Source organism: Antennarius striatus, chromosome 3, assembly GCF_040054535.1.
Source record: "Antennarius striatus isolate MH-2024 chromosome 3, ASM4005453v1, whole genome shotgun sequence".
Classification (NCBI taxonomy): Eukaryota; Metazoa; Chordata; class Actinopteri; order Lophiiformes; family Antennariidae; genus Antennarius; species Antennarius striatus.
In genome coordinates, this window is record NC_090778.1 from 7,690,407 (window position 1) to 7,762,495 (window position 72,089).

Consider the following 72,089-nt stretch of genomic DNA (forward strand, 5'->3'; position numbering starts at 1 on the left):
ATCAGTAGCTGCGCAAAAACAGAACATTTCATGTTGGTAAAAGTATAGGACTCTCAATTGATAACATTGAGAGTCTGGTGCTGCCGTCATTAAGTGACACGATTTCCTGTTATTTCATACACTTTGCATCTGCAACACATACAACTATTGATATGCAGTACTGGGAATCTATCTCGTATTGGATGAATTTAACCCACCTGTAAACTAGACATGTACCGCTCGTGACCACCAGAGGACGCTCACACAAATTCACTTGCAAAGTATAACTTTAATGATGAAAGATTGATAGGTTCAGTCAACCAATCGCTGGCTGGAAATCAACTGAATATCCAATACTAAACGGAAGGAGGGATTTAATCGTTCATCAATCGCGTGATTTATTATTTTATCTCGAATTTGGTAAGGTCACTGATTGTAGGTAAGTTCTCCCGCTGAAATATGAATAACACAGCTGTACTTCTGTATTTATAAAATCTGAAATACTTTTCTGAGTTCTCTGAGATTGTGTTGTATTTAATTACCTTTTCTGGAGTTCGGTGTTAAACAACACGTGGCTTTAGCTAGCATGCTAATTTTCTTGATGTGTATGGCTCTAGCTTGACCACCTGCGCTGCCCGGTCAAACTGCGTAGAAATACCGACACATAAGTAGAAGCACGTCACGAAAAAAGCTAGCGAAATAAAAGGTCACTAAATTAATTTTTCTTAGCTTTCTTGGTTCAAGTGCATGACTACAAATTATGACGTCACACGTAATGATGTCTTACAGGTAGCTTGTCTGTGGAAGCTTGTATTTTAATTCAATTTGAAAAAGATGTTATAAAGAGTCCCCGTAGATCAGTACACTTCGTGGTTATTTTATGATTGGGTTAAAAAGCCTTTAATCTACCATTCATCTTTTAGTGACATTTTCTGTCATCTGCGTTCAAAAACAAAGGAAAAAAAAATTCATGGGTACAACAAATGGTTCAAAATCCCCCTCAAGTGCTGTAATCAACAATATTCCTGACTTAATAATGTTGACTACAGCGTTCGAGGGGTCGTCAAGGAAAAAAAAAGAATGGTTGTATTATAGCGCCCTCCAAACCCTCTTGTTAAGGAGTTCATTGCAGCTGAAAATGAATCATTCTTGGAGGGTTAATTAATTTTAAACTTGAATCATTTATCTCTACATCTGTGTTTGATTTGGCAGTTTTGTCTATTTTTGGGTCATGTTGTTTTGCATATTTATTTCACTGGTGTGACATACATAATACCTCATAGCAACAGGAATGTTTCAAGGGAGCCTCACTCAGAAGGATTACAGCCAACACATGTGAGTTTCTGTCAGTTTCCAGCAGCCTTCAAGTTACAGAAAGGTCACAGAAACACAAATCCTGTTAGATTTTATTTTATTTTATAAAAATTTTATGGCAGAAAAAATGACTTGCCATTTCAAAATGGCAATTGGTCTAATCTCTCCCGTAAATCTTAACTAAAGCTCAACTTGTTGATGCAACAGCAAAACAAGAATCAGGAAGTAGGTGGTTGTTGCCAATATATACTAGATGCATGGGTAAATGGACATGGGTAAATGGACACCTGACATAAATTAATCACATAAATTTACAGTGAAATTTAAAGACCAAGTCCAGATATATTTGTATTTATCATTTATACCTGTAAATTCAGTTATGTGATATACCCTGACCCAGCAAGGATGATTTCCATTCATAGGTTATGATTACTGGAAGTAATTTTTGTTTTCATGCAGTTCATTTCTTTTTATGTCATATGAACAGTTGGCAAAATGGAGCCAAACAAACCTTCAGACCTCAGTGATATGACAGGCGTTCCATTGCTGGGCCGAGGAAGGACATTGCCACGTCAGGAACCAGCTGTGGGTTGCAGTAGAGGGCTGCTACTTTCTACAGAATTGTTTTCTGTAGGACGAGCCAGAGGTCTTTTCACTCCTGTTGGTAACCCTCAAACAGAAGGGATATCTCAGCCGGTAGTAGTACCTGTGTTTGGACGTGCAAGAGGTCTGCTGGCCCAACCTGATCGAGCTGGCAGAGGGCTCATCTCCCCAGCACCAAATGTAATTATGGAAGAAGCAAATGGTGCAATCCTGCCTGGCCAGGAGCTACATGGACAAGAAGAACCCTCTGCAACCAAAGAGGAAGGGGTGAAAAAAAATCTTAATTTTTATGAATATTACTGACGTAAGAGACTTTTAAATGTTGTTTCTGCTTGCAGGTTGACATCCCAACCCATGGACAGACGTCAGGACTTGTCTCAATGTTTAGAGGAATCGGCATTACACCCTCGTTGACTTCAGTGGGCAGAGGGTCACTGCCATTAGGTCTGTACTGGAAACATTAATCATACACTTAAGATTTTAAGAGGGCTTTATTTGTGTTCATTTAGTTCTCAGCAACTGCAAATTTAAAATTTCTAAATGTATTAACTTGCAGAGTTTTGCATATGAAAACAATTTTCATATTACTGTTGGGGAACAAAACTCACATATGGTGATGTGTCATCCATTTATACTCCACTTTAATACTACTGTGGCTACTGCTTTAAGTAATACTTTGTGCATCAATATAGAAATGCCTTCTGTATTTGCAGAAAGGTATTAGTTCATATTCATAAAGCTGTGGCACCCTCTCATGGCACAAAGAAAAGACATGCAGAGTTCAGCACAAAAATTGTGTGTATGTGTCTAAGCATTAGTTTGTGTTTTAAGTGTTTAAATACCATATTTTCTGGACTTGCCGCTACTTTTTTCCATGGTTTTGAACCATGCGGCTTATACAAAGGTGCTGCTAATCTGTTGGCTAAAATGTCGAAACTGCATTACAACAATGAGAGGATCCAATTGTAATTAACTGAGAGTACACGCGAGGACAGGATAATAAAGACTTAAGGGAAATTAGGCTTGAGAAAATGTTCTAAAATCCAATCTTGAACTCCGGCTGGGCACCTACGGATGGTTTACAAATATAAATACTGCTAGATGTCATGTGTAGCAGTGAAATAAGTATGAGACTATTTTATTATTTGGCCCAAATGGATTAAATAACGGCATAAATAAGCGGATTAATAAATAATGAAGCGCTTCTGAGGCTGTTCAACTCTGACACTGAAGAAGACGACTTCATGGGTTTCAGCGAAGATATTAAAGTGACTTGTGGTTTCAAACAAAGGAGAAATGAAGGTTAATAAATACCGGTTATTTTCTTTTGGATCTGTTCCGTTTTAATCAACAAAGTTGCTGCCGTGTTGAAAGGCACTGTTCGGGAATAATCTGTTCAGGTACATTTGCAGTACAAAATCATGCTGTACATGCAGTAAATATCTAATTTTTCAACACATATATCTGGCTTATATCCTGGTGAGGCTTGTATATCTTTTTTTAAAAATAGAGTGGCTTATATACACGTGCGCTTTATAGTCCAGAAATTACAGTACATTAAAAATAATCTTATTCAAGGTATGTTAATTAATTAAATTTTAATTGCATATCAATATTTGATATGCAACATTGTGTCTGTTACAATTAAAACAGATTTTGATAGATGACTGAATCAACAAATACTCTGTCTCATCATCTGACTGACTTTAGGTTGGCGACACTGCTCACACAGGGAAGTTAACGTTAGTGCTGATATCTGTGTTTGCTGCTACATGTTTAGCATTGAGATGAAACTAGAGGCTTGAATTTGTTGTATAATTTGCACGTAACCAAGTTTTTATCCACATTTCAAACAGTTTTATAAACTTAAATGTTTCATCCACTGTGCCAAACAATACACTGCTGCTAGTTACTGTGTTCACATATGGCTTGGTTTGATGCCATAAAATGCTTTTGCATTATAGTAATGGGTATGCCAGGACCTCGAGCAATAAGAGCTATTCCGTGTCATCTGGAATGTAAAAAGTAAAGTACAAGTAAATACGCACATTTTTTAATGCATTTAAGTCCCAGTCCAAGTAATTTATCTCTGGTGTAAAGTAAAGGTGATTACAATTGATAAGAATATCAGATGTTATGTAGCAATGTGTACCTTAGAGCTGATTTGTTCATTTTTGGTGTAGGAAGAGGAGGCGCTGGAGATTTGAAGCCAGATGCTCCAGCAGGTGTCACCAGTACCCCAGAAAGCTTCAGCCAACCTGAGGTGGTGATGGACAGAGGCAGCAGGTGGGTGCCAGAGAATCGGTTCAATATTCATTCATTTTCATGTACCGCCGCTGTATCTGCCGTAGTGTGTCACAGGGAGCTGTAGCCTATCCCAGCTGGCATAGGGCGTGAGGCAGTGGACCCTCCGGGCATGATGCCAGTGCACCGCGGAGCCACATACAAAGACATACAAACACGCACACATACACTCCTACGGGCAATTTGGCACCGGCCAATCAACCTGAAGCGCATGCTTTAGGAGGTGGGAGGAAGCCGGAGAACCCGGAGAGAACCCACGCAGACACGAGTGTTGATATTCACTTAGTTAACACAACGTTTATTCAGTTTAATTGACTTTTATTTCTCCACAGCATCAACCGACATGCAAACAGGTTCCCTCTAAAGACCATAGTAAACTCAACTCATGCTCTCACTGCACATGCAATGCCGTAAAGGAGAACTACATGGAACTGTTGTAAAGTGTGCAATATAGAACAACACATGTTAACAATCTCCCTCTTCTTTCTTAAAAAAACCCGAGGCCAAGTGCAAAGGAAAAACATTTAAGGTACAATCGGGTTGAAGAAAATAACAAAATACAATCATCCCCGTGTGGTTTTTTTTTAACACAAACATTCGGGCTGGATTCAACTGTCCTTCACAGAGAGCCTTCAAGAGCAATAGCGGTGACGCCCCCTTTTTGTCAGATAGTCAGCAAGTTGTCCTTTCGTCACTGACCAGAGCACCTTTTTGATTTATTCTCAATGAGCTCTTTGATGCCGCTTATGTCCAACCGAAGTCTCTTTTCTGTAACCTGTTTTGTGGATTTAAGGGCAACGAAAAGTGAGTGATTGTCAGTCACACATACCAACGCAGGAACATTCAAGTCGGGGGTCCCAGTATTGTGCTCAGAAAAGAGGGTGGCAAGGAAGATTGCATTGTCTATTCCATCTGACATAGCAAGAGTCTCTCCCGCAAGGGTGCTCCGCACGACACGTCTGATCCTTTTAGACTGCCAGCAGAGAGGAGAAAACTTCCTGTTCTCCCCCATAAGAGTGATCAATGTCCCCCCTTGTGTACCTCCATCTGGCAAGTTTCACAGCGAAGCATCACTGAAAACAGTCAAGTTCAAAGCATCACTTTACCCAGATACTGGAATTTCAGAGTAACCTTTTCAGCTTTAAGTTTACAAATCACCTTATTAGCGTCAAGAATGGATTGTACAGTACCATGTTTTAGAATGGATGCCAAAATACAAGCATCAAACATAACATCAGGTCTGGTCTGCTTTGCGACCCAAAGAATCTTTTTCTGTTTCAGTGAGAAGTAAATCATATGCATCCAGCCCGTGCTGGATGCATATGAATGGGTTGTAGGCTTTCAATATAGCTCTGCTGATGCATTTCAATTACACCATTTACAGTGGCAATATCCATCCCCACATAGCAGAAATTCTCATGTTCCTCACGTCCTACATGGAATGCAGATTTCAGTCGAGGAATCATATCAGTTACAAAGCTTTGTGAACCTGCCCAGAGAAAATCAGAGACATAAGATGCAAGTACACCTTTAACTTTGCATTGTTCGTCCAACCAATAAAAGACTGCAGGATCCACTTGTGATACTCTACCACCTATGCTCATCATAATTTCTTTCACTTTATTATACCAATAGAGTGATGCATCAGCAAGACCATATACACATTTTTTAAGTTTCCACAGAACCCCTTTTCTGTCTGGATGGATGGGGTGGATGGACATGAATGTCCCTTGTCAACTCCATGCCCTGCAAAAAGGCAGATTTGATGTCCATAGAATGGACGTCCCATTGATTTTGACACATCAGAGCTAGCAATAACATTAGGGATTCACCCCTGGTCACTTCCACTCTGCACTGTCAGCTCGTTTGTAATAGACCTTGTCTCCTATCTCATATTTTTCAACTGTGGGTCTGAGTTGCTTACGTAGTGCTCTCCTTATTCTCTCTGAACATTCAGCTTCAGTGTAAGCTTTCCTAGAAGCATGTAACGCTGATATGTGTTGTCCTACCCTTGCACTCACTGTGGTACCTTCTAGTGCAGGTAATATATCGATTAATACAGAGGGAAGGTTAGGATTTTGACCAAATACAAGTTGATGTGGGCTATAACCATGAACACTGTGCATATAGTTCTTAGCCATAAGGGCCCAGTCTAGGGCAGTCTGCCAGTCACATCCATTTTCCTGTCTCACCTTCAGGATGATGTTCTATTGTGTCTCTCCAACAAACCGTTACTCCAGGGGCTATGTCCTGCTGTTGTCCTCGTCTCAATGTTAAAGTTTTCCGCCATGTCTCGAAATTTTTTGTTGTTGAACTCGCCGCCGTTGTCACTGTACAGAATCTGCGGGGATCCGTGAACACTTATCCATGTGTGGATGAGTGCGTTGAACATTTCCGAGGCTTTCTTTGTCTTCACAATACTTCCTGTGCTGATTCGGGTGAATTGGTCGATCACATGGAGATACTATACTTCTGGCTCCAGCTTGAGCAGGTCGACCGCCACAGTTTCATTATATTCTGAAGCTAGAGGCAGACCAACAGCTGGCTTCGGCTTTGTTTTGCTGTATCTCTGACATATGTCACAATCATACACTATTTGTTGCAAAATAGTGAGGCAGTCCTTGTCTTTGCTTCCCGAGCTTTGAATTAGCCTCTGCAACCTGTCTGCAGATGCATGGCCAAACTGTTTGTGTAGCTTGAGAAGGACTTTCCGCTTTTTGGTAGGAGACATGTTTTCTGTCACTGTCAGGACTTCATCTTCATCTGTCGCTCGCTGAGTTGTTTTTTCTTTGTCTCTTATGTCCACGCAGTAGTGTCCTGAGCTAGTGAACTCAAGGGGTATCTGCTGTTTTAACATCACTGCTCTGTCATTCTCCATGTCTAAAACAGTTCCTGCCTTCTTCAGTGAGGATTTACTCAGCAGTAGTGGAACGTCAACATCAAACACTTCTGTCTCAATGTGGCATTTAGTGTGCCCTATTTTGGCAGGCAGTTTCACTTTTCTGGTGGAAAATACTAAGTTGCCATCTCCAAAACGAAATGGTCTTGAACTGGGATTTTCTATTTTCAGCAGTTTGTTTGTCTGCTCTTGACTAAGGCAATTAACATATTTTTCAAGCCATTTTTCCCCACATACTGTACGAGTGCATGCAGTGTCTATGATGGCCGATCCCAGGGATTCAGACATGGGGTTATTTGTCAACAACGTGATGTTAACTTCATCTAAATTTTCATCTTCAGTTAATCTCACTAGCTCGTTTTTCTTGTTGGCACAGTCCTTGGCCCAATGAAATGTGCTTTGACACCCAGCACATTGTGACCGCTTACCGAACTTATCCAATGGGTTGGTGCCCGGTAACGGTGTCCTTTCATTCCTTTGTTGAAACGTTGTGTTCTGTCTTCCTTGTCGTTGTTGTGCCTGATGTTGTTCTGTGAAGAAAGCTGCATCCTCCTGGTTCAGTTGTATCCCGGGCATCGAACATGTCGCCGTCTTCCCTCCAAAGATCCGCTTGAGTGCTGACTTTGTCGAGGCAAACTTTAAATCGGGGCACGCCGTTAGTGCAAGCTGTCTGTTTTTCTCATCGAGGCAGGTCATGTCCAACAGCTTGAACGCTAGCACCGCATCTGGAAGCTCCATGTTATACGTTTTCATTCGGTTGTATCGCTGCTCAAAGTCAATTATGTAGTCTGCCATTGAAACCGAACTGTCTTTCATTAAACGATCGAACTGCGCATACGCTTCGTACGCCCGGTCCTTTTCCTCTTGTTGAAACACGCCATCCAGTTTGTCTAATGTCTGCATACCGTTATCCTTATCCAAGTCATCTGCTGGTATTTCTATAGTGATTTCTTTGGCTCGTCCTTCCAGTCCCGAAGCCACGGCCAGTGCTTGCTTCTTCTTGTCGAGTTCGGTGACCCGCGCCCATATATTAACTTCATTTTTCCAACATTCATACGGCCTGGTTTCGTTAAACTTCGGCGGTACTCTGTAGTTTGCAGCCATCTTCAAACCATCCTCTGCTACTAATGTTGATATTCACTTAGTAAACATGACGTTTATTCAGTTTAATTGACTTTTATTTCTCCACAGCAGCAACCGACATGCAAACAGGCTCCCTCTAAAGACCATAGTAAATTCAACTCATGCGCTCGCTGCACATGCACACCACACATGCAATGCCGTAAAGGAGAACTACATGGAACTGTCGTAGTGTGCAATATAGAACAACACATGTTAACAACGAGGAGAGCATGCAAACAGACAGGGACTCGAATCCGGACCCACCGTGTTGTGAGGCGACATACTAGTAATTTAAAGGGATAGTAAACTTAATTTTAAGTGACATATGTTATTCATCAAAAATAGAAGAAAAAAATAAATCTTGTGTAGCATCATCCCTTTGGTCAGAATACCTTAAAACCTGCGCCACGGCAGCTTCCACATCCAGTGGTCACATGGGCATCATACGTCATTGGCGACAGTCTTGGCTTGGCAGCCATAGAAGACAATGCGATCAACAACGCGATTTACTCGATAAATATCATGGTTACCTGTGAGGTAAACGGTTGTATCAACACAACAGCAAGAAAAAACAAAGACAAGGACCTATCCTTTATAATACCTTCTGGGAAGCTAGGAAGGAGATGGAGAGCACGGATAAACCGGGTCAATATGGCCAAGGATCCGAGGATCTGTCATGAGCACTTTACCGAGGATGATTTCCAAAGAGATTTGAAGGTAAGATCCTTTTCGGACAACCCACAGTATTTATTCTGAATTCCCAAGGTTTAGTGGATAATTGATTCATGTCTGGAGCTACTGGAAGTATTGTATAAATGTTTTTTATGACCCGATTATTGCGCGATTATGGCATTCGCGAAAAGTAAACAATCTCAAAAGTGATAGATCATTTTACTGAGAAGATCTGTGACCGTGAAATAAAACATACAAAAACAGCATTTCAGGTACTGATCGTTACACATTCTTAAATACAAAACATATTAATATAAACTAGAGTTATTAATTCCACACAGTCCAACGGTAATGAATGTCGGCTAGCTCAATGCTAATGTAATATGGAAAATCCCATTGACAGGCTAGCACGTTAGCATCTGTAGCGCGATTAACTTTTCCATACACACAGTAAACCAGAACGGAGCATTATAGCTAGTTGGATATCTGTCAGAATATGATACAGATGAAGACACCTGGGATGAGTTGCTAGATGTCCAAACTCACATCCTCCTTGTACATCGGGTGGTAATTATATAGAATAATTACACCACCAGGTGGGTTCACTGGGAACTCGTCTTCAGTTTCCGATGATTACATTATTTTTGGCAATATTCGGATAAATTATTACGAAAATGCCAGCTCTTAACCTTGTTGCTAGCTTTATCTGCATTGATATTGATTCACCCCGTGGTCTATGGCTACATCACTTCCGCTGTCATGGCGCGCTCCATAACTTGCGATAAATAAAATTTTTCTAAGTCCCCTTTGCAAATAAAAAAATAAAAATGCCACCCAGCCTATTTTTAATTGCTTACTTCAAATACAGACCAGGTTCATTTTAAATTTCTTTTCGGCTTTTCCCTTCAGGGGTCGCCACAGTGAATCAGTTGCCTCCATCTAACCTTGTCTTCTGCATCTTCTTCTCTCACACCAACTACCTTCATGTCTTCTTTCACTACATCCATAAACCTCCTCTTTGGTCTTCAGCTAGGCCTCCTGCCTGGCAGTTCAAAACTCAGCATCCTTATAGCAATATATTCACTATCTCTCATCTGGACATGTCCAAACCATCTCAGTCTGGCCTCTCTGACTTTACCTCCAAAACCTCTGACATGTGCTGTCCCTCAGATGTACTCATTCCTGATCCTATCCTTCCTGGTCACTCCCAAAGAGAACCTCAGCATCTTCATCTCTGCTACCTCCAGCTCTGTCTCCTGTCCTTTCCTCAGTGACACTGTCTCTAGACCAAACAACATAGCTCGTCTCACCACAGTTTTGTACACCTTCGGTTCATTTTAACTTTACTGTCCCTTTAAGATGCAAGCCGTCAAGTGGTCCATATTGTCCATACGCGCGACAATCCAAAATACAAGTCGTGCTTCGGGACACCACCACAAGTTGGTGGATGGATACAACATCAACTGAGACTGGATCTCATTCTCTTTTGTAAAGACATACAGTAGGTTGAATGTAGATTTAAATTATTGTACTTTTTTAAAATGGAGATATTTTGTTTGACTTATGAGCTCAGTAATGGAATGGATTAAACTCGTATTTCAAAGTACTGCTGTAGTCCCATCAGATACTGTTTTCTTTCCATGTCTGTTGTGTGTTTATTTTACCCAGAAGTCTGTCTGAATATAATAGAGTAATCGGGTGTTGGTTAGATCCACACTTGACACCTCAGGAGGTTTTGAAAGCAGCCAAATAAGTGTTTGTCTGAATAGAGTACCCTGTTTTTGTGGAACAGCTGTAACGTATTAAAACATTCAGGCATGGAATTAACTGCGCCGTAGTATCGGGGTTTCTGCTATTTGTAGAAGATGCAGGGAGGATGACCACTGTAGAGTGCCGAGTGTAAAATATATCAGCTTACACATCATGCATTTTAATGTTACACAATGCTGGTAGGTGCTGAAGGTACACACCCAGGTGATGCTGTGATGCCGTGGGGTGGACCTGTTTGAACACACCAAGGGGTCACAGAGAAGGGAATTAATTTCAACACTCAAAATTCCTGTCTGAAGGTGAATTTGTATAAACACAATGTCTGCATTTGTGTAATAAGTATGGTCCATATCTCTTTCGAATCACCATTCATGCAGAATGATCCCCATCATTGTCCTTTCATCCATCTTTTTGAAGACGAGACAACAGTAATCATCCAGTCTTCGGTCGCTTTTCAGCCTCATGGGCCTTGCTGGAGCCAATTTCAGCTATCAACAGGCAACAGTTGTGGAACGATCTAGACACCTTGCTAGTATAATGCAGAGTCACATGAAAGACAAACAACCAGTCACACTTATGGATAATTTGATATGACCAGGTCACCTAAATTAGATGTTTTTGGAAGCGGGAGCAAGCCGGAGAACCCGGAAAGAACCCATGCAGACACAGGGAAAACATACAAACTCCACCCAGAAAAGACTCAAAACTGGAACCTTCTCACTGTGAGATGACAGCACTACCCACTGCACCACCACTACAGTCATTGTCTCTAGTGAAAAGATGATATGCTACCTTGGTCTGTTACAGTTCTGGTGGTCAAGCTTTTACCCCTCAGGCATTGGTTGGACTTGGCAGAGCAGCGATCCCTCAGCTTGGAGTAGGAAGAGGACTCAGCCCACCTACCTATGTTTATTTAGGTTCTGATGTGTCAAAGCAACAAGCTTTCCATTCTAAGATGTCCCACACAGGTATGGGTTTTGGGTTAGGGTATGGGGTTTGAATAGCTGATCTAATTTTCTTTGGAAAACAAAATATTTTTTTTCTTCAAGTAGGTCAGAGTGAATGTGGCTTTTATGCATGTAATATAAACATTCACTGAAAATGATGCATGTCTTGATGCTCCAAATTTTTGAATATGTTCTTACAATGACTGAATACATAATCATTTGATAATAGTGGTATTTGAGGATTGTATATGTTACAGGTATGACTTAAAGATTTAAGAAAAAGTGTGATTATAAAATGCGAATGATGCAAAGGAATCTCCCCACAGTACTAACCACTCAAGAGAGGTTGGAGATTTCTGCAGCTGCACCCCCAAAGATGGAGCTGAAAATGGAGACTGGTCGGTAAGGATGGACTCTTCTCCATATTGTGTTTGCTTTGCAGGATCTTGACACAAGTTGATCTATAGCTAGCATACAGACCTGATCAAAATTTTAAGACCAGCTGAAAAATTGCAAGAATTCACATTTTGCACTGCTGGATATTAACAGGTTCTAGGTAGTGCTTCAAAATGCAAAAAGAAGAAAGGGGAGTGAGACAAAAAAAATTTGAATAAGCAATTTATTGCAAACAACCATTAAACTGAAATGGGCTGTTCATCAGCTGATCAAAAGTTTAAGACCCCAGCCTTTAAAAGCCCAAATCTTCACAAAAATGTAGATGAAGTATGATTTTCTGTCAGGCATTCACACTGTTAGGACCTCCCGATGGCAAATGCAAAAAAACGGTCTCTCTTAGAACGTGTTTGGATTGTTGAGCTGCATCAGCAAGGGTCTGGCAGCGTGCCATTGCTGCTGAAGTTGAATGAAGTAAGACAGTCATTTTAAACTTCTTAAAAGGTCCTGAAGGTTATTAGGAAAAAAAAGTCAAGGTAGAACCAAAAAAATTTCATCAGCCCCAGTCTGGGGGATCCAATTGGCTGTCAATTGAGACAAGGGATGAACCTAGACCCAAATTAAGTTGGTCAATGGAGCCAACTGCAGTCCCATAACCATTAGATGACGTCTGCCAGAGAAGTGTTTAAGAACCAAAAATGTCTTCAAAGACCTTGTCTCCTTCAACCGCACAAAATTGTCTTAAGAGTTTGCATGAGAGCACCAAACATGGGGCATTGAAAGTTTTATTCTCTGATGAGAAAGAATTTAACTGATTCTTCCTGATGTGACTGGCATGACCAGGAGTTTCACCTGAGATGTTTTCTACATGGCACAGTGGAGGGGGGGCCATCATGATCTGGTTGACTTTTTGATTCAGTGGAACAATGAAGCTTCAGGTTGTGCAAAGGCATCAAAACGGCAGCTGGCTATGTGGAGATGTTGCAGGGGGCATTCCTCATGACTCAAGGTCATCGTCTGTGTGATAATGACTGGGTTTTTCAACAGGACAATGTTGCAGTTCACAGCACACGACTGGCAAAGGACTTCTTCCACAGAAATCACATCACTCGGTTGAATCATCCTGTGTGTTCCCGTGATCTAAATCCAACTGAGAACATTTGGGGTTGAATGGCAAGGAAAATTTACAAAAATGGACACCAGTTCCAGACCGTGGATGCCCTCCGTGACGCCATCTTCACCACTTGGAGCAACATTTCCACTAGCCGCCTGGAAACACTAACATCAAGCATGCCAAAACGCATTTTTGACATTTCAACAAGAATGCCGCAGCTACGCATTACTGAGTGCATTTTTGGACATTTTGTTTCTATTTTACGGTGGTGTTTTGGGTTTTTTTTAGATGTGTCTTAAACTTTTGATCAGCTGATGAATAGCCTATTTCAGTTTAATGGTTGTTTGCAATAAAGTCCTTACTCACTTTTTTTTATCTATTTCACTCCCATTTCTTTTTTTTGCATTTTGAATTACTACTTAGATTCTTGTTAAGATCGAACAGTGAAAAATGAGAATGCGTGCAAATTATTCAACTGGTCTTAAAATTTTGATCAGGTCTGTATGTGTGAAGCACACTATCACTAGTTGCTCTGTTGGCCTAGAATACCAGAAACCTAGTTTGTGCATTGACCCATCCATTATTTCTTTGAAGTAAAGCAAAATAGTCCCTTTCCTAATCTGAGTTTTGAGCTATGGTTCACTCTTTTATTTATTTAACAAATATTCAGCGTTTGTGCATGTTTGCTGCTGGCTGGTCTTGACTCTGGTTTTGTGTTGTATTTAATTCCAACCATTTACAGATGCATGGCAACACTTCACATTTGCTCAATCAAGCCATTTTGAGTATTTTGAAGTTATCTCATTGTGTCTAAGTGTTTGGAAGTATAAGAAATTTGAAAGGCATTAGTTGAAGAAACCAATTCTGTTGATTGTGCTAAAATGTTTTCGTGGGTGTGGATTCATCTCATCTCGTCAGAGAACCACTGACAAAAACTGCAACACAAGGACCTCCTGTAACAATCAGCGCAAACCACATCACGATTCTTTGCAAGAATGAAGCTGTTTATCAGTACCATGTCACATTCACGTAAGTATCTCATCCCTTATGTAGTAGAAGCATTAAAATATTGATCAATATTACAACATCTGGTGCATTTCAAGGGTAACAGAATTTGTTCCTGCTGTGATAATTTTTAGCCTGCATATATGGTTTCCCTTGTACTTAACATAACAGGTTAGGATCTCTGCGTCTCAAACCACAGAACAGAATGTGAATACATTTCATACAATCAAACATCGTGACCGATAGCAACAAATTGCAGAAGCTGCAGACAGACATCATGGATACACAAGTAATCCAAAATGCATATCTTTAGTCCGTTTTGAAAACAAGGGGATATCTTTTAAATTGAACTTTCCAAAGCTCAAGATTGATAATATTACTACTTATTTCAGCCCACCTTTTTTCAGTCAGTAGTCAGGCCCATCCATTGTTTCCAACAAGACTGCTGAGTGCAATCTAGTTCTAGGGCAGTGGTTCCCAACCACCAGGCCGAGACCGATACTGGTCCATGGGTCAATTGGTACCGGGTTGCAAAGAATACATAACTTGCATTATTTCAGTTTTATTATCTGATTCTGAACTCTTTTTTTTGTCAAATCCCCAAATTCTCTCCACATCTGCCTTCAAGACACTCTTTACACCCGTCAAAATGCTTTACACAGATGTCATTACTGCTAAATTGGAACTCCCATGCTAACATTGGCACGATGTTAAGGGGACACTGCTCATAAAGTTGCATACACATTGGATTCACGTTTACGATATTTAGAAAATGCCAGTTTTTCTCTATCATTTCATTTTGTTGCATCTATTTGCCACATATTAAAAGCTGGTCAGTGAATATATTGTCAACATTAAACCATGGAGTCGCGCAAAAAAGGTTTGGGAGAGAGTATGTTCTAGAGGGTATATTCAATCCACATGACCTTTAAACCTGCTCCACAGTAACATTTTATTCATATTTAGGGGTTGCTGAAGTGAGCATCTCACAATTTAATGATTTTGAATTATATCATTCATGTTTCTAGGCAAAATGTACCTTGACCTATTTTAGGTTTTCTAATTCAAAACATTTTTAATTACCAGACACCCAGACCAAGACTGAGGTAGTTTAGAAAGTAAACTACCAAGAGAACACATGTAATTACTATTGGTGTCATTTGATAATTGGAATTGGAACTGTAATTATAATGTATTTTATAAGAAGTCAATCAAGTTCAATACAATCTTACAGTCCCAACATTGAGTCGATGGCAATGCGCTTTGGCATGATGAAAGAACACTGCTCAACCACAGGGGAAGTTGTAGCTTTTGACGGCGCCATACTCTACCTCCCTGTTAAACTAGACGAAGTACGTATCAGCACTGTTTGGCTAAACTGTTTTAATTTCACAAGGTACTAAAAATTGCTGTTTATTTTTTCATACAGGACTATGCAAAGCTTTTTTCTGTCTGTAAGTCATGGTGCTGAAGTTCTCTCTGGTTGACATACTGTACAGGTGATGATTCTTAAGAGTGTGAGAAGAACTGATAATGAAGAAATACAAGTCAAGATCCAGATGACCAAGATTTTGCCACCCATCTCTGATCTATGCATTCCATTCTACAATGTGGTGCTCAGGAGGTATTTTCAATTTAAAATTGGATTCCACACTGTTTAGTCCGGAATGAAGCTTTTTTCAATATTTTGCATAAATAATCAAATTGAAACATGTCAAATTACAGATCCTGTTAGGTTTAGAATTTAAGATGTCGACGCTATGACTCCATCCAGTCATGATATTGCATCCATTTTTGGGGCATTTTTGTTCTGGTAGTCCTGTCATTTATATCTTAACTGTAATGTTAATGCCTTATTTGATGTCTAGCATGGTTGTACCTAAGTACGCATCATGATGTAATTTTGAAGAAACTTCCAACCTCTGACAAGAAGCTAGGCTGTGTTTTATGTTGTCTTTAAAAAAAGGCCTTTAATTAAATATTTCTCATTATGCTTTTGTCAACTTCTTGTTGTGCTTGTTTTTTCAAGGGCACTGAAAATTATTGGACTGAATTTGGTGGGTCGAAATCATTACAATCCAGAAAACGCAGTCATTCTTTCTAAACATCGGTGAGTGCTGATCCGTAACATCAATGGGCAGACACCAGGCAGTGTCATGACGACTCTGGTCATTACCTTGTTTGTTCTTTTCACAGGCTGCAGGTGTGGCCAGGCTACTCGACCTGTATCAAGCACACAGATGGAGGCTTGTACCTATGTGTGGATGTTTCTCACAAAGTCTTGAGGAGCGACACTGTGCTGGATGTCATGTGAGTTTGTCAATGTTCAAATATTTACAACACTTTCTCGAAAAACTTGATTTGAGTTTTTGTTGCAAAGTGTGAAACACTTAAATCCGTTTGTAGTCAGACATGTTTGTGTATGTCATGATTACACAGAGCTATACTGATGTATTTAGTGCACCCTCGTTCCTCGTGGTTAATGCGTTCCAGGAACCACACGTGATCAACGAATTCCACAATAGACCGACAAACTATCTTTTTTACTGTAATTGAAACGTTTACGAACCCCCCCATACTGATATTAAACCATCTTCTATCTTTATTACCTTTTTGACTGTTTAAAGCAATTTTATGTCTCACGTAAGTCCAAGACTCACGGAACGGAGCGCACTTCCGGATGCCGTCAGCAAATAGAATGCGTGTACGGTATCACATGACTGCCTACCAAAAATCCACGATGAGGTGGAAAAAGCCCTCAACCTCTTCAGCCCTGTCTTCTGGGAATGTGGGTTACTTAAGAAGTGGGTTGTTGGGCATAGACAGCCTATCAAAGTATCTCCCTTTCTCTCTTGCTGTCTTTCTCTCTCTGTCTCTCACTCAATGAATGGATGGATGACAATGTAAATTTATAGAAGCCAAGTTGAGCCTTTCCCATTTGAGGAAGTACATAGAACACTAATGTCTGCTGTCTTCCAGGAATGTGTTGTATAAACAGAGCAGAGAGAACTTCCAAGACGAATGCACCAAAGAACTCATTGGTAGCATCATCATCACCCGCTACAACAATCGCACCTACCGCATTGATGATATTGAGTGGAATAAGTCACCAAATGACACCTTTACTTTAAGGGACGGCAAACAAACTACCTTTGTGGAGTACTACAGGTGGGGTTCTACTCAAAAGCAGTGTGTTTGATCATGGATTGAAAATGGAGACTATCACTCTAATTTAGAGGTTCAATGAATGTTTGAATCATGGCTTTAATGTGTTTTTTTCGGTGAGTGTGCTGTATTTTCATTGCATGTTATTACTTCCACATTTGAACAGGCGGAACTATGGAATTACCATTAAAGAGCTGGACCAACCCCTGCTTGTGCATCACCCAAAGGAGAGGTCTAAACCAGGAGGCAAGGTAAACCTCTCTTCAGCAGTAATTATTGGGTTAGATTCCCACCTTGTGATCACAAGAGGTATAATGGATATAATTAAAAAATACAGTGCGCTCTTGCGCATTGACACTTGCGACTTCACCTCATCGCAGATTTTTGGTAGGCAGTCACGTTCTATTGGCTGACGGCATCCGGAAGTGCACTACTTTCTGTGAGTCCCAGACTTCCATGAGACGCTAGAGTGCTTTAAACAGTCGAAATGAGTGCAGGAAGAGGTAATACAGATAGAAAGTTTAATATCAGTACTGTATATCGCGGAATTTGTTATTCGCGTGTGGTTCCTGGAATGCATTAACGGCGAGTAGCGAGGGCGCACTGTATATACAAAAATACACAAAAAAATACAAAAAGCATTTAGTCATATCAAGCTGGCCTTAATTTTCTGTTTACACAATTATTTTATCAAGAATGTCAGTATTATGCCCCAACATGAAACCTATATTTTTTTCCCACTAAAACAATTGAAGGAAATAGCTGATCAAATTTCAATTATATAACAATGTCTACACCGACGTACACAGGTGCTGGTCATATAATTGGAATGTCATGAAAAAGTTTATTTCAGTAATTCCAGTCAAACAGTGATTATATTCATTTCATATAAACTGATATTTAGAATGTTTATTTTTTTCATTTTTATCTTAAATACTTAAATTTATCTTAATACTAATACGTCAACCCCACAGGAAAATTGCTTTTTTTCCCACTCCAAATATTCGCACATGTGTATATACATATATATCATACAGGCCTCTACAAACACACAGGGCCTGTAGGCACACACATAATGGGAGGTAGAGTGACAGGCAGCTCTCACATGGGGCGCACTACTTGTAAGGGGGCGGTGCCTTGCTCAAGGGAACTTTGGCTGTGCTCAAGAGGTGAATTGGCATGTCCCACTGCCAGTTCACGATCCACATATTTTGGCCCTCCCTCCTTTGAACTGGAAGTCGCAGTTCAAGACTCATAACTTTGATGATTAACATGAACATGAATTGTATTTGTCAGCAGTGCTGAAATTTGTCTTGCGACCCAGCAGCCGTTTTATGCAACAAAGAAGAACATATATCATAAACATATCACACACTTTGACATGACACATATTGCCGACATGGAAACATAGTAGTCGAGAGCACTTGTACCCCACTCAGTCTATCTCCGGTTTTGCTCCTGGTTGGTCATTAAAGTGGATTGATGGACAAAGGACTTTTTTAGTCTAACCTTCTTGAAAGGTGGCACCTTGTATCTCCTTCCTGAGGGCAGTAGACTGTACTCACTGTATAAAACATGACTGGTGTTTGACATGATGTTTTTTGTCAGTCTCAGCATGCTGTTATTATACATGGAGGTATACAGTTCTTGAATTTCCTGTCCAACAATCTTTGAGCATATGTTTAGTTGTTGTGACATTTGTGACTTTAGTGCCACAGACAGATATCCATACCAGGTGGTGCTACAGTATTGAACACTCATGATAACAGAAGTGAAGAACAAAATAATCCTTTTGCTGGCACCAAAAGATTGTAGAATCTAGGACCTTGATTTCTAAAGGACATGCCAGATTTACTTTCATCAGAGAACAAAACTTTGGACCACCCGGCAGCAGTCCAGTTATTTTTTGTCTTCAGCCCAGGCGAGATGCTTCTGACGTTGTCTCTTGTTCAAAAGTAGCTTGTAACAAGGAATGCGGCAGCTGAGACCCATGTTTTACATACAACTGTGCATGGTGATTCCTGAAGCACTGATTTCGGCTGCAGTCTACTATTTGTGAATCTCTCCTACATTTTTGAATAGATTTCATTTTGCAATCTTCTCCAGGGTGCAGTTATCCCTATTGTTTCTCCACATCTTCCTTTTTTCACCTCTCTATTGATGTGTTTTGACGCAATGATTTTTTGTGTCTGGCTCTCCGTGTGCAAGATGCCAATGGTCATATTTTGGACAACTGTCAGGTTAGCTTTATCCCCCATAAACCTCTCCAGTTTTTTTTTTTTCTGAGATACTGATTTTGGGATTTTCATTGGTTTTCAAGTATGGAATTACTGAAGTAAAAACTTTTTCATGATATTTTGATTAAATGACCAGAACCTGCATACGGCTGGACAGTTATATTACTGTGACCCTAACACTGAGTACTACAGGGTATTCATCTTTCAAATGAAGTAAAGTGACTGAGGAAATTCCAGTGTGTTTAAAAATATGAACAGTAAAGACATGTTTACATAATTGTAGTAATTTCGCAATGCTGATTTGTTTCAGCAAATAATCACCGGAGAGGTCCTTCTACTCCCAGAGCTTTGCTTCATGACTGGAATCCCTGAGAAAATGAAGAAGGACTTCAAAGCAATGAAGGTTTGATGTGTCAGTCCAGTGTTTTTCGTCTCTGAAACTAGTGTCAGATCATCACAGACATACATTAACTCACTGGCTGTCAATGACGTCTATAGAAGTCATTTACGTTTTTCAACGGGGAGGACTGGGGGACAGTCTGGGGGAGCTTGTCAGCAAAGATGGTTGAATAGCTACTTTATTAATCCCGAAGAAATTTGTGTGTGTCCACTGCTCAGAGAAAAATGCACATAAATACTAGATAAATAAACGCACGAGAGAAACACTGACAATACAAGACCGTCAAAAAGATTCAACTAAGGAAAAATTCAACTCAACAAGCTAAAAGTAAGTAAAAAAATCAGGCTTCTAATCATGGATTTTAGCGTAATGACTGATCAGTTGCAGAGAAGTAATAGTTGTGGAGAACTTGTGGCAGCTTTTAATGCAACAAGGAAATCTTAAAATCTGTGCTGCAGCAGCTTCTGTATCTAGATGTCACGTGGGGGTCATACAGTTGTGCTCAAAATAATAGCAGACCATCATGAATAACCTGTTTTCGGTAGAAATTATATTACTGCATGGCAAATAATTTACCAGTTGCTGTAGTAGGGTCATAGAAAACCAACCTAGCCAACATTCAGGATATGTATGCTCCTGAGTCTGTGTAATTGAATCATGAATTGAAGGGGCGTGTTCCAAAAAATAGCAGTGTGGAGTTCAGTTAGTGAAGTCATTCAATTTGTGAAAAAAAAGGTGTCAATCAGGTGGCCCTTATTTAAGCATGAAGCGAGCACATGTTGCTCATACATTTCTCTCTGAAAACCTGAGAAAAATGGGTTGTTCCAGACATTGTTCAGAAGAAAAACGTACTTTGATTAAAATGTTGATTAATGAAGGGAAAATGTATAAAGAAGTGCAGAAAATGATGGGCTGTTCGGCTAAAATGATCTCCAATGCTTTAAAATGCAAAGCAAAACCGGAGAGACATGGAAGAAAACGGAAGAATACCATTCAAATGGATCAAAGAATAGCCAGAATGGTGAAAACTCCAATGATCCAAAAACCAATGATCAGCTCCAGGATGATCTAAGACGGTCTGAAGTTACCTGTGAGTACTGTGACAATTAGAAGACGCCTGTGTGAAGCTAATCTTATCAGCAAGAAGCCCCTGCAAAGTCCCACTGTTAAAAAAAACACATGTGCTGAAGAGGATACAATTTGCCAAGAACATTTTGGCTGGCCAAAAGAGAAATGGAGAAACATTTTGTGGAGGGATGACAGTAAGATGGTTCTCTTTGTGTCTAAAGGCCGCAGACAGTGTCAGACGACGACCAAACACTGCATTCAAGCCACAGTACACTCTGAAGACAGTGAAACATGGTGGTGCAAGCATCATGATATGGGGATGTTTCTCTAACTATGGTGTCGGGCCTATTTATCACATACCAGGGATCATGGATCAGTTTGGATACATCAAAATACTTGAAGAGGTCATGTTGCCTTATGCTGTAGAGGAAATGTCCTTGAAATGGGTGTTTCAACAAGACAACGACCCCAAACACACCAGTAAGCGAGCAGCTTCTTGGTTCCAGACCAACAAAATTAAGTCATGCAGTGGCCAGCCCAATCCCCAGACCTTAATCCGATAGAAAACTTGTGGGGTGACATTAAAAATGCTGTGGCAAAACCAAGAAATGCAGAGGAATTATGGAACGTTGTCAAATCATCCTGGGCTGGAATACCTGTTCACAGATGCCAGAAGTTGGTCGATTCCATGCAACACAGATGTGAAGCAGTTCTCAGAAACAGTGGCTATACAACTAAATATTAGTTTAGTGATTCATAGGAACGCTGAGTCCTGGATATTTTTCAGTTTATACAGTAAATATTTGAGATTGTAAAGTAAAATACAGACACTGCCATTTTTTTGAACAGCCCAATGTTCATTTTTCTTCATTTTCTGTAAAGCAATTAAAGAATTTCTGCTTTTTTCTTCATGTTTTGATTTAGAGTATACCATAATGGTCCGAATATAAGACGAACCTGATTATAAGACGACCCACTCTTTTTCAAGAGTCAAGTTTGAAAAAAGACTTTGAACACCAAATTTAATTTTTACACAAAAAATTACAGTACATCTCAAACAAATGATTATAACAATATATTCGAGAGAAAAAGCATATTGCCTCATTCAAATCATGCAGAAACTGTCTATCACATCTTAATATCAGAACATTTAAATATGTAAACTGAAGTGCAATCACATTAGTAAATGAATGGTGAGTGGCACCAACCTTGCTGCCATCCGAGAACCGACCCACTTTTCTTCAGATTGTTGCTACGTTTCTCCATTTTCTGTTATCTCTTATTTTCTTCTCTTTTCTTTCTTACCGCTATTTTTCGTATTTCTTCTTCGTTTCTACAGCTATTTTTATTTTTCTTCTTCGTGACAGGGGTTCGCTTTGGCCTGGGGAGTTGAGTTCAGCATTCGCTTTAAAGATATCTGGCGCCATCTAGCGTTGTGAATGGGTATAATGTCTAGACCCTGAATGTAAGACGACCCCCACTTTTTCAGTTTTATTTCAATGCAAAAAACAGTCTTATATTCGGGCCAATATGGTAATGTGCAGTGTTCCCAATGCATGGAAATAAAAACCATTATGAGGATTTTGGGCTTTACTCAATTTTCTAAAGAGACTATTATTTTGAACACAATTGTACGTCAACTGCGACACCCATCGTTTCAACAGTCAGGGCAGCCATTAGAACACAATACAATCACTGAAGCGATAAACCCAATAAAGCCATGGTTACCTGCGAGGTTAATGGTTATTCCAACACCACAGGAGACACAAAAATAGGAACCTATCTTTCTTCCAAATACTTTCTGAAAAGCTTGGAAAGAAATAGAAAGCAAGCATAAACAGGGTCAAAATGACCAAAAATCCGATAATCTGCCATGAGCACTTTAACCTTAATATTTTCCAAAGAGATTTGAAGGTAAGATCATTTTCGGAAAACCCATATTATTCATTCTGAATTTCCAAGGTTTTTTGGATAATTCATTCATGTCTGGAGCTACTGGAGATATTGTATACATTTTTTTATGACCAGATTATCATGCGATTATGGCACTCATGGAAAGTAAACAATATCAAAAGTGATAGGTTGTTTTACTGAGAAGATTTGTGGAACTGAAATAAAACATAGAAAAACAGCATGTCAGGCCCTGATCCTTATACATTCGTAAATACAAGACATATTAATATAAACTGGAGTTGCTATTAATTCCACATACACAAACCAAAACGGGACAAAACTAGTTTGCTATCTCTGTCAGAATCTGATTTGGATGAAGCCACCTGGGATGAGTCGCTAGATGTTGGCAAACTCTCATCCTCCGTATACATAGGGTGATAATTATACGGGATAATTACAGCCCCAGGTGGGTTCACAGGGAACTCGTCCTCAGTATCTGATGATAATGACATGATTTTAGATGACATAAATGTCATCTAAAATGTGATACTGTCAGCTCGTTACGTTGTCGCTTGCTGTATGTTTAACGGCGCTGCTATGGATTCACTGTGATGTCTATTTCCGCTGTCATGGCGCGCTCCATAACTCTTGATAAAAAAATTTTCTAAGTCCCCATTGCTCATAAAAATTAAAAATGCCACCAAGCCTTTTCTGTAATTATGTACTTCAAATACAGAATGTAGCCACAAGAGGACACAAGCCAGTGTCTTATTGTGCCGGTCCCAAGCCAAATCAAAGATGCGAATCAAACCTATGACTTCCATACCAGATCAGTCGAGGCCCGGGTTAACAACGACGCCATAGGTGCTGTTGAACTACAGGGCGCCAGTGGAAATTGGACTACTGTTGGTCGAAGAAGGAGAGGAGGAAAGTGTGTTCACACGAAGAGAGAGAAGAGGACCGCCAAGAGTATAGGACTGAGAGTAGGGATGTTGAATGTTGGAACTATGACAGGAAAAGGTAGAGAGTTGGTTGACATGATGCAGAGGAGGAAGGTAGACATACTGTGTGTCCAGGAGACCAGGTGGAAAGGTAGCAAGGCCAGAAGTTTAGGAGCAGGGTTCAAGTTGTTCTATCATGGTGTAGATGGGAAGAGAAATGGAGTAGGAGTTATCTTGAAGGAGTAGTTTGTTAGGAATGTCCTGGAGGTAAAAAGACTCGGATAGAGTGATGAGTCTGAAGCTAAAAATCGAAGGTTTGATGTTCAATGTTGTTAGTGGGTATGCTCCACAGGTAGGATGTGAGCTGGAGGAGAAGGAGAACTTCTGGCTGGACTTTGATGAAGTGATGCAGAGCATACCTAGAAGTGAGAGAGTTGTCATTGGTGCAGACTTCAATGGACATGTTGGCGCAGGAAACAGAGGTGATGAGGATGTGATGGGCAGGTTTGGTATCCAGGAGAGGAACTCAGAAGGACAGATGGTAGTTGACTTTGCAAAAAGGATAGAAATGGCTAAAGTGAGAAGAGGCAGGAACATAGGGTGACCTATAAGAGTGGAGGTAGGACCACACAGGTAGACTACATCTTGTGTAGACGGTGTAACCTGAAGGAGATCAGTTATTGGGTACACTCTCGCCTACCACTACTTTGCAAACAGCATAGGATGGTGGTGTGTAGGATGACTCTGGTGGTGAGGAAGATGAAGAGGGCAAAGACAGAGCAGAGGGCGAAATGGTGGAAGCTGAAAAGGAAAAAAGTGCTGCATGACTTTTAGGAAGGAGTTAAGACAGAGTTAAGAGATAGGGAAAATATTGGTAGAAGGATGCTGAGTTTTGAACTGCCAGGCAGGAGGCCTAGAGGAAGACCAAAGAGGAGGTTTATGGATGTAGTGAAAGAGGATGTGAAGGTAGTTGGTGTGAGAGAAGAGGACACAGAAGACAGGGTTAGATGGAGGCAACTGATTTGCTGTGGCGACCCCTGAAGGGAAAAGCTGGAAGGAAAAGAAGACATGAGCGTACAGGAATGTTAATGAAGCAATCATTATAGATTTGTAATTAAAAAGTTACAAAAACACCCAAACATTTGAGGATTCACTGTTTATATTGCATAGAATGTATACTAGACTGGAAGGTCTTGAATGTGCTGGTATTTGCTAAATATGCTTTGTGGGATTGCATGTGATCAATGCATGAACCAAGAATTTAAGCCCAATAATGTGCTTTGGTAAGAGATGTCTGAAAACATGTAATAAAACAATGTGTTGAGGCAGAATACATTTTTATGTCTTGTAGGATATCACTATGCACATCAATGTAAACAGTCAGCAACACTGCCACTCAATAAGACAGCTTCTGAAGAACATCACCACCAACCCAGAGAGTCTGAAAGAACTCAGCCAATGGGGACTGGAGTTGACCTCAGACATTCTTTTGGTAAGATTCTGTTACTATTTTCAACTGTATTTGATACAGAACATGTCCTTTCAAGAAACCTTTTTTATGTCTGTATATTGATGCAACACAACTCAATATTCCTACAGAGCAACTCAGTCAAACAAAGTACAAGTCTAATCTACTCACCAGTCATGGCACGGACTAAGATGTCACAAACAAAATATTTCGTGTTAAAACTAATAAACCTGTAATTATTCATTTATTTTTGTACATATTCACTCGCTTTCAACTTAATGCCTGCAACACATTCCAAAATAGCTGGGGGGGGGGTTCAACAAAATACTGGGAAAGTTCAGTGAAACACCTGTTTGGAAGATTCCACAGCTGAACAGGTTAATTGGAAACAGGTGAGTGTCATCGAGTATAAAAGGTGCATTCCTGAAAGACTTCATTCACAAGCAAGAAGGGGTGAACTTCATAACTTCGTGAACAACTGCCTGAGCAATTAGCCCAACAGTTTAAGAATGTTTTGCCACTCACAATTTCTAGGAATTAAAGGTTTTTATCATTTATGGTCCATAATATCATCAAAAGTTTCAGAGAATCTGGAGAAATCTCTACACGTAAGCAACAAGACTGAAAAAAATCATTAAATGGCTGTGACTTTTGATCTCTCATGCCGCGCTGACATCAATTTCTAAAGGGATATTACTAGCTGGGCTCAGGAATACTTCAGAAAACCATTGTCAGTTACAGTGGTAAGAAAACGTTAGGGCACCCCTGATCATTTTCAAGATTTTCCTTTATAAATCATTGGTTGTTCAGATCAGCAATTTCAGTTAAATACATTGGGTACGGAAAGTATTCAGACCCCTTTAAATTTCTCACTTTGTTTCATTGCATCCATTTGCTAAAATCAAAAAAGTTCATTTTATTTCTCATTAATGTACACTCAGCACCCCACCTTGACAGAAAAAAACAGAAATGTTGTATTCTTTGAAAATTAAAAAAGAAAAACTGAAATATCGCATGGTCATAAGTATTCAGACCCTTTGCTTAGTATTGAGTAGAACCCCCCTTTTGATCCAGTACAGCCGTGAGTCTTCTTGGAATGATGCAACAAGTTTTTCACACCTGGATTTGGGGATCCTCTGCCATTCTTCCTTGCAGATCCTCTCCAGTTCCATCAGGTTGGATGGTGAATGTTGGTGGACAGCCATTTTCAGGTCTCTCCAGAGATGCTCAGTTGGGTTTAGGTCAGGGCTGTGGCTGGGCCAGTCAAGAATGGTCACAGAGTTGTTTCGAAGCCACTCCTTTGTTATTTTAGCTGTGTGCTTCGGGTCATTGTCTTGTTGGAAGGTAAACATTCGGTCCCGTCTGAGGTCCTGAGCACTCCGGAAGAGGTTTTCTTCCAGGATATCTCTGTACTTGGCTGCATTCATTCTTCCTTCAATTGCAACCAGTCGTCCTGTCCCTGCAGCTGAAAAACACCCCCATAGAATAATGCTGCCACTGCCATGTTTCACTGTTGGGATTGTAATGGGCAGGTGATGAGCAGTGCCTGGTTTTCTCCACACATACCACTTAGAAGTAATGCCAAAAAGTTCAATCTTTGTCTCATCAGACCAGAGAATCTTGTTTATCATAGTCTGGGAGTCCCTCAGGTGTTTTTTGGCAAACTCTATGCGGGCTTTCATATGTCTTGCACTGAGGAGAGGCTTCCGTCGGGCCACTCTGCCATAAAGCCCTGACTGGTGGAGGGCTGCAGTGATAGTTGACTTTGTGGAACTTTCTCCCATCTCCCTACTGCATCTCTGGAGCTCAGCCACAGTGATCTTTGGGTTCTTCTTTACCTCTCTCACCATGGCTCTTCTCCCACGTTTACTCAGTTTGGCTGGACGGCCAGGTCTAGGAAGAGTTCTGGTCATCCCAAACTTCTTCCATTTGAGGATTATGGAGGCCACTGTGCTCTTAGGAACCTTGAGTGCTGCAGCAATTCTTTTGTAACCTTGACCGGATCTGTGCCTTGCCACAATGCTGTCTCTGAGCTGCTTGGGCAGTTCTTTCGACCTCATGATTCTCACTTGCTTTGACATGCATTGTGAGCAATAAGGTCTTATATAGACAGGTGTGTGCCTTTCCTAATCAAGTCTGAACAGTTTAATTAAACACAGCTGGACTGCAATGAATGAGTAGAACCATCTCAAGGAGGACCAGAAGAAATGAACAGCATGTGAGTTAAATATGAGTGTCACAGCAAAGTGTCTGAATACTTACGACCATGCGATATTTCAGTTTTTCTTTTTTAATCAAGTCGCAAAAATTTCAGCATTTCTGTTTTTTTCTGTCAAGATGGGGTGCTGAGTGTACATTAATGAGAAATAAAATGAACTTTTTTGATTTAGCAAATGGGTGCAATGAAACAAAGAGAAATTTAAAGGGGTCTGAATACTTTCCGTACCCACTATATATCATACAGCAGACAAACAGGGATTTTTGAGAAGTGAAATGAAGTTTATAAGATTAACAAAGTGTGCAATAATTACTTAAACAAAAGTGGGCAGGTCCATAAATTTGGGCACCACAACAGAAAATTACATCAATATTTAGTAGATCCTCCTTTTGCAGAAATAACAGCCTCAACACTTCCTATAGCTTCCAATGAGAGTCTGGATTCTGGTTGAAAGTATTTTTGACCGTTCTACATTACAAAACATCTCCAGTGCAGTCAGGTTTGATGGTTTCTGAGCATGGACAGCCCACTTTAAATCACACCAGAGTTTCAGCAGTGTTTAGGGTTGTTGTCGTGTTGAAGTATCCAGCCCCGGTGCTACTTTAACTTTGTCACTGATTCTTGAACATTGTTCGCAAGAATCTGCTGATACTGACTGGAATCCATGCGACCTTCAACATTAACAAGATTGCCAGCACCTGCACTCAGTACCTGCACTGGCCTCACAGCATGATGGAACTGCCACCAAATTTTACTGTGGGTAGCAAATGTTTGTCTTGGAATGCTGTGTTGTTCTTCTGCCATGCATACCATCCTTTGTCATGTCCAGTTAACTAAATTTTACATTCATCGGTCCACAGCATCCTTTGCCTCTGCTTACCAGAGATTTTTCTTGGCCTGCTACTCCGGGCCGTAACTATAACTGTCTCTGTGGTCTTCCATTTCCTCACTATGTTCCTCACAATGGAAACTGACAGCTTAAATCTTTGAGCTAGCTTTTTGCATCCTTCCCCTAAACCTTGATGTTGAACAATCTTTTTCTGGTTATTTGAGAGTTGTTTTGAAGCTCCCATTTTGCCACTCTTCAGAGAAGATGCAAAAAGAACAGCTTGCAACTAGCCACCTGAAATATCCTTTCTCATGATGGGTTTCATCCGTGTATGTAGGTCAAGGGTCAATGAGCTTACCAAACAAACTTTGTGTTCCAATAATTAGTGCTAAAGGTACTCAAATCAATAAAACAACTAGGTTGCCCAAATTTATATACCTGCCTACTTTGTTTAAGTAATTGTTGCACACTTTCTGTTAATCCTATAAACTTTATTTCACTCCTCAAACATCACTGTTTGTCTGCTATATGATGTATTTAACTGAAATTGTTGATCCAAACAACCAATGATTTCTAAAAGAATATCTTGAAAATGATCAGAGGTGCCCAAACTTGTTCACACCACTGTAAGTTTGTCGCTACATCTACAAGTGCAAGTTAAAAGTCTACCATGCAAAGGGAAAGCCATTGATCAACAGCGTCCAGAAACACTGACATCTACGCCAGCGGTTCCAAAACTTTTCAGTCCGCGCACCCACTTCTACCTCCCGACCGAGCTGACGCACCCCAATGCCCAAAACACGAAAAAAAAAAGAAAGAACAGGCGTAGTCTTTATAGCCATATAGGTATCAAGTTTAATAATATAGGCTCCTGTTAACACAGAATAGATTGTGCAATAATGGGCCTAATGATCTCGCACTTTAGAAACGGTGGGGAGAATAATAGTAACAATATAAAAATGACAATAATAATATTTTAAGTCAAAATGGTCGCTGAGCGAGCCGACTACAGATGAGTGATGAACAGCAGTTATGCAGGGCTCGAAATTAACTTTTTTTCTTTATCACTGGTGCTCCCAAATTTAGAAGTTAGTAGCACCAGCAAAGACTTTAGGAGCAACTACCCAAAAGCAAGGCAGTGACAGAGCGATTAGGACGCTCCGTCCATCTCCGTTCCTCCTCTCTCCCTCGCCCAGGAGAGCAGCCGCAGCTGCGCTCTCATTGTTTCCTGGCAGGACCGGAGGAGCGCGGTCTCACAAAAAAAGGCGCACCAGATTTTTTTCCCTAGTCGCTCCGGTGCTCCCAAATATATTTAATAGTCGCACTGATGAAAATTTGGGCGCATATGCGACCAAAATGGGCACAATTTCGAGCCCTGCTATGTAACAAATAGGCCTATTTAACAAACTAACAGTTATTAAATGGTAACAAATATGCTACTCTGCCACAAAGAATCAAAATAACATAGGCCCAAGTTCAACATCATATTTTCTCTTTCGAGTACGAGTCTCATTGTGTTCTTTACCCCCTTCTCCCGATGAAGTGTCCGGGTGAGTTTTTTGTGTTCTGTGCTCCTCATTTTCAGTTTCCCCTGTCTCGTCATCCTCACTCTCTTTTTCCTGCTGGATTTCTTCAGCCATGTAGACTGCATAGCTCTCAGTTGCGCCAATGTATCCTGTCCTCTTTCATTTCTCCCAGATTTAATACCGGACAGACTGCCCGTTTTCAACCAGTTATGCATTTCGGCATATTATTGTTGTTGCTATCACAACAAGCTAGCACGTAGCTAGGAGAAAGCCAAGTGCATTTTGGGTTTGTTTTTTTTTATTTAAAATTTTCCCAAAACTTTTTTTAATTGAAAATTACAAGTGATTTACGTGAATGAATGCAAATATTTAAACTGTTAACCCTCCATTAAAAAGTGTTTAAATTATTTATTTATTTAATTATTTCAAAGTGCTCAGCTACCATTACACTCGTGCACCCCCTAGCGGCAGCTCGCGCACCACACTTTGGGAATCCCAGATCTACGCCATTTAGTGGGCTTGAACTTGGCTCAGATGTACTGACACAAAGTGAAAAAGTGCGCTGTGGTCTGAGTGCACATTTCAAAAATGTTTTGGACATTGTGGACGTTGTGAGCCAAAGAGGAATAGGATCACCCGGATTGTTGTCAGCACAAAGCTCAAAAGTCTACAGTAAAATGGTGTAGGTACTAGACTGGCCTGTCTGCAGTCCAGACCTGTTTCACGTTGAAAGTGTGTGGTGCATCATGAATTGCAAAATATATCAACAGAAACCCTGGACTGTTGAGCAACTGAAGTTGTACATCAAGCAGGAATGGGAAAGAATTCCACTTATTAAACTATTAGTGTCCCCGGTTCCCAAATGCTTGAGTGTTGTTAAAGGGAAAGGTGATGGAACACAGTAGTAAACATGGTATGTCCCAGCTTTTTTGAAATTTGTTACAGACAGCAAATTCTATGTGAGTGAATATTTGCAAAACACAGTTTATCAGTTTGATTATTAATTATCTTGTATGTGTAGTGTATTCAGTTGAATACAGGTTCTCATCCACAGCAGTACTGCCACTGTATAGTCCAGACTTCAGTGAATTAAGTGTTTTCTGAAAGAATACACATTGAACACAAAAACCATGTTGAAAAGATTGTTGACTGATTTTTAAAACAATGTTTTTAGTTTATGATATAACAGTCATATCTTCGGTATTGGTTTGTTGGGCAGATTAAAGGGAGAACTCTGCCTGCTGAAACCATCTTCCTGCAGTCTTCAACTTTTATCACTGGTGATGACACATACTGGTCCAAACAGATTGTCAGGAATCCTTCAATCAGTTCCGTGAGTACATGTTCATTCACTATCTTACGAAAATAAATATTTTCTGTTTGCTGACGCTGCTCTAAAATCCACCGTACTGATTTAGTTTGGGTACTGAATGCTTTTCAAGAATATCAGCTAAGTATGGTCAGTCAAAGCACTAAAATTTTGACTGCCCCCACTTTCCTTACCAAAATCATTCATTGATTTTTCCGGACCGCTTTTGCGGAGGTGCTGGTGCCTTTCCCGGGGGCTTGCGGGCATGAGGCGCAGAGAGACGCCCCAGACATGGTGCCACTGCATCACAGGATAACACAAAAGATGACCAATTACTCACGCACAGACTCACACCTCCAGACAATTTGTAACCGACCACCTGAAGTGCCTGTTTTTGGAGGTGGGACAAAACCAGTGAAACCCAGAGAGAACCCACGCAGACACGGGGAGAATATGGAAACTCCATACAGAAAGGACTAGAACCTGGAACCTTTTTGCTGTGAGACGACAGCGCTCCCCACTGCACCACAGTACCACCCCTTACCGAAATAATTTTAATTTAAAAAAAAAAATGCTGGTCATGAAAAGTTTTGAGTGGCAAATGAAAAACTTAAATTGCAGAGAAGATTGGATATTCTTTGTGCAGTTGAAACGTCCTCACTAAGCCACAACACTTAACCACATTTTATTTTTTTTACGTACTTGTGTGTCATCACTAATGTGATCTTGCTCTTAGATCCCACTGAGCATCTGGGCTATCTTCTACCCTCGCCGCTGTGCAGTACAGGCTGAAGATCTGATCTCCATCTTTAACAAAGTGGCTGGGGCCATTGGCATGAGGCTGGAGAGGCCCATTCGTGTGGAGTTGCCGGACGATCGCACTGAGACTTACATCAAGAGCATCCACACTGAGCTTGCCAGAGAGGTACGACATAGAATAAATTTAGATTGGCAGCTAAGAGTGGTTTAATACTGCATGTAACACACACAGTGAGTCCACCAGAAAGGTTTGTCATGCTCCAACGTGTTTTAAACAAGTTGATGATTTAGGACAACTTGGTTTTTCTCTGAGTAGAACAGTGATTTTCTGTATAATTCACAAAATGTAAATTGGGTGCAACAGGTCAAAATACATTTGTTTGAACTTCAAAGTTTTTAATTGTGATACCTTGAAGGCCAATAGTGGTGTGGACTTAAATCTCTTTGTGATCCACCAGCAACTTGTGTGGCACATATACTCTGGGAAATGTCTGCGAAATCTGTCTAACCTGAGACTAGGGACATCAGTTTTCCAGGCAGAAAAATGTGATTGTCGATTATACACGTTCCTACTCAACGCTGTTGTGTTTAATATGAAATTTCCAGGTTGACACAGGATCTTGAACTGGATGATTTAATTCAGGGTCTTGGATCAGTCGACACTTGAACTGGATCCAGTCGACAATACAATACACATCCAGTTTAAGTGTCAAGCTACTAATTCAGTGACATCAATCCTGTTATAAATTTTCATTTCAATCTGTTAATAGCCAAAAATGCAGCTTGTAGTATGCATCATTGTTGGCAGTAGAGACGATCTCTACGGTGCTATCAAGAAGCTCTGCTGTGTCCAAAGTCCCATCTCATCCCAGGTATGTTATGTTTTCCAAGAGCTTGAACTGCTGACAAAAAGGTTTGGTTTCTTGCTTCATTTTATGCATCTGTCTCCAGGTTATCAATGCACGTACAATTTCCCAACCACAGAGGCTGATGAGTGTTGCCCAAATGATACTCCTGCAGATAAACTGCAAAATGGGGGGAGAGCTGTGGACTGTTGGTGTCCCACTGGTGAGCATCATGGCTTATAATCTGTCAGAAGAGGCTGTGTGTGTGGTGCTTTTAAGATAATTTTTGTCATCAATAATAGAATCTTGTGGAAAGTGTAATAAATTCAAAGGAATAACTACTATCCTTGGACTGCTACTCTAATTTTCAATCACAGAGGAAATAATGTATCTCAATTTCTAGAAACACTTGATGGTAGTTGGAGTTGATGTCCACCATGACATCAGCAAGAAGCGTCAGTCTGTCATGGGCTTTGTTGCAAGCTTGAACAGGTGCACACACACAAACACACACGTTCAGTCGATATTCACCTACTCTTTAGAACAGTTTCAGTATCCAGTGTTTTGTCAGTGTTGCCACACCCAGAGAGAAGAAGAAAAATACAAGTCCATAGATCTACCCAGTTTATTGAGATCTTTGTGAAATCAAATTACAAGTAGTTAAAGGTTCTTGGCCCTTCTGGTATTTGCTAGTGTTGATTGAACTGATGTAATTTGCAGCCTTAATACAGGGGAAAATATTTGGCAGCAACAGGAGTGGCAATTTTCCCTCATCAGATATGCACGTTTTTCTTGTGCAGCTCACTGACCCACTGGTACTCCAGAGTAACTTTTCAGACACCCAACCAGGAACTAATCAGCGGCTTCAGAGTTTGCTTTCTGGCCGCATTGCAGAAGTACTACGAGGTAAGTACAACAAACCAACGATTAATGAAATATCATAATTTCCCCTAAACTAAACTGCACCCAACCCTTTTGACCAGATTTTGGTAGGGGAGGTGGAGCTTCCCTGTGGCTAGTCATGACTGAACAAATCATTGGTCTTTTTTTTCTGCAGGTGAATCACAACTTACCTGATAAGATTGTGGTGTATCGAGATGGTGTTTCAGATGGTCAGCTAAAAATGGTGGAGCTGTATGAGATTCCACAGTTGATCGACTGCTTTGAAAAATACCCTAATTATGAGCCCAAGTTTGTCTTCATTGTGGTCCAAAAGCGCATCAACACAACCATCTATTCCTGCAATGAGGCGGCAAGCAACTTTGGGACACCTCGACCAGGAACTGTTCTAGATCACACACTCACTCGGAGAGAATGGTCAGTCTTTGTATGTTCAGAGTTGTCGGTAAATCTTCTTTTAAACTTCGACATCTATGCCACTATGAAGGTTTAACATTATAGACGTTCCTACTTCACGTCTATAATGTGAGTGTGACAAGTAACCCGTCACACTCACACCTGCATTCACGTCGGCCATGTCTCACTGGTTTGGTCTGTGTGAGCATATAAAATAGTCTTAAATTAGGAAACACACAACGTGGGGGTGTATTTGCATAATCTTTAATGTTGATGAGTAAATGATGTGGGATCTAACATTAACGCTCGTGTCTCATTAAAAAAAAAAAACATCAATTAGCACAGCTTGACATAACACTACTGTGTGGTAATGCTGCTTTCAGAGGACATTAAATGAGGTAAACACTATTCGGAAGTTAAGAATAAGATTAAAGTCACTTTATTGATCCCTCAAATGGGAAATTCTCCTTCCACTCACAAATGTACTTATATACATGTGTTAATCACAGCGCAAGGTTATATACAGTATATCGGCAGTGGCTGGGAGGTGAGCCGACACCTCCCGCTGTCAGCTCACACTCGGGAATTGAACCGCCGATGGCTGGGTGATGTCTGATCTTCAAGACGTCTGCTTTACCACTTAGCCACTGCCGCCCCAGTTAGAACTCCCTGTGCATTATGAAAGGCATAACACTGCAGATTTATCTAAATATTTTCTTTGAAAAACTTGTTTCCAGTGATATCATCAATACACAATTTTAAAAGCAAGCTAGTATAATAAAGATTTAAGTAATTTTTTAGGATGCAAAATATCCTATCAACAAAAAACAACAAATGCAGTCCCCTTATTTTGGCATAGTTGGTTCCAAAATAGGAGTACAGGTAATCAGTGTGGAGGAGCAGCTCAAACTATTTACCATTTCAAGTTTGAAATGGGTTTTTTTCTTTGCTTGTTTTTTATTCAGGGTGGACTTCTACCTCATGGCACATCACATTCGTAATGGCTGTGGACTTCCTACTCACTACATTTGTTTGTACAACACAGCAAACCTCTCTCCATACCATATGCAAAGGTACTAATTGTCATTATGTTATTGGAATTACAGGTACACATCTCACTGACCATTCTAATTACCATCTGATGTTTCTTTAATAGGATAATATTTAACTACAGAAAAATGTTGGTATTGCTCATTGCAAGATTAAAAGTTTAGTTTTTTGTCAGACCAAGATGAGAGACCAAACTGTTCCATTTTATGTTGCATAAGGGTTCGGTTGTATGATTTGCTAAAAAGGGTGGAATTCTCTTTAATTTAGAAATAAAGTTTGTAACGTTGCATATAGACCCCAGTCATGACCGCTATCTAAGCTGCTGAGAATCAGGCGTGTTTATTTTGTAACCGTGCTACTTTGGTCCCACACCAGACTGACCTTCAAGCTCTGTCACCTGTACTGGAACTGGCCGGGTACCGTTCGTGTTCCTGCACCATGCAAGTATGCCCACAAACTGGCCTACCTGTCTGGCCAGTACCTGCACTCTGAGCCAGCCATCCAACTCTCAGAGAAGCTGTTCTTCCTTTGAGAGGCACCAGCAAGCAAGGATATTTTGCATCCTAAAATCTTGTTTTGACACAATTTGCCCCTGTACTGGAACTGGCCGGGTACCCCATTAGTCTTCCAGCACCATGCAAGTATGTCCCTAAACTGACTTACCTGCCAGTACCAGCACTCAGAGCCAGTCATCCAACTCCGAGAGGCTGTTTGTTTTTCTTTTTTTTTAAGTCCTCACCCCAACTTTGTTGTAGTTTCGGGTTGTTGTTTTTTTTTGTGAAGTCAGTTCGGCTTTATACCTTTGCATTCAAGTTCTGATTGTGTTCCATGTGCTAATAAATATTTCCAGAACAAATGTTTGAAATGGGTTGCCTTATACATTTGCAGGGGTCCAGCCCGTGAGGCAATGAGGAGACAATAAAATACAGTAACTTACACAAAGAGAACATGTATAGAGGTTTGTCCAAACCAGGTAACACCTATGCAAAAGAAAAGACAAATGCTTTGTCTACAAAGGAATACAAGCTAAATACATTTGGTTATAAGTAGGGATAAGCGAGTACATCGCTATCTGTATCTGTTCAACCAACTAGATTATCTGTATCCGTATCTGTACTCGGAATGGGCGGTGCTTAAACCGGAAGAGAGTGGTTTGACCGGAAATGAATGGGGCTTAAATTGCTACATTATTTTAAGTCTAAAATTGATATCGATTGATCACAAGTTCCGAAATGTATTCTTTTAAAACTATTTACGGAACAGCCTCAAAATTGAGATTCAAATCAATGTTTTTGATCACAAAAGTGAGAACTATTTACAGAACAAGTTTTTTATGGAACTGAGTCAGAACATGAATATTCTTAAGCCTATGACTATTTACTGAAGAGCCTCAGAATTGAGATTCAATACTTTTGATCACAATAGTAAAGGAACTATATATAGAACGAGTAAACACAAAATGCATTAATGAAGTACATGCAATAGGAAATTGTCAACTACGAAGTATGCATGAACAAGAATTGTCATACTTGAAACTTTTAAATATTTTTCTTTTCGAGTTTATAATCAAACTTTTTTTCTTCAATTATTTTTAGCTAATTAAGTTAATAATAATAAATAATAAAAGACCTTTATTGTCCCACAGTGGGGAAATTTGTGCGATAAACAATGTTGATTGCGGTAAGTGTGTGTGTATGTGTGCTATGTCTCAGTTAAAATGTTTATAAAGTATAGAATTATTAATTTGAACAGAGTTTAGAACAAACGAGTAAAAAAAAAAGACGAGTGGAGGCGGCGGTTAAATGCACGCGTACGTGCAACAAAAAAACAAAGTTCACCAGGTAACCATAACCAAAAACCTAAGAAGAAAGACGTGAGGAACAGTTAAGCCACCACCAGAGAGATCAGTAATCGCGTGTGCTGGAGAGTGGGACAGGGACAAACGCCACTCTAACTGCAGTCTGTAGGGAGAGGCGGAAAATATGTGTGACTGGCCAATCACAGAGCGTGAAAACAGGATGATTATCCTTCAGTCCGATCACGAGTATTAACGGGTTTTATTTGTATCGTACTCCTATTCATCAAAAATGCTTTATCCGTACCGGATACTCGTATGAAACGAGTATCCAGCTCAACCCTAATAAGTTTTGTTTCTAAAAAAATTTGACATTAATTCCTGGACCATTACCAGACTCATTGTACTGCAAACTCACAACTGTATCGTTGGCAAATGTCTAAATGTGTGCCATGTTACTTTGACACATAGTTGTGTAAAAGATGACAAAAGAGCACATCCTTGAGATTAGCTGGTCAAATAACACCATGACTCGGGACACTTTTCAGATCAAGAGTGAGTTCACAGTGGTGATAACATCAGCCATTTACAGTATTTTCTGCACTATAAGGTGCACTGGATTATAAAGTGCACCTTCAATAAATGGCCAATAAAGAGCACTGGATTATGAAGCGCACTGGATTATAAAATGCATCTGAGAACTCAACTTCAATGAATGGTCTATCTTAAAACTTTTTTCATATATAAGGCACATTGGATTATAAGAAATTGAGAAAAAGGCTTTTAGGTGCGCCTTATAGTGGCGAAAATACTGTAGTTTTCATTGAATTAAATGTTTTGTTAATCAGGTTTCAACAGCACCGATACATCCTCATATTTAAGATGCATTTACTCCAGCATCTTTTCAGCTGTTCCTGATTGTCACATCACACAAAGAATGAAATCCTCGTTTTTTTAGGTTCAATGAGGGTGGTCTTCTCCATTCGGCTTTTCCCTTCAAGGGTCGCCACAGCGAATCAGTTGACTCCATCTAAGCCTGTCTTCTGCATCCTATTCTCTCACACCAACTACCTTCATGTCCTCTTTCACTTCATCCATAAATCACCTCTTTGGTCTTCCTCTGGCCTATTGCCTGTTCGTTCCAAACTCAGCATCCTTCTACCATGGACTGGTCCAAACCATCTCAGTCTGGTCTCTCTGACTTTATCTCTAGATTCAATGAGGGTAAATGCTGTAAATTATGGACAATAAGGCACTACATTTTTTACATGCTTTGAACCCTGTGGCTTGAACAACATTGCGCTAATCTATAGATTTATATGGGCTAATGGCTTCTAGGTCGTGCTCTGGCAGAAAGCAGAAGAGAGAATACCGTGCGAAAGATGGCACCGTAGTTTTTTGAAGACATTTTGCGCTTGACGATGGAATGTGCAAAGAAAACCAAATAATGCAGCTTTTGTTAAATGAAATGAATCTGGCTGTCGAAGTAGGAAATGGAGCCTCTGTATCGTAAGCTTGGCATCATTGAATTAATGGCGACATGTCGGAGACGACAGTTATTTTACTGCTGATATTGGGTCCTAAGTTTTACCGAATGAAATTTTGTTTTGTTTTTTTTTAAAAACTATTTTAGAGGCAAACATAGCATGTCCATTTGAAAAGGATCCCATTGGTTATGGTTCAGCATTAATTCAGAGAATTAAATGTTTTTTGAAAGTGGATTCAATATACATGAGGAGCACATTAAAACAAAGTTGCATATGAATTGTACAGAATGAACCACTTCTTCACTGAGCGTCTATTTTGCTGATAACCTCCCTACTGCTACTGTCCAGCCGTAGGGAAAAGTGGATACTTCAGTGGAGGCTAAATATCATTCTGTATTCCACCAGAATGATAAGCAATAGGAAGAGAACTATCAGTAAATATAAAATATTAGACCACCTTTATTTTCTTCAATTTTTTATTTCCTTTTTATCAGTAACTCTTGTGCATTGTGACTAAAACATACAGAAAATGAAACTTGGAATGCCTTAAAGCAGTTATAAGCAGTACAATGCCACAGCTATTGATGTAAGAACAAAAGTAGTTTGGGCTATTATCAAAGAAACCGTGCAAAAAAGCTAGATGTCAGCTCTTGATTTCAGTTCTTAGGTATACAAAATGGTGTGAATATTCTTTTTGTGAACTGTTTTTCCATCCATCCATCTTCATCTGTTCCTCCGAAGCTGGGTCGCAGGTGTAGCAGCCTCAACAGGGAACCCCAAACTTCCCTTTTCTCTGCCACATCAACCAGCTCTGACTGGGGGATCCCCAGAAGACGAGGATCCTCTCCATCTGGCATTAGGACTGAAGATAACCTTCATGAGTTATCAGTCAGGCATTTGGCTTCATGAATGCTCTGAACTTCAGGGATTCCAGATACATTTGATTGGCTGCAACCAAGATTCTTGGACATAAAACCATGAAATATGATATGCAGTGGCAAGCTCCAGATATTGGCCCAGTCACATGTAAATGTAGATACAGGTACTTGTGTATGGAATCATCAGTTGTGTTGTATGATGACCCAGTTTGTGAAAATTATGCTTATGTTTTTAGAATCTTTTGGTGACTTGAATTTGATTTCTGTTCTAAATGCAGCTTTTGAAAATTAATTACTTTTCATTATAAATTATTATTGTAGTTCTCGTGTTTATCAGATTATGTAACTTTACAGACTAAAATCCAGTCTGTAAAGTTACATAAAATTGATACATTGATAAAAATGTGAGAATTTCCCTTATATGAATGACCACTGAAATAAACAATGAACTTAAAATTTTGTTTAAAATACATATTTTTAAAAATAGGTCATTTTTCGTTCTCTGGTAACTGCAAAATGGAATCTTATGTAGCAACAGAAAACATAGTTGATCCATTTAACAATTTTACCCCTTTTGACCATAATAAAGAAAAACTGCTTGAACTTGTGGTGGAAAGTTTTTAATACAATAATACCATACAATAAAATAATATAGTAAAATAATATAATTTAATTGAACCAAAGATCTGGATTGTTGTGTGTGTCAAATTATTCAGCGCTCGTGAAGGTGGCACCAGGATGTCTCGAGGTCATGAAGACGCTGCATGAAAATAATTACTGTTAGACCATATTTGGAAATGCTTGCATGACTGTTGGTATCCTTGGAAGAAGTTAGACACTGACAGAAGCAGCTGGCCAGATCATTTCATATACTGTACTTGAAATTCGAATATTTTTGTATGTTTCTGCACAGGGTCATCCAAAGAATGTCTGCAGCAGAAATGTCCTCACAGGGTTCGCACGACTGATTATATTATGTCATCAAATAGTTTTGTGAAACTGTTGATATTTTTGGTAACGTCTGGAGGTCATGACGTACCAACGTAAAGCCCGTAAAGAACTGGTTGAAAGCAGATGAGCCGAGGTTAATACCTGCCCCTAGTCACACCTTTAGAGTATAAATGATGTGTGATTCTTTTCATATTTTGTACCTGGAACTCCGCTGCAGCTCTCGTCTGTGAAGTTTTTCCTGTACCCAGAATATTCTGTAACAACACCTCAATGGACCATTCATCATCTCCAGAGCTCTCATCATGCTTAGATAAGTATTTGTTGAACTTGTCTGTTTGTTAATATCATCGATGATATTATTGGACTCATACTCAACCTATTGATGATATTATTGTACTGCTAATCAACCTGTGCATGATTTGAATTGGCAAATAAATACCTTGTGTTTTATACACTGTCTCCTGTCCTTAAGAAAAACGAAACCCCCACCACAAAATTTTATCTTTCATACTTAGAGTAAATGGTGCACTCCAAGCTTTGCTCTCATCAATGTGCATCACTTGTTTCAGGTGTGTTAACCTTCGTAACTAGGACAGACTCAGGTGATCTCCATTAAACCGTTTCCTCATTTATGTTCAGCTGCTGACACTCGCTAATAGTGAGACGACGTGAGGTTCATACTCACAGGGCGGGTATCTGTCCTCCAGTAGGGTCTGTGAGAATAGAAGTCATGATGTAAAAGGTAAGAGTGCGTTTAAAAATTTCTGGTTTTGAGTCGTCTTTGTGATATGGAATGAAGACACTGGTGCTGGTTCCTGTTTGGCTATATTCAGTGAGTTAGCTTGTCACAGGAGCATGCTAGGTTAATTATAACACTTAGGCCTTGTTTGGCTTGTGTTGAGTGTTATCCTGTTTGTCTTTCATCTATAGTTAACTTTTATTTTGAAATAGTCATCAAAGCCATTATTATTATTATAGAAGGACCATCATCTGCCTGATGCTTTCCCTCTGCTGAAGACTCAACATCCACTTGTTCATCTGCGTGGAGGTGGTCCCTCCTTCTGTCCATCATGAATCCCCTCGCAGACATGAACTCTCACCCTCTGTACTCCCCCCCAAACCCTTATATTTCCCATAACCCATCTCTCTCAGCCATTCTGTCATCTCCTCCACCAGTCATCCTGACTGGTCATACTTACCTGGCGACTCGAGGCCAAACCCCCCCTCTATATCAGGCAGCATCTAGCCAAGAGAGAGGCCAAAATGTGTTCACCTTACCGGAATGCGCCACCTCTCCCTCCAGAGTCTCAGAGCCATGCATCAATTTCAGGTGCAGGCTTCAGTCCAACCTACTTCCGGGGTCTTCGTCTTCACCTCAGACTCCGTCTACTGAATCTGCTCAGACGCCGTACCCTTGCCCTGCCCCGGTGACACCCCCTTCCTGCCAGGTGTCCATCATCCTCCAGTCCCCTGACCTCAGCCTGTCTCCAATCCACTCTCAGTGGTCAAATGTTACTTGCCCAGACCTGGAGTGCTCCATCTGCTTCAGCCAGTTCAACAACATCTTCCGCTGTCCCAAGATGCTCCAGTGCAGGCACACGTTCTGCTTGGAATGCCTAGCACGCATTAACGTCAAGTCAGCTCAGCCTGACTCCATCCAGTGCCCTCTGTGTCGCAGTCTCACACCGCTGCCTGCCCTGGGACTGCCCAGGCTGGCCACAGATGCAGACGTGCTGTCTTCCCTGCCAGATGCCATGCAGAGAGTCTACAGCATCCGCTTTCACCGCAGCAAAGGGAAGCTACAGATCAAAAGGTCAGGCTGGTTCCAAAACTCTGAACTCATTTTGTGCCTGGCAATTCTGCTGGATAGAATCGGCTATAGTAATACGTTAACGCTGAAATGACTCTGCTTCGGACCATTCTCTCAATTTTAAATAAATTAAAAATTCATTGTCATGTTTTTATTGAAAGGAAAACTTTTATGCCTTTTTAAAAACATAGATTTTTTCAACCTTTAATAATTTGTTACAAAATTACTAAAGGTTGAAATTTCATGAAATTGTGCAAAATTTAGTTTGTAATATCCCAGTGTTCAAACACACAATCAAAATGACAGTGAATCTGATTCAGATTTGAAAATTGCATTGTCTTTTGGCAGTTGTAAACATAATGAGCAGGAATCTTTTCATTACTTCAGGAGAATCTAAAAATAGTTGACCCCGAAACTGAATTTGGAGGTTAGTTTTAAGTTTTTCTTTAATCATGCAACTCAATCCATCGTTGAAAAACATTAAAAACAAAATTAATACTAATCACAGCTTCAGTTTTTCATTCAGGCCCCCTGAAGGTCATTGGAATCGGAGATCTCTTACGTCTTTGAGGTCGATAAATCACTCCTTGGACGTGGGGCTTCCCAGCCCCCCTCCTGAGGGCCGCACTGAGGCTGTCGATGTGGGTGGAGCTCTGTTCAGATTGACGGACCACCCGGCGTGCCGGGCCTTCATGCTGACTACTGTGATAATGATGTTGGCGCTGCTGATGGGCATTGTCATCTTCCTCCTAACATTCAGAGTTGATGCCAACAGTGAGTGACATCACATTCAGCCTCTTTCTGCTTTTATTTCTGTGATGGAGAAATGGAATAGTCACTGAACTGGGAAATCCCATCGTATCAAGGGACTTGAATGTCTTTAAATAAAAATTGTTTAGATAGAATGTAAACAGATGTGCAGTAAAGTCCATTGTTCAAAGCTGCTGCGCTACATGACGTCAGATGACCTCCAAATCTAAGAAAATAAGTAGAGGCATTAAATGTATGGTTATGGAAATGAATCACCCCACAAGTACCCTAAAGGACTTTGTATCATTTAACATTTTTGCAAAATATCAAATTGTGTAAATTTCCAAATGTGATGGTGATGGATTTTATTCTGCCACAACATACAGAACTGAAGGACACACCTTTTGAAGGATTTGGGTATTGGTTAAAAACATTTTGTCCACTTTTGTCATAAAATTTTAATTTCTTCAAAAGGTCTGGGACAAATGTTTCAGGGGAAGATAGCTGATCTGAAGGTCATAAAAATAGTAAATCAGTGATTTGTGAAAGACTGTAAAAGTTGAGGCTTTTTATAACAACCTCCCAGCTGCAAATCAGACATTTGGAGATGATGGCATGGACTAAAACCTCCACTAAACCATGTCGCAAAGCTCTGGTCCCCTTACCTCCATTTAAATATGACTGTACATAAACTGTCACCAGGTGGCACCAGTCTTTTTCATCCGTTTGAACTTGCAGCTTTCACTGTAAAAGAATCCCAGATATTGTTATAGCCTTGGAATTGAACCAGATTCTGTGATTAGGTAACATGTAGTTGACCTGATTTTACAGTTGGTCTGCAGCAGAAGTGATTAGTGATGCAATGTAACTCCATCTAAAGATAATATAAATGCTTCTTTTAAAACTTGAGTTGAGTGTTGAAACGGACGTCCTTCCATTTAGATCTGTCTCCATTCAAGTGTCTGGGTTAGTTTGCCTCTTTTTTGTTTCAGACATTTGAACCTCCACTGTAATCTAAAGAAATTTGATTTAATTTGGAAATGTAAAACTTTTAAATGCAGTCCCAGAAATTGTTCCATTACTGTTTTTTCACAGGCATTTGTTTTATTTTATAAGGTATTTGCGTCCCACAGATATGTGGGACGCAAATAACTACCTCAACTAATAAACCAAAGCTATCTTTACGGCCAGTTACCTGTTTTAATTAGGGGTTGAGTTTTTGGTGACCTAACATCTTTTAAAAAATATGGCTGTCTGTGGTTTTTCATGAGACAAGTTTGGAGTCGGTTAAAAGAATATTCAGGATTCCAGTTGCTGTTCCACCCTGCTGGAGCCTGAGACGTATAGGATTTGAGAGGTGCTGTGGTAGAGGAGAAGCTAGACATTGTCTGATCAACGAATCGGTAATGACCTAAAAATCAAAATACCTGAAACATGACATTACTTTGTTCTGTCCCAAACTGTCCATTCAGATGTCTTTTTGTGAAGATTAGTTGCTTAAATTAGAAATATAATCCATGTTCTTTTTTCCCCTCCTGACACGTTTTAATGTGCAATATATAAAATTTTTATGTATGTATTTATAGAACTGTTTTTAAAAAATGTGTATCTGTTAAACCTAAATAAATTCCTTTTTAACTAGTTTGACTATTTCCTTTTTCCAATGTTCAGTATTGAACCAAATGTATGAAGTGTTGAATCAAATACAAAACTAACACACTGCATATTCTAGATATAGATCTAAGTCTTCCTTGATTCATATCCTCCTACCAGGCCACCCACGTGCAGAGCAGAACTGCAAAATTTACAGCCAAAATATCATTTTTTCTGAATGAAGCCCAGAATTGGGTCTGACCAGCATAAAGCACCACATAATCATATTAAATTTAGCAAAGTGAAAAAATAGGCACAAGGTGAAAGATTGGGTAAATACAGAAACAAATATGAATAGTGAGAGTAAAAGATAAGTACTGTAATTAAATACTATAAAATGGTGCAAGCACCTGCATCACGCAATGGAGGATTCTCCTGCAGGGCGAGGATTTGGATGCGTGACATCCAACTGAAGCCAACACCTTAAATGATCCTGTCTCACATGGTTGCAAAACAAAGAATCAAATTTCAAAAAGTTCAGATCATCCAGCTATAAAAATGAGCACCTGGATGCTTATACCCGCATTAACACCAAACCCCTTTGACACATTTTCACCTCAAATTTACATGGACCATCATGCTCCGTCACTGCTGCCATTGCTAATGTGTTGTGGTAGAGGAGTGTGTGAATGTGAAGGTTCGTGATCCTGTCGCGACCACACACTTATCTGTGGCTATTGCTGTTCACTGACTCATTGCTTGGATTAAAAAGTTGCTTGAAAATCCATATATATACTGTACTACTGTATATAAAGTCTGGGTTAACTGCACTGCTGTAACACCTTGTCTTGATTTTGAAGAGCATTTCAATGCAGTCGCTGAAAAGTCACAGATGCCTTGAAGCTATAATAGTTTCAGTGCCTGGCAAAACATCACATTCACAAGCTGGCAAATGGTGAGGACACACTTCAGAAATACAACTACTTAGGCCGATTTTGTAACTGCTTTGACCTCAATGCAATTTTCTGTCCTCAGGCACTTGTTCTTTGGTGGATCCCGTGCCACAGTCAGGTGATGGTCACAGGACAACACAATGGCATCTGGAAAAACCAGAAAATCCACATTAAGATGCCTCAAAATGAATCAGCAGATTTCAATACCAGAATGTTCTATTATGTTTGAATTCTAGTTTTAATGTGGTCAGTACCAGTGCTGTTTGCTACAGTGGATCAGTTTGACCCGTTTGACCTTTGGGCGATGCTTGAATAGCATGCACACTTTTATTTAGTCTTTGTCTATAATTCACCTGGTAATATGAGTTTGAACAGTCCTCTGAACAGTCCACTTGAATCCTGACTTGTATATTCAAGTCTGTTGTTGGACTTCAGTCCTCTTGTTGGAACAGGACCCTGGTTGATTTAACACAAACTACTACAATACAAACAACTTTCCGTGATTGCTCCTGTTTTCAGAGAAATTATTTTTGAACTAAAGCTTCACGTAATCTGTTTCTCAGTGTGCTTTTCAACCAACTACATTCTAGTATTTACTGTCTTTAGATTCTATACTGTTACATGCTGGAGCTGAGTAGCTTTTGGACACAACTCAAAAATATAGCTGGCCATTAGTAGAATTTACCTGAGAACAGTAGCAGCATAATCCACACGACGTGAAGTAAACAATCATATGATGTCAGCATAATGCTTGACATTCTATATTAGGGGAACTGGTTTGGTCCTCCTTTACTGTTATTAGAGAGCATTTATCTCATTAACATACTCTGTTTAAAAGATAATAATCAAATTCAAACAAGATGCATGCCATCACAAAGCTGCCCTGGGGGCTTTTGGAAATTCAAGGTGGTTAATTATTTTGCCACATGTTGCCAAGTTTCATCGTTGAACCTCAGGCAATACTGTAACAAATCTAATTCTGGTCCTCTTTATGAAAATTCATCCAATTTTTAATGACTGGAGAAAAAAATGTTAAATTCAAATGCAAAATTCTGAATCTATTACTTTGGGTCCAAATATAATTTATTTTATCTTTATACCTCTAGAACTAACAATATTGATCTCAAATCACATCAATGCATGTTCTTTTGGGTTTTCCAGAGCTGTGAGTTACCTTGACTTTTTTTTTCTAAATCACATCTCCTTAACTTTGTTGTCTCACAAAATTTAAAGACTAAAAGCTTGAACTTAAATCGCAACTCACAGGCAAAGACATTAACAGGTTGAGGTTGACCCCAGATTTGATGACTTTTGATGAGTTTATTTCTAAGTTCATTTTACTGATTTGAATAGGGAAGAGGTTGATGCAAATGTATGCATTTAAGTTAAATGTGAATCAGTTCAGGGCGTCAGAAAATCGGTGAATGCTTGGCATCTCTACAGCTGAGTTTTCAGTTGTGTGACTGTTACATGTGAGGCTTCAACATTTTCTGAATCTATTGGCAGAGTCTCATCCTGCTTGAGGACATACATCAAGCAGGATGATCACCTAAAATTAACACCCATGGTTACAGCCTGTGGCCTCCAAATCAGTGTCTCAGTCCCCCCACCCACTTTCACAAAGTCTGTCAGTCATTTTCTAACCCGCTTAATCCGCTAACGCAGGTCGCGGGGGAGCCGGTGCCTATCCCGGCAGTCTCAGGGTGTTAGGCGGGGGACACTCTGGGCACGACGCCAGTGTACCGCGGAGCCGCGGAGAGACTATCATTCACACACACACACTCACTCCTACGGTCAATTTGGGACTGGCCAATCAACCTAAAGCGCATGCTTTTGGGGATGGGAGGAAGCCGGAGAACCCGGAGAGAACCCACGCAGACACGGGGAGAGCATGCGAACTCTGCACAGAGCGGGACTCAAACCCGGGTCCGCCGTGTTGTGAGGCGGCTGCACTAACCACTGCGCCACCGTGCTGCCCCTTTCACAAAGTGCTGATGTCAAATACAAATTTTCTTAATTCATCAGAGTTACTCTTCCAGAGCCAAAAGCAATAATGACAAATAGCTTCTAGAATGGTGAAAACGGCGACATGAACACATCTTAATATTAGTATAATGGAAGATTCTGATATATTATCAATTGACTCGTCATTGATTATTATGATGCAAAAAATGATGGAGGTTCAAACTAGAAGGATAACTTCTACATCTCCTTTCACATAGTTCTGTTTGTACAGCCTGGCACCATTCCCTCTAAGTTGCATGCCGGTGGATGCTGTAACACTTACCAAGGTGGAATGGTGTGGGTGGTAGATGGATGTGTTGCTCATCCAAACTTTGTCTAACCACATCCTTCTGTAAGACAGGAGGAACATGGACCAAGTAATACCGTCTTCCTGGAATCCACCTGAATGCCTCTAATCAGCATTGTCACTTCTGTATGTACATTTCATGTCTGGACACCTGTTACTGTAGTCTGACCCAATGCAAATTACACCAATCAAAATATATATTTAGTAGTCTGAGATCCAGATTATGATCTGAATATTATTGTGGAACATCATGAGTTGTCCATTCCCAAATACTTTTATTTTGATTGGGTCTAGTTTACTATTTTTATGACAAAATTATGCTCAAAAAAGGTAAATATTTGAATCTCCACAAATTGTCATTAAAATCTGTGTACAACTTTTCAACTTACAGTAATTTACAAACATAGATGACAGAGTTTGAGGAGAAAAAAAATGTGCTCTGTGAAGATACCTTCAGGTAAGCCAAGTCATTTTTATCACTGAATGCTCACTGTTATAACCTGTGCTTTGTCCTGCACGCTACCTCAGCCTACTCAAATGTTTAACCTGAGGCCGTCACACTCAACCTCAGCTATCTGTTTATTGTGGTCTGTTTTACCCGGCACATTTTTCCTCTGCACCCGCCTGCTAGGATTCAACCTGAGGAAACTGATGCTTTTAAAATAGGAATAAATTTCTCCTTGCACGAATAGTGAGAGGCGAATATATCCTCAGGAGGAGGTAACTAAACAGAAATGAGAGGCGTGATTGAGGAGTGAGATATGAGAAAGGCAATATTGTGTAGATTATTTGTCAGGAACTGAGAATCCTTGTAGGATAAATTAGAAGCAACTACGTATATATTCTTTAAGATTTGTGGATGTTCTGTATCTCATCAAAGAGGTTATCTGTATAATAAAAATCATTGCCATATTCGTGGAAATGAAAAAGATGTAAGGAAACCCCCCAAACAAAGCTCCTTGGTGGATCTAGAAAGGCTAGGTAGGTAGTTTTTGAACACTAGTGGTCGGTATACTTGAACAATAAATGGAACAGAAAGATGTATGGCTCAGAGGAATGACATGTCAGGCTTTCATACAAACAACTGTTTGTGGACACATTCATTTCTGGTCTGAGTCTGCACATGAAATTTAATACGTATAAGAAAAATTAAATATTACCAACTTTTTGTTGTAATTGAAAAGATAATCAGCTATTTTTGTTTGATCGTCTACAAAGGTAAAATTCATTATTCATCTGTTTTTATCACTGGGTGTGGACAAAACCCGTAGGTCATAGCTTTCTGCAGGTCCAACTAAAAGTATGCATTTAACTCTATCCTTATCTTTAACTATCGGGCACCATAGTAGATGTTGCAATAAGCATTTGTGTCAATTCGTTATTGGTCGTCATGACAATGAAAAACCTGTCTTTGGAATGCAAACGGTCAAAATAAAACTTATAAAGTTTTTTTTATGTACTAAGTCCAAACTCGTTAAAGTTCTTGTGGATCATAACATGACATTATTATAAAACACTGAATCAATCTTGGTCATACAAAATACCTTGCAGCTACAAAATATCTTGTATTCCTGCATTGAATTACTGTATCTAAAAAGAACTCACCTTCACAATGTATTGTTGGTGAGTTGTTTGCTTCACAACCAGAGAATACTGGAATGTTCTGTAATTTAAACCCATGAAGCAGAGAAACTAGATACTGTACCTTAAATCACAGCTAACCACTTAAACTGAAGTGGGCAGTGCAATAGTTTTTTTTTTTTTTTAAATTGACTTTCAATTATTTGAGCACATAATGTTAACATAATACATATCATTTAACATGCTTAAATGCTTAGAAATTAACAGGAGACATTGCTTCATGGAGTGAAAATTTAAGACAATGTCAACAAATAGTCATATGACATTATTTTTTTTTTAAACTTTGTCTGTTCGCACAGCACTGTGCTGTATGTCGCTTCTGTTTATAAGACTTCTTCTTTTCAGTCTAATGTCAAACTCTGTTTTTAAATGCGGAAATTGATAATGGAAATGAAAACTGCTGCATGAAAATAGATCAGTATTTTTAACCAGACTCAGTAGAAGGACTTCAGGTTTTCTTATTGGAAAATTCCTGTTACCATGTTGTGTCCACTGAAATAAAGTTAAATCAAAATAAATGTATTCTTATATAATACCAACACATTGGTTTTCATGTGTTTGGTATGAAGTTTGATATTAATGTTTTATCGTGGAATTTCCATGGGTTCCCACTAGTAAAATTATAAAGTATTATTTGATTTTAGCTTCGATGGAGGGAGTTGCTTTTAAAACCTGGCTGTAATTTCTTAGGGGGTAAAAATATGTTCATTCTAATTTTAACAAAAACAAATGGATTTAGCGAACAGGAGTCAGACCAATATAACATCTCAGGTTGAATCAAGCTGTAATTTTCCTTCACGCCTCATGTGAGATACCAAGTTAATGATGAGTCAAATTGTTAAAGTGCTGTGATAAAAGTTGTGGGGAACACTTATATGTATTACTAAGCGGTAAGAACTATAATTTTCAAGCTTTAACGTGTCTCCACCTTGTGTTTCCTGCGGCCAAGGAGCCGATCCTTTTCCTCTCAGCAGGTATGAACCAGCACATCGGTATTCTGTTGCCATGCCAGCACAAAAACAGACAGTGGCTACTTCCATAGCAGACAACATCAAAGACCTGACAAAACCTTTAACTGGAGAGGAAATGGTCACTAGGAGAGGATGACAAACAATTAACAGTTCAAAAGTTTTAAAACATTTGTGCTAAAACCATCCACTAGGTTAGCTCTTATACTATTCTCGTATTTAACTCCCAGTTATTTAGGTTACAGAATATTATTGCCATGTCATTGGAGAAGACAGATTTCAAGTCATGGGATAAGTCTTTGTACCTGAAGCTAAACTCCCACCAACACCTGACTCTGATGTAACTCTTTAGCAGATTTATTTCAGTCTGAATGCCAGCTAACAGTGGTAAATATGTCCCAGTAGTCTGTCTGGCCAGGACATAGCAACATACCAACGTCAATCTTAAGCTATGTTTCACGAGGCATGTTGCAGGAACAACAGAAACACAATGCTGCCAGTAAAACCAAATAGCCTGACGTACAACAGGTTTGTGTTAGGTCAACAGGAGACTGCATGAATGGCAGGCAATTAAAAATCCGTTAAACAATTGACAACAAATACCACACATGATTCCACCTTTCTCTTAACATTGTCTATCCCATGATTTAGATGATTTAACTCAGACAACCAATGATCTTTCCTGGATACAAAAGTGCTCAGATTCTGGTTTGTGGAATCAACTCGGTTAGTTAAATGACTCTTTTTTTTCTGGGGCATTATTTGGATTTTTAAAAATATGGTATGCATCCTATTGTGTAATTTAAGAACAATATTGTCTTGTCTGGTAATAACCGGTGTAGTCATAAGGGCAACAATGCCTGAAATATTTGCGTCACACTGAATCTTGCATGTAGAACCGTTTGACAAATGTTTCCAAGCTACATACCTGAAGGTGGTGGCCGTGGTTAACTACTGTTTCGGTTTGTTTATTGCTGGCAGCACGTCGGCAATTTTATTGTAAGCACTGATGATGGTAAATTGCTTAGTGCACCATGAGTCAGCTTCTGTAATCTATCAGATCGTTAAATTGACCATACTGATCATGTAAAATCAAACCATCTGAGACGGACTGATTATGACCCTTCTTAACAACTATGGTATGTCCATATCCAGGATTCTTTAAGTCTTTAATTGTCATGTTGACCATTAGAATTGTATAAATGTCCTGTACCTTGTTCCCTTTTTTGTCTCTACTTTGCTGACTCTTTATGATGGCAGATTTAATAAATGAACTTGCTGGAACTGTACTAAAATTAATTTCAGGAATCAAGAAAATGTTAGTAAAGAATGTGTTGTCTTGTCAAGACCTGAATCTCTGACACTCCCTGAGTCTGACCAACTTAGAATGTTTGGATATTATTAATAGATGATGGTTGGGATTGAAGAGTCAAACAACATTGTAGTCATTTGTGTTTAATTTTCTCATAGAACATAAATCATGTTTCAGTCCTTCAATCATTTTGAGGAGCACTGTACCTTTGAATTTTAATGTGTATGAGTTTTGCAGATCAGATGTCTGATCAAATTTGCATGAAGCAGTTTTGTTTGATGTTGATATTATCTGGGTAGATGTATGTATTTATACAGTTCAGGTAACCATTGACGCATACAGAAAATAATGCTTATGATGCATGATATACAGCAGGATTCATGAAGTGTTGTGTTATGTGCATGAATGTGTGTGTGTTGCATGCAGAGGGAGAGCTATCAAAGAAACCCCAAAACATTCCTGAAGCTTCAGCGACATTTTGTGTGGTTGATGCCTGAGGAGAAACAATAGTCTACATGCAAAGAAAAAAGAGAGAAGGAGAACCCAGGTGATGACAGAAGAAACTTTAATGAAGAAACATCTGCTTTGGAGACAGTTTCTGGGACAAGAAATAATTTTGGAAAATAAGAAAGCCATTTAAATTTAATGTGTCATTTAGTTATTTAAGCTCATGGCTACAAGCCGCTGGGTTTAGCTGTGGTGGGACTACACTCTAGTTATATGTGTTTTCAACTAAATGTAAATTAAAACAGAATGGACAGTGACATAAATGAATCACTGACTTAATCCTTTGAATGCAATGCAGGTACGACAAGGTTTGGCCTTAAGATCTGAAACGGGATGCAAGGAAAAGTGGAGAGGATTCCTCGTCAAAGGAATTTGCACGCATCTAAAAATAAAATGATTTCACGACAACAGTGATGCCAAAGCTGGGTGGATTCTACTTGCCCTGAGGCTAACGGGCAACACCTACTTTGTTTGTATGCATATATATCACTGTCACAGAGGCAGAGAAGTTAGTGTTAAGACCAACACAGCAAGAAGAACCTCACTGAATACTCAGTGGTGAACAATGAAAACACTCCAAATAGAAGACTGCCAGACATCGACTATGCCTACCTACTGCTCCTGCAAACTTTTCAACAGAACCCTGGCACCTCTTCAGCTCACCAGAACCATCTCTTTTGATTCTTCCTCTGCGCCTCCATCTCCTACTGGCCGCCGTAGATTCCGCCGTATCCTGTACCCGGCCTCTCAGAGCAGGAGGCCCAGGCTGAAGGAGGCCCCGGATCAGGCCTGCCGATGGCTGGTACTTCTCTCTGCACTTGTCTTCCTACAGATATATACTGAGGAGGTGCATCCTTGTACAGGTTGGTTTCTATAAAGGCTTTCTTACAAGTGACATTTGTTCAGAAGAGACAGAGAAATATGTTTAATTTTCTGATTTCAGTTATACATTTTGTGCTCAATCTGGTGCTGTGGTTCTGCTACTTTAACACTGCATTTTATTTTCAACTTGCAGAACTTCAGAGCCAGAGCCCAGATGTGCCAGTATCGACTCAGCTTCAGGAGGGTGAGGAGAGTTTGTGCATGTCCCAGAGATGGACAGGGGACAACTGGTCAGTCCATATTGCTGTCAGAAGTTCAGAAGCTCAGCAGAAGTGTGAGGTGTTGTAATGGCAGCCTGCCCTCTCATCCAGTCACACTATATCTACTCCTCTGGTGTCACTTCTGGAGGAAAAAAAATCTAAAGGAGAACTTTGCATGTGCAAAACTGAGACTACAGCAATGAAGAGTGTTGTAGCCTGAAGCTATAGGCCAAGGACCAACCTGAGAAGGAGAAAGTAATTTCTACTTTGGACATTTTGTATTCAGAGAAACTGAATGGACTTGAGAGAAGCAAAATGGAAGAGGCTACGTACAGACGGTGAATATAAAGTCAGTTGGGGATCATGTTTGACTGGCGAGACACAGTGTCTATTGTGCCACATTGCAATGAAATGTTATAAAGGAGAATTAAAAAATCACAAAGTATTTCTTCGTGTTAATCATCAGGAAGCAGAAGTTAGACAAATCTTTTTTTTATTTGTACCTGAACTGGATTCTCATATTATTGTGCTCCAACATGAGGACAGTTTCTCTATGGAGGAGAATCTATAAAATTTAAAGCGCAGTGACTCACTCAGCTGATACGCTGAAGATGACGTGCTTCATCTTTGTGAAAGACTGGATTTGTCATTCACTAGAACATCTTGTGATTTCGGTAAAACTATCCCAAGAAATGTTTTTGAATTGTGAATGTCACTATCATAATCACAAGACTGTGTCATTCAGAACCCATGCACAAGACTGTAAGATGTAAATTTAATAAACATTTGTCTTTTACTGTGTGTCAATTAATTTGTGTGTGTTTCTGTACTGGAAAAATCTAAGTGGTATATTCCAGGTCAGTTGTAGACAGGGCTGGATTGTAGCCAGATACTGTATATGAGGGTGCCCTGGCAGAAATAAGGGAAAGTGAACTAACACCCTCAAGGGTCTATTTCAATGAGATGCTCTCTATATAAACTGTCTATCCATGATATAGAGATCATTAAAAATTTGGCTATGCCATGTCGAAGATACACTTTCTTCATGCCAATGCGTCCCATCTCTCAAGGATGTCTACAGTATGGTATTTGATCTCAGTACACAGGCTCCATACAATAACACTTGATGTGCAGCCAGAGTTTGCATTGATCAGGAAGGAATTAACTAGGTTTGCGCATCACCGAATACTTAGCAACAACAATTTGTATTATTGTTTTCACAATTTTCAGTACAGTATTTGTACTTTTCCAATTTATGCACCATATGTAGGACCACCTCCAAGGTCATCCACTCACTATTGACAAAGAGAGATCTGCTTCTCTGACCCTGAACTGAAACAAATAGACCTTACATTTCAAGTTAGCTAAGCTACTAGTGATATCGATAATGACAAAAACAAACAAAAAAACCAAACAAAAACCAGACTGCAGATGTCTGAAATGGCAACAAGCAATATTGACCAAATGAGACATTGACCCACAGGTTTTTGTACAGGAAGGCATTGGCTGCATAGAATATGATATGAACCACATTAAACAGATGCAAAGAACAATTGTTGCCTTTCAAAAACACAAAAGGATTCAAAAGTAAAAAATAAACCATTAAAGTGTTATGTCACTCCAAAATATCCTGGCTTTAAATAGAACCTTCCTCTCAGACGACAATTCCAATTAAGCTGAACTATTTCACAATGAAATCTGTCTCGCATGAGTTGCGTATATTACTGGTACGTTTCAGCACCTCAACACAGTAAACTTGAAAATCAAATCGAAAATGATTTTTTTTACAGTCGGATAAAATTGCTGTGCTCAAGAAAATAAAACTGTGGGTGCCAGGAAATAGCGGCGGGATGCTACAACCAAAATTGACTTGAAACAAAAAAAAAACTCTTTTATAATTAGTATCAAATTGCTCCTTGTCATACAGGTGCCATATTCCTCCTCCCTGTCATAAAATTTGCCCTGATTTGCATTTCGTACATGCAAATATTTTTTTTAAAAAAATCAGTATGAGGTTTTTTCAAAGACTATTTTTATACATTAAATACATATACATATACATATACATTAAATACAAATACATTACCAGGTTTGAATTTTGCAAAATTGGTGCACGACTTATTGACAATCAAAAAATGTGGGGCTCAGAGTGAAAACAGTTGAAAACCCCTGTTCCCGTTCACAAAGTTATTTGATGCATCATTGTCTGTAGAGTTTGTTGTTTTTATATACCCACAATGTTGCTCTTTGTGGTCACTTGTGCACACTTCTGCACTTGTTGCTTTTTGAGAGTAGATTTAATTTATAGACTGATCAAACAACCAAATTATATATTATTAATCTTCTTCTCCTTTCGGCTTTTCCTTTCAGGGGTCGCCACAGTGAATCAATTGCCTCCATCTAACCCTGTCTTCTGCATCCTCTTCTCTCACACCAACTACCTTCATGTCCTCTTTCACTACATCCATAAACCTCCTCTTTGGTCTTCCTCAAGGCCTCCTGCCCGGCAGTTCAAAACCCAGCATCCTTCTACCAATATATTCACCATGTCTCCTCTGGACATGTCCAAACCATCTGTCTGGCCTCTCTGACTTTATCTCCAAACCTCTAACATGTGCTGTCCCTCTGATGTACTCATTCCTGATCCTATCCATCCTGGTCACTCCCAAAGAGAACCTCAGCATCTTCATCTCTGCTTCCTCCAGCTCTGTGTCCTGTCTTTTCCTCAGTGACACTGTCTCTAGACCAAACAACATCGCTGATCTCACCACAGTTTTGTACACCTTTCCTTTTATTTTAGCTGAAACTCTATCACACATCATACCTGACACTTTTCTCCACCCATTCTATCCTGCCTGTACATGCTTCTTCACCTCTTTTCCACACTCTCCATTGCTCTAGACTGTTGACCCTAAGTAATTAACATCCCCCACCTTCTTGATCTCTTTGTCCTGAAGAGATGATAATATATATAGATGATAATATATAATATGATTATGATAGGATATGATATTATATATAGGGGCGGCAGTGGCTCAGTGGTAAAGCGGGCGGTAGAGCGGGTCGTCCTATGATTTAAGATCGGCGGTTCGATTCCCGCTCCCACCCCCCCAAAAATACCCGGAGGTGAGCTAACAGTGGGAGGTGTCAGCTCATCTCCGGAGCACTGCCGAGGCACCCTTGAGCAAGTTGCCGTCCCCTTTACAAAATTGCTCATTTGAGGCGCACCAAGAAGGAGCTGCCTGCCACTCTACCTCCCCTGCATGCCTACAGGCCCCCTTGTGTGTGTGTGTGTGATACAGGGGCCTGTACTCACAAATATGTATGCATGCGTTTGTAATCAGTAGCTAGAGTGTGCTTTCTTAATTTCCCTTCGGGGATCAAACCAGTATATAAAATTAAAAAAAATAAATAAAAAATTAATGATATATTATTAATAATATCGAGCACCGTGGTGTACTGGCATCACGCCCAGAGTTTGCCCTGCCTCACGGCCTATGCCAGCTGGGATAAGCTCCAGCTCCCCGTGACCCGCGCAAGCGGATGAAGTGGGTAAGAAAATGAATGAATGATAATGTCGATTATTAATGTAATCATAGGGTGGCAAATTAAATTACAGGGGCAAATTAAATTAAAATTTAATTAAATTAAAATTAAATAAGATTTGACCTATTCTAGCACTCCTCTGCCACCTAGTGTGTACTACTATCAACTACAGCAAATCCAACCTTTTTTGTAATTTGTAATTTTTTTTTTGTAGTTTTATGTACTGATATGATCCCTACAGTGAAATTAGTGGCAAACTCTATAGTTAGTTTGAATATCATGCTTATATATGTGTGTAGAGGCCCTGAGCACACAGACACACAAAGGGGGCCTGTATGGAGGGGAGGTAGAGTGGCGCGCAGCTCCTTTGTGGTGCGTCCATATGAGCAACTTGTAACGGGGACGATGCCTTGCTCAATGACGCCTCGGCAGTGCTCCGGAGGTGAGCTGACGCCTCCCACTGTCAGCTCACCTCCGGATGTTTTTTTGGGTGCCAGTCTCAGAACATTGGACGACCCGCTCTAACGCGCGCTCTACCACTGAGCCACTGCCGCCCCCTTTTTTGTCATGAAAGCAAGACAAGCAAATGAAAGTTGTTACATGGGAGTTGTAGCATGTTGAGGCACTGTGTTATAAACAAGAGCTCTGACTTAAGATGTGCTCTGGATGTTCAGTGTAATCTTGTGTAGTGGTTGGACATTTCCTGATATTTTGTAGAAAATGGATACTGTGGGCTAAATCTGTCACACAGCTGATGACATTCCACTTGGTAAAACCCACTGTGGTTTTCTGTATTGGCCATAGTAGCCAATACAGATAACACATGTAATCTGTTCTCGACCACTGACAAAGTTATTCATTTAACTTTGACAAGAAAATAATCTACCAGAATGGTGAAGTACCTGAGCCTTGGACAGAATGAGGTTGCTGGTGATGTTGCATTATTTAGGTAACCAGCTAACACAGGTTGAGATAGTGTACCACAATACAACTAACTAAATGCATGATGAAAGCCAACTAAGGTAACCATGAGAGGGCCGGCATTGGGGCATTGTTTGTGGACGGGAACATAACGTGTGATAGATTGTTGAAGCGTGACCTGTATGGGATTGTGGTGTTGGCAGTGCTCTGTTATGTGGTCTTATGGCAGTTCTACGAGGGATAGAAATTGTCAATGTAAAATGTGCCACTATTACTGGTCTCATCTTTTATGAAGTTTCTTTGGAGAAGTCCAGACATTTGCTTGTTTTGACTGCGCTGGTGGTGGTGGTGCTTGAGTTTCACAGCAAATAGCAAAACAATTGATTTTCTGCGATCAGATGCATCATGCTCCATATGTCAATCATTGTCATCCTCTTCCACAAGAGGGAGCATAGAGTAGTACCTCCGAATACATCTGTAAGGTGTATTCTGATAATTTTATCCCATGAAGATCACAAGAAAAATCAAGTCAATATAGATTCAGAAACTCCTACAGCCTGAAACGTTTCCACTTTATCTTTGTATTTTCATAGATGAATCAAAATCTAACCAGTATAGTTGTGGTCGTTGTAGTTGAATACATTTTATTTTAGTTCTTTAACTCACAGAGCAGCATGGTGGCGCTGTGGTCGCGTTGTTGCTGTCCAGCAAGGCAGTTCCTGGTTTGACTCCCACTCTTTGAGGAGCCTTCATGTTCTCTCCAGTTTCTCCAGCTTCCTCCTACCTCCAAAAACATGCACCTCAGGACAATTGGCTGGTCCCAAATTGCGCGTAGGTCTGAGTGTGTGCATGTGTGATTTTTTTGTCTCCATAAGTCTGCTGGGAAAGGCTCCAGCAGCCCGGGACAGCAGAAGTAGCAGGTATAGAAAATGAATGAATGTTTAACTCACTGTATGAAAAAATCCATTTACACAAATAAATGAACAATGGCTTTTAAAGGAACTTGCATTGGCTTTTCAATGTATTTATTTAAACAATATCATAATTGGTTACTTATATTATATCCTAACATGCTCCACCAAGATGAAAGTACAGATTTGCCCCAACTACCAGGTAAATATCTAGTGCAATGGTATTTTGACCATCTACTTTGTAACAAGATCCAAAAGTCAAAGACAAAACCAGAGGATCTGTTATGAACAACATGCTGAGGCAGCAGGATCTCACACTAAAACTGATGAAGGGATTTCTCCTTTTCTTGGACACTGACTGAAATGAAGAAGGTTCTTCAACTCCTCCTCGTAAGATACAGAGCGGATGAGTGTTAACCCAGGACATTGAAAACACTCTCACAAAAAGGAGAAGACATCAGTTGAAGTTTTTACTCGTGATGAGAACAGACAGAGATATACTCAGTTACAGATCTCCAACCCGCTCTGAGAATCTCATCTGAATCCTTACTTATTACATTTGGGCGTTCCCTGTTAAAAATATATTTCTAAAGGATGGGGTATATAAAACAGCAGTAATGCAACACATATAGCATGGTGTCATAACAGAGTAATAACTCCTTCTTGTTATGGTATTCTTTCCTTAAAAAGAAGAAGCATACATATTCCTTCATCCTTCAGCAGTTCAAAGGTCACATCTTGATCGAGTCGCCAGCTGCAATCTCTCCAACCTTCCATGACCTTTCCATCGTTAATGCCATCTCCCTGAAACATAACTCAATGCATAGCAAGACACACACGCACGCACACACACACACACACACACATTTATATGGTCATGGGATGCAGTATAACCAATACAAGGATGTTAATGAGTAAATATGGGATAAAATGTACATCCTAACATTTTCCTCCTTTTTATCACATATTTGCTCAAATCCTCATATTACTGTATCAGCTTCTTCATGATGATTTTCAGCTCCCAGATCATTTTTATGAGCACAAACATACTTACACTCAGAGATCCAGTGACATGCGGTGAGGTTCATGGCTGGGGAGGCACTGATCTCATCATAATTAGATTTACAGACATATGAACCTACAGTTTAGCTTATTCACCATTTAATTATCAACAGTGAGTGGGTTATTTTTAAAGTCTGAGAGCAGAATTATTTACACCTACAAACTGTAGCACACAAATAAGCACATTTGATTAAAAAATGTTATGTTGTTACCTACATATTTGTTTATATGTTACATTTATTTATAAATGAAGTCCATGCACCACTCCTTCTGACAAAAGCAGCAAAAAAAATTACATAGTAAGGCAAGGCGAGCGGAAAACAAATGAATGGTTGCACTTGGCTCACTGACAGATTGTAGTTTGCTGTCACTTCTTCTATGGCCGAGGAAGAAGACTCCTTGGCCGAATCCCTGGGATCACCAGCGCCCCCTACCAAAGAGGCATGACAGCATTGTGCCTCACATAGTGCCTTTTCCCAGCAGTTTCAGAACCGCTACACTCATGCAATTATTGCCCAAAAAAAAATCACTGTACATTATATACATTAGCTAAATTATGGAAATTTAGCAGAGATGGACAGAGTACTTGATCCCAGTACTTGAGTAAGAGTACATATACTTCTGGTCAAAATTTACTCCGCTACAAGTAAGAGTAGCCTTCCCCAACATCTATAAAAATGGAAAAAAATTAATGGAATCATCAAAGAGGACAATTATGTCATTTTCTCATTTTATTAAACAATTCCCACCTTCCATACACACACAAGACCAAATGGAGCCACACAGGCCCAACCAACTCGTTTAACTGGGGACCAACTGGAACCCCTAAAGGACACACTGGGGGACTACTGGTTGAGAACCACTGCTTTACAACAAACTAAATCTCTGCTTTCAACAACTCAATGTTTACAGGAAGGACATATCCCAGTACCACAATATTTGTCTCCTCCAGACTGTCTGTCTCCGCCCCCAATCTGTGTCTCCCCCTGCCCCCCAGTCTGTGTGTCTCTGGCCCTGTGTCCGCCAGTCTCTGTCAGTCTGTATTACTGTAAAATTAAGTGACAAGAGGTCTCTAGGTGTGACTTTTGTCAGTTTTTCTTCGGTAAACACAATAATATGCTTTTGAAAATGTACTTTTTCTTGTCTGAGTCCGCGTTGTCCTTTTTCACTTCTACAAACTCGAACATATCTTTAAGATGAGGCCATGGGTTTTCTTCATCCGCCTCATAAAACTCCGACTCATCATGTTCATCAGATTCAATGAAGGCTTCTTCGGCAGTCGCCATTGCCACCGCAGTCTTGTTTTGAGCTGATTGGGTAGGGGATGACGTATTTCTGCTTTTACATAAATCCCAGTTGAGAACATGTACTGTGATAGGTTTCCTTCTTTGACGAACACTGCATGTCGCCAATTGCATTTTAGGGGGGAGGGGGAAAAAAACAACAACAGGCAAACCTAAAAGTAATGAGTAGTCATGTGCCTTCTCAGAAATTAACCTGAGTAAGAGTAAAAATCTTTGCCTTGGAGAAGTAAGAGTACTAAGTATGAAAGAATTCTAGTATTTGAGTAAAGTAAAAATCCTCAGAATCTGTACTTAAGTACAGTACTTAAGTAAATTTACTCCGTTACTGTCCAACCCTGAATATTAGTTCACAGAGAAAACGTGTTTGAACATTTTAATAGCAACATACAGAGATAGCATTACGGTCTCACTGTATAGCATACCAGCACAGCTAGTCGATCCATTGCGCAATCCATGGTGAGGCTAGGCTGGCTGGTGCCTCACCGCAGGTCTCTAATCAGTATTTCAGTGGTAAATGTGATAATTCAGCGATTTTGAGTAAAAATAACCTTAAATTTGTGAGGTTGAATAGAAAATAAATTTATAATACGCATCACTGGATAAATATAACCATTTAATTTATTTCTTCCATTTTTCTTTTTTTCTCTCATTATGGCAGGTGAGGCCGTGCCTCACCTGCCTCCCCTGACCGCACATCACTGCAGAGATCATATTTATACATCTAATTCATTATCTTCATCGTCATCGTCATTGTAGCCATCATAGCCATCAGCAACGAGCAAAATATATATTTGAGCCATGCTTTCTTCCATAGGTGAAATAGCTGTGGTGATCAACTGGTTAACGAGAGAACGCAGACAAGGTACACAACAACATCCACACAAGGTCAGAATTGCAGCGAAAACTGCAATAGAGACTAAAACTGAGGTCCCTGAGGCTCTATACTTTCCAAAATATTTATCCATGAATCCCACATGGAAGTGTCAACACCAGAGTGTTCCTTCATTTTGCTATTTAAAGTCCTAATAGTGGGGGCAGCAGTGGCTCAATGGTAGAAGGCGGTAGAGTGGGTTGTCCAATGCTCCAAGATCAGCAGTTCGATTCCCGCTCCTGCCCAAAAAACAGTGTGAGCTGACAGTGGGAGGTGTCAGCTCACCTCCAGAGCACTGCCAACTGCCGTCCCCCTCACAAGCTGCTCTGTCTATCACTTTTGATATTGTTTACTTTTCGCGAGTGCCATAATCCCATGATAATCTGGTCATAAAAACATTTATGCAATACCTCCAGTAGCTCCAGACATGAATTAATTACCCACTAAACCTTGGGATTTCAGAATAAATACTATGGGTTGTCTGAAAATGATCTTTCAAATCTCTTTGGAAACATCCGAGGTAAAGTGCTCATGGCAGATCCTCGCATCCTTGGTCGAATTGACCTGGTTTATCCGTGCTCTCCATCTCCTTCCTAGCTTCCCAGAAGGTATTCTAAAGAAGGATAGGTGCTTGTCTTTGTGTTTTCATCCTGTTGTGTTGACACAACCGTTCACCTTGCAGGTATCCATGATATTTATCAGGTTTATCGGTTCGTTGATCGCACTGTGTTCTATGGATGCCAAGTTAAGTATGTCGCCTATGAGGTATGATGCCCACATCACCACTGGATGCGGAACCTGCTGCAGCGCAGATTTGAATGTTTTCTGAGCAAAGGGATGATGCTACACATATAAAATGTATTTTTTCTTCTAGTTTTCATAATGATGAATAACATATATGTCACTTAAAATTGAGTTTACTGTCCCTTTAATTTTCTCGAAAACTGACAGTGCGCCTTATAATTGAGTACGCCTTATATATAAAAACAGTTCTAAAATAGGCTATTCACTGCCTTATAGTCCAGTGTGCCTTATAGTGTAGAAAATACTGTAGATGAATACCAGTGCTTCTTAATTACATTTCTCCTGGTTCAACTAATTGGACTTGCTGGGAGACAAAGGAATTGTCATCAGTTTGTTTTTGTTTTACCAACATACTCCTCATGTAATCAGCTAAATAATCTTCATCATCAAGTTCCAATGGATTTTTAAATTGGGGTAATCTATAAGGTCTTCCAAAAAGTGTTTCATAGGGTGTTAACTTTGAAGCACATGTAATACTGATATATAGTTTTACCAAGTCTACACATTGTGTCCATGGTCTTCCTATTTCCTCAATACACTTTTTCAATCTATTTTGATTTTTCCATTCATTCTTTCCACTTGTCCAGCACTTTGAGAGTGATAAGCACAGTGGTTTTTTAAATCCATATGAAACATTACTCTAATCTTTTTCATAACTTGACAAAGTGAGCGATATTACCAATATAAATTTTCTCAGGAATAACAGAGTTCTATCCATCTATTCAAGACATCCATTCTGACCTAGCAATACTTTTTACCTTTGCTTTTATTTAACTCTATAAAGTCCACATTGAAATGGATATTGAGATGTAGGGAATCGTCCTCTACATGGTTTCAAATTCCCTTGTGGGTTGTGTTTGTCGCATGTTAAGCATTCATTCATCATTCATTCATCTTCCAACCCGCTTAATCCGCTAACGCAGGTCGCAGGGTAGCCAGTGCCTATCCTGGCAGTCTCAGGGCGTGAGGCGGGGGACACTCCGGGCACGACGCCAGTGTACCGCGGAGCCACATAGAAACAAACAACCACTCACACACACACTCACTCCTACAGTCAATTTGGGGCGGCAGTGGCTCAGCGGTAGAGCAGAGGTCTTGAAGACAGATCGCCCAGCCATCGGTGGATCGATTCCCGCTCCCGCCAGAACATCTCCGGAGTGTGAGCTGACGGTGGGAGGCGTCAGCTCACCTCCCAGCCACTGCCGAGGCGCCCTTGAGCAAGGCGCCGTCCCCCTTACAAGCTGCTCTATTGGGGCGCACTCCAGGAAGCTGCTGCCCGTCACTCAGGCTCCCGATGTACAGCTTGATGTGTGTTTGTATACTAACTGCATGATTACAGGCCCCTTTGTGTGCTGTGGTTGTTTCAGGGGCCTGTACATACATAGTGTGTGAAAAACTAACACAAAAAATGTAACAAATGTACACCTGAGTGACAAATGTAATTTCCCCTAGGGGATCAATAAAGTGTATCTTCTTCTTCTTCTTCTTCTTCAATCAACCTGAAGCGCATGCTTTTGGAGGTGGGAGGAAGCCGGAGAACCCGGAGAGAACCCACGCAGACACGGGGAGAGAATGCGAACTCCGCACAGAGCGGGACTCGAACCCGGGTCCGCCGTGTTGTGAGGCAGCAGCGCTAACCACTGCGCCACCGTGCCGCCACATGTTAAGCATTCTGTACAAAATTTTTTTGAATATGAATTAAGTGCGTAAGTGGTATAGTATTGATACAGTGCACCCTTGCACATTTGCGAAACAACGATTGCGACTCCACCTCATCGCGGATTTTTAGTAGGCAGTCATGTGATACCGTACGCGCATTCTACGTATTGACATTCAGAAGTGCGCTCTGTTCCATCAGTCTCGGACTTTCGTGAGACACAAAAGTGCTATAAATAGTCGATAAGAGTGTGGGAAAAGGTAATACAGGTAGAAGGTGGTTTAATATCAGTATGGGGAGGGTTCATAAACGTTTAAATTAAATAATAAGATAAATAGATCACAATCTCAATTGAAGATTCCTCAATTGCGTGTGGTTCCTGGACATTAACTGCAAAGAAAGAGGGCGCACTGTATATCTGTCCTACCATCTCTCCTGCTGAGACATGTGTAATACCATGGGTCAAAACAGCTGCCCATTTATAGGGGTTTTTGGGTAGCTTAGGTTTATTGCTGAGTCGTTCATAGATGTCGTTTTGCAAAATTGCTCCATTCTTTTTCCGAATTTCTTGTTCAGAGCTTTGTTGTTGCATTTGTTATAGTATTGTGTCATCTAGAGTTAATTTTTCTTCTGCAGTTAACACCAACTATCTGTATAAATTTTTTTATCTTTATTTTTCATACATTTACATGCTTCAGCTAGTTCAGCTGCTTGAGCTTAATAATTCGACGGTAAATGTTCAGCTTTTACTACAGTTTTTTGTGTTACCACTGCATATCCTGTTTGTGTTTTTCCTAGTTCATTTTCTTAGAGGAGCCATCTACAAATAGCACTTCTCCTTTTTCAAGTTGTTGGTCTTTTAAATCACTTCTGCTTTCAGCTGTCTTTTCTGCTATTTCCTGACAATCATGTTTAGTGCCGTCTTCAGGAAGTCGTAGAAATGTAGCTGGATTTAACATTGTGCACCTTTCGATAGTCAAATGAGGCTGAGATAACAATGTTGCCATGCAGCACAGATGTCTTTCAGGTGATAAAAACATCATATTTGTCTGCAGGAGCAGAGCAGAGACAGCATGTGGTACTCTCAGAATTAAAGGATGAAACGACTATCGTAGGGCTTGTTTCCACAGCCATGGATGCTGCAATGACTGCTTTAACACAGTGTGGCAATCCACATGCTACACTATCCAATTTAGATGAGAAATACGCTATTGACTTTATTTTATATCCACATTGTGGTACTAAAATGTCCTTTACAATCTACCACTTGAATAAAAGGTTTACTGATAATCTGGCAAGGCTAATGCAGTGCAAGATACCAGAGTTTGCTTTATTTTACAAAAAAGAATCTTCAGCCTCTATTGTCCATTTTAGAGGTGATGTCATTTTAAGGTTTCGTCATACATCATTTTACTCAAAGGTGAGGTTATTTCTGCATAATTTGGCACCCCATTTCTGCAATAATTTGTCAGGCCTAAAAATAATATCATCTGTTTTTTATTTGTGGTTTAGGTGATTGAAGAACTGCAGTTTTACTATCTTCTACTATTGTTCTTCCTCCTGCAGTCAGATTATGTCAAAAGTATTTCACCTGTTATTTACACATCTTCATCCATACATCCATCATCCATCTTCCACCGCTTATCCGGAATTGGGTCGCGGGGGCAGCAGCTTCAACAAGGAATCCCAAACTTCCCTTTCCCCTCCCCAGCCACATCCACCAGCTGTGACTGGTGGATCCCAAGGCATTCCCAGGCTAGTATTGAGATATAATCCCTCCACCTGGTCCTGGGTCTGCCCCGAGGTCTCATCCCAGCTGGACGTGCCAGAAACACCTCCCTAAGGGAGGCGCCCCGGAGGCATTCGTTCCAGACGCCCATACCTTTCCACGCAAAGGAGCTCTACTCTGAGCCCCTTGCAAACAGCAGTGTTTCTCACCTTATCTCTAAACGAGACACCAGCTATCCACATGATTAAGCCCGTTTCCGCCGCTTGTAACCGCAATCTCGTTCTTTCGGTCATGACCCATCCCTCATGACCATAGGTAAGGGTAAGAACAAACATTGAACGGTAGATGGAGAACTTTGCCTCTCGGCTTAGCTCCCTCTTTGTGACAACTGTGTGGTAAAGTGACTGCAATACCGCTCCTGCTGCCCCATTTCTGCATCCAATCTCACGCACCTTTGTTCCCTCACTCGTGAACAGGACCCCAAGATACTCCTTCACTTGTGGAAGGACCTCATTCCCCACGCGGAGAAGGCAGTCCACCTGCTTCCTGCTGAGGACCATGGCCTCAGATTTGGAGGTGCTGATCCTCATCCCCGCCGCTTCACACTCGGCAGCAAACTGGACCCATGAGTGCTGCAGGACACAGGCCGATTACGAAAACAGGACCACATCATCTGCAAAAAGCAGTAATGCAATCCTCATCACACCATACTGTAACCATTCCTCACCATGACTACGCCTCGATATCCTGTCTATGAAAATCACAAACAGAATTGATGATAAAGCGCAGTCCACAAAACAAATGTACACTGGGTGGGCTTACTCCCAAGCCCCCTCTAGGATTCCAGCGAGAGTGAAGAGCTGGTCTGTTGTTCCACGACCAGGACAGAACCCACATTGTTTCTTCTCAATCTGAGGTTCGACAATCGGCCGGACCCTCCTTTCCAGTACCTTGGAGTAAACTTTCCCAGGAAGGCTGAGGAGTGTGATGCCCCTGGCACACACCCTCTGATCCCCCTTTTTAAAAAGAGGAACCACCACCCCAGTCTGCCACTCTTTCAGCACTGTCCCAGACTTCCACGCAATGTTAAAGAGGCGTATCATCCATGACAGCCCCTCAACACCCAGAGCCTTCAGCATTACTGGGCGAATCTCATCAACACAACACATCAACATTTTGCCACCGTGAAGTTGTTTAACTACCTCGGTAACTTCGCCCAGACAGACTGACTCGAATACTCCATCCTTGCTGTATATACAGCTTGGATGGCCCTCTGTTTCCCCCTCCTGAGGTGTCAGACAGTCCTCCAGAACAATTTTGGTACCGTCCGATAGTCCTTCCCCATGGCCTCTTGGAACTCCTCCCACACCCTATTTTTTGCCTCCATCACAGCCGAGGCTGCAGTCCCTTGGCCTATTGGTACCCTGCAACTGCTTCAGGAGTCCCCAGGGACAACATGCCCAAGAAGGCCTCCTTCTTCAGTCGGACGGCTTCCCTGACCACCAGGGTCCACCACGGTGTTCGAGGGTTACCGCTCCTTGAGGCACCCAAGACCTTGAGACCACAGCTCTCAGTTGCAGCTTCAGCAATGGAAGCTTTGAACATCGACCATTCAGGTTCAATGCCCCCAACCTCCACAGGAATGCACGAGAAGCTCCTCCGGAGGTGTGAATTGAGTCTTGCTCCAGACGTTCCCAGTTCACCTGCACTACACGTTTGGGCTTACCTAGTCTATCCAAAGGTTTCATCCGCCAAAGGACCCAACTCAACTCCCCTCTCTTCATCAGTGTCCAAAACACACAGTTGAAGGTCAAATGATACGATCACAAGATCGATCATTGACCTCCGACCCAGGGTGCTCTGGTACCAGGTACACTTATGAGCATCCTTGTGTTCGAACATGGTGTTAGTTATGAACAATCCATGACTAGCGCAGAAGTCCAACAACATACACCGCTCGGGTTTAGATCAGGGAGGCCATTCCCCCCAATCACGTTCCTCCAAGTGTCTCCATCATTGCCGATGTGTGCATTGAAGTCCCCCAGGAGAACATTGGAGTCCCCTACAGGAATCCCATCAAGGACCCTATTTAGGGACCCCAAGAAGGCTGAATACTCTGAGCTGATATTTGGTGCGTACACACAAATAACAGTCAGAGTTTTCCCTCCAGCAGCCACAAGGCATAAGGAGGCGACCCGCTCATCCACCGGGGTAAACTCCAACACAGCGGTGCTCAGCCAGGAGCTTGTGAGTATCCCCACAACCGCCCTGTGCCTCTCTTCTGATGCAACTGTGGAGTAAAACAAGGTCCATCCCCTATCATGGAGTTTGGATCCAGAACCGAGGCTATGAGTGGAGATAAGCCCCACCAGATCCAACTGGTAACGCCCCACTTCCAAGACAAGCTCCGGCTCCTTTCCCGCCAGTGAGGTGACATTCCACATCCCCAAAGCCAGCTTTTGCCGCCTGGGTCTGTTCCGTCGTGACCACCTGTCGTCACTGCCATCCATATGGCAGCACACCCGACCCCTGTTTACACATCTGTAATTTATTTTTACTCACTTTATGTCCCTCCTCAGCCAAATGTTTCAATAAAGCTACTGTGTCTCTTTTGCATGTTTCTTTGTCTGGTGATGCTAACAAAACCACATAAATCAGGATTTGGCTATTTTTTGGAGGTTGAAATTTTGCCATGCTGGCACTCATTGCCTGACAGTAAATGGTTGAATTCTCACAATATCCTTGGGGCAATCAAGTATAAGTATGTCTGGCCTCCAAAGGTAAATGCAAACCAAAACGGTCTGTTTTTATCAACAGGTATAGAGAAAAATACATTACTGATGTCTGCAACAGTGACCACTTTGGCATCTGGTCTGAGTGCATTTAGCAAGGTGCAGGGGTCTGGGACGCATGGTGCTCTCTGAAAGACAGCAGTATTTACGGCCTGTAAGTCTTGCACCATGTGCCATCCTACAGATGGTGCTTGCTTTTTTACTGGGAAAATCGGAGTATTACATTGTGAATCATTACATTTTATTATTACACCTGCAGCTACTAAATCATCACTTACTGGTTTTATACCTTCATATGAATCCTTTTTCAATGGATATTGTCGCACACAAGGTCTATAATCAGTTTTAGGTCTAATTTGTACATTCCAAGATCAGTGGAACCTCTAGACCATAATTTCTCTGGTATGTCTTTTAACAGCTCTTCTTCTTCTGTAAGAACCAATAGTCAGTGCCTACAGAGAAGATTTTCAGTCTGCATGTGTACGCCTTTTTGCACTTGGATTGTCCAGAACAATGCTTATCTGGTCAGCCCACTGGCAGTATTAGTTGCCGTAGTACCAGAGGTGTGTTCCCAATCAACTGCATTTTCAACTTTTACCAACATTTTGTCCAAATATCTCCATTTTTCTGTGTTGCTTTTATACAGAGATATAAGGCTTTCTGTCTCTGGTGATAACAACTTTACTGCTGCAGCTGCATTAGTCTCTCTATCTGAATAGACAAAGTTACAGTGACTCTTGCTGGTGTAGCTTTAGTTAGTTTTCATAATTATCGCCAGGGCCTGGTGTGGTTTTGTACCAGAGTGTGATGTGCAGATCCTCCTCTGACATTTTGTCCTGTGGTTTTGATATCTTTTTTCCCTCTGTCATCAGAGCTGTGGCTGTCTCATGAGGTGTTTTATTTGGAACATCAAAGGTGGGCTCCCTTTCCTGCATGGTATAGTGTGTTACTCACTCCCATTTGATTTTCTTAATGCCTTTTTATTTCATTTTACCAGCATAGTTGTCATTTCTTGAAGGACCCAGACTTCAGCAATGGAATCTATCAATGATTTACCTCATTGAGCCCTGAGATACCAGGCTGCACAGGTAAATGACTTAAATACACATTTTTGTTGAACATTTTATGTATCCACATTGGGACATGTTGGTCAAAATTGGTTTGTTTGGAACGTGAACTCTTCCTGTCCAAATATGCAGTAGGACAGCTGAGCAGACCAAAAAAGTAGGCCCCGCACCTTTTAGTTATATAGTGAATTGGCACCTCTCCACTGCCAGTTCATACTCCAAAATTTTGGTACACATGGGTCTTAAACTGGCGACCCTCCGGTCCGCAGCCCAAAACCCACTGGGCTGAGCTACTGCCGCACATAGCTAATGTGGTATTTTTAGTGTACCCCAGAGCTTTTAGTATATGAAGAAAAAGCTTCATTTAATCTTTGATGGTTAGTCATATACTGTAAGTTGTGCATGCATTTCAGCTGATGTCATCAGGAGAGCTAATAATCCTCGCTTTAGATCCCTCCGAGATCACTTTGGTACGTTGAGCCATATATGGACACGCAAACATGGGTATGTGTGAGGAATGAGGTGTTCTGAGATTGTCACCACATCCTGAGGTGACTAAAGCTAAAACCAGTTGAGGGAGAAGACCTCACATCATCACCAAGCAGGCAAAAGGTTTGACGAGCGTGGCTGTCAATCTACTGTATATGTTTACATCAGGATGCTAACAATCTGAAATTACTTCCCAGGCAGCAACATAAAACACAATATCTAGGATTAATAATTTACCATCTATGTCTGTCTGTCTATATACTGTATCGGTCAGTACGATCATCCATCCATCTGTCCAACTATCTAGGGAATGATCACCATGTCAAACCAAACAAACCACGTGAGCTTAAGTCAGGTTAAAATAACAGTAAATACTCTTTAGAAAGTAAAACTTAATCAGCGATACAAACAGTACTTTGAGTTAGCAGTGACATTTGTAGCTGAAATTGGAAACTGCTTCCAAGAGAAGGAAATATTCCTGCACTCAAGTAAACAGGAATTTCAAGAGAGCTCAGGCTTCCTTCATTCATCTAAGATATAAACAGCAACAGCAGGTTGGATTACTATCCTGAGCTGCCCTAATTCTAAACCTATCTCTGAAGCCTGAAAACATTGTGTGTTGTAAATTCTCCCCAAAAGAAAAAACTCTTTGTACTATAAAGCCTTGTAGGATACTCCTGTTCTCATCAGAAGAATGAGTAAATGTTGAAGGACATCCACAGTGCTGCTAATATTCTTCACTGGTTTGTATCTTATGTCCGCTCTCAGAAAACAGCATTACAGTGCACCCTTTATCTTTGCGGTAAATGTGTTCCAAAAAGCCACACGCAATTAAGGAATCCGCGATCAAACAACAAACTATTTGTCTTATTCTTTACGGTAATTTAAATGTTTATGAACCCCCCCCCCCATACTGATATTAGACCACCTTCTATCTGTATTACCTTTTCCCACACTCCAATAGACTGTTTAAAGCACTTTTGTGTCTCACGTAAGCCTGAGACTGACAGAACTGAGAGCACTTGTGGATGCTATCAGAAAATAGAAAGCGCTTACCATATCACGTGACTGCCTACCAAAAATCCGCGATGAGATGGAGTCGCAAGCATTGATGCGCGAGGGCACACTGTATTTACTTTTGATGGATTCGTTTAATGTCTGTCAGTCATCAGTCACGGTAGATGAAACATAGCCCCGTTTAACAGAACAATTGCGGTCACTTGAGATGTCTTTATCTACATGACGTCAGAGAAGACAAGTGAATGAAGTATAGATGATTGTTTATTGCAGGTCATACACAGTATGGATATAAGTTTTGACACCTTTAGAGTGCAGGCTCTGTGGCGAGCCCTTTGGACTGTAGGTCCAGGGGCCAGAACAGACATATTCTCAAAGTATTCTCCAGGAGTCAGGCCACATCAAGCATTATCACACAATTTGACCAATATCTAGTAAACTAATATACAGTAAATGCATAATATTCAGCAGAGGAAAGTGAAAAATAGTCTTGAAATCAACAAACACAGAAGTTCAAATTATTTAGTATGGGACCTAAAATGATCTGAAATTACTTTAATACACTATATCATCAGGAAACTGAGATGCTGATTTAAAGTACTGTATAGTTATTTTAAGTGTGTCACCTTTAAAACTTGAAGGAAATGTTTGCAGGTTATTTATAACCTGATTATGGTTCAGTCAATGATCTAAATTTAATCCTGCTTTCGTCACACTCCGGGAAACATGAGATTCTTTTCAGAAAGCACAGTACA

The 72,089-nt window shown here is 40.4% G+C and overlaps 1 protein-coding gene across 1 annotated transcript; it reads left to right on the top strand.

Moving 5' to 3' along the window:
- The first annotated feature begins 2,082 nt into the window (after positions 1–2,082).
- Positions 2,083–35,815, top strand: piwil2 (piwi-like RNA-mediated gene silencing 2). Its single transcript, XM_068310084.1, has 23 exons — positions 2,083–2,163; positions 2,235–2,340; positions 4,080–4,182; positions 11,471–11,644; positions 11,923–12,012; positions 14,036–14,146; positions 15,357–15,474; positions 15,622–15,746; positions 16,152–16,232; positions 16,319–16,432; positions 17,102–17,290; positions 17,454–17,538; positions 19,835–19,927; positions 25,178–25,318; positions 31,087–31,200; positions 31,913–32,101; positions 32,706–32,807; positions 32,887–33,003; positions 33,184–33,272; positions 33,581–33,686; positions 33,838–34,097; positions 35,042–35,149; positions 35,502–35,815. The coding sequence occupies exons 1-23, from the start codon at positions 2,083–2,085 to the stop codon at positions 35,656–35,658; spliced, it is 2,853 nt and encodes a 950-aa protein (XP_068166185.1). The 3' UTR covers positions 35,659–35,815.
- Positions 35,816–72,089: the final 36,274 nt, after the last annotated feature.

Coding starts and splice junctions, on each gene's coding strand:
- piwil2 (XM_068310084.1), top strand. CDS start 2,083: ATGGAAGAAGCAAATGGTGCAATCCTGCCTGGCCAGGAGCTACATGGA. Junction 11,645..11,922: donor CACACAGGTATGGGTTTTGG/GTTAGGGTATGG, acceptor AATGATGCAAAG/GAATCTCCCCACAGTACTAA. Junction 31,201..31,912: donor GGAATCCTTCAATCAGTTCC/GTGAGTACATGT, acceptor TCTTGCTCTTAG/ATCCCACTGAGCATCTGGGC.